This window comes from Cinclus cinclus, chromosome 1 (assembly GCF_963662255.1).
Source record: "Cinclus cinclus chromosome 1, bCinCin1.1, whole genome shotgun sequence".
NCBI classification, from domain to species: Eukaryota; Metazoa; Chordata; class Aves; order Passeriformes; family Cinclidae; genus Cinclus; species Cinclus cinclus.
The window spans coordinates 125,337,626-125,409,714 of NC_085046.1; the positions used below are offsets into that span (position 1 = coordinate 125,337,626).

The 72,089-nt window shown below is 38.6% G+C and overlaps 1 protein-coding gene and 2 long non-coding RNA genes across 4 annotated transcripts in view; 2 read left to right on the plus strand and 1 right to left on the minus strand.

Annotated features, from left to right (window-relative positions):
- LOC134042513 (carbonic anhydrase 2) overlaps positions 1-2,753 on the plus strand; it is a 17,820-nt gene extending 15,067 nt beyond the window's left edge. For both annotated transcript variants that reach the window (XM_062489985.1, XM_062489994.1), the window contains one exon: positions 1,897-2,753. In XM_062489985.1, coding sequence (XP_062345969.1) covers positions 1,897-2,016 — 120 coding nt within the window. In that variant the 3' untranslated portion in view covers positions 2,017-2,753. The remainder of the gene's footprint in view (positions 1-1,896) is intronic.
- Positions 2,754-26,245: 23,492 nt separating this feature from the next.
- LOC134049975 (uncharacterized) lies at positions 26,246-38,259 on the minus strand. The gene is made up of 4 exons (XR_009933653.1): positions 38,060-38,259; positions 36,704-36,838; positions 26,495-26,615; positions 26,246-26,385 (listed from the first exon to the last, which is right to left on the minus strand). It is a non-coding gene; the product is annotated as an uncharacterized LOC134049975 (long non-coding RNA).
- On the plus strand, positions 36,471-42,079 carry LOC134049982 (uncharacterized). Its single transcript, XR_009933654.1, has 3 exons — positions 36,471-36,714; positions 37,862-38,029; positions 41,863-42,079. It is a non-coding gene; the product is annotated as an uncharacterized LOC134049982 (long non-coding RNA).
- The last annotated feature ends 30,010 nt before the right edge of the window (positions 42,080-72,089 follow it).

Sequence of the window (72,089 nt, forward strand, 5' to 3'; positions counted from 1 at the left end):
AGCATCAGCAGGTTTGCTGTACATGCAATTACCTCTCTGGATGTACTTGCCCTGAAAAGGACAGGTTTACAAAGCACCTGGGGAGCACATGTGCTGCATCCACAGTCTCACACTGTAGAGCTGTAGTTGGTCCATTGATTTTCCAGCATTTCCAGGACACAGAGCCCTTTCTGCAAGTTCTGTTTGTTGCAGAACAGACTGGGAAATCCTACGCAGATCTGTGATGATTCTGATAAAGCTCGCATTGTTCGGAAGAGGCAAAATTTGCAGATTCCAGAAGTCTGCTGCCTAAGAAAATACTCTGTTGACCAGTCTGAGAAGTATAGTCTTCCTAGTAGGAAGCAGCTTGTGCAGATTAAGTCACTCTTGGCCCCAGCTTTCTGTGCCATCCATTAATGAAATTACGTAGAGGCAAGATGCCATTCTTGGGTTCAGATCTGTGTGCTTGAGGGATATAAATAGAATGTGGGGCCTATAAATACAAATCAGCTCTGAAGGGCTTTAGTTTAACCTTCAAATTCCTAAGTATCTTTTATTGATGGCAGATATGCTAACAACCTGCACCTAATTCTAGCAGGTTTGTTCATCTGATACGAAAGAAAATGCAACTGAGCTGTTGTAGAACTTAACAAAACATATAATAAGTGATGAGGAAGAACTATTGGGAATAATAACTATAGCAGTGATTGATTCCCATTAGTAAACTGCAAGGGAGCATTCAAGTTGACACTATTTACTTACTCCAGACTATTCCTACTGCTGTTAATAATCCAAATTTTGCAAATACGATTTTGTTACAAGGCAGGAGTGCGTTCACCAAAATAGTGGTTTTTTTACTACACCTACTCCAACCACGTACAAGTGGTAAAAGTTGCCATTTATTTCTCCCCAACATGTTCCTCTGTATTACCATCAATATTTCCACACTGTGTGGCAGTTTGATTTTTTTTTTTTTTTTTTTTCCCCATACTGGTCGAAACAAGAAACCATCTATCAGAGTATTGATGCAAGGTTTAAGATAGATAGGCTTTCCAAAGCTAGAAAGAAGCTGGATGTAACAGCAGGGCGTAGCAAACCTGCTACCATTTGTTGTGACACAGCAGTTCCTGGCAGATGTTGAGCTCTGAGCTTTGTTTTGGTTGGAAGGTGGAGTTTAATGGAGACAGGTCACTGCTGAGGCCATTTTTCCTTGAATGTGGAAAAACCTGTAGGAAATCCTGTGTCCCACCTGCATATATTCATCAGCACTTCTACCTGTCTTTGTGAGATCATATTTGGGGTGAGTTATTTTGGCACAGTCTTTTCGTGAGGTTTGGAGATTGGTGTTTAGACGTAAAGGTGCTTTTGTTACTTCAGATTTTGCAAATAACAATTGTACTTTAGGAAAAAGTACTGTAGCTATGCAGTATGTTCCTATTGATGTGAAATGGTTTTCCCCTCTCACAGCATTTGTAAATCAGGATAGCGTGAATTTATTCAACAGTTGTATTTTGACCCAAGGGTAAAGCCATTTATAATTGTTATTATTTCAAGGGGACTTAAAAAAAAAAAAAAAGACCCAAAACTGTATAACTTGCAGAGGATTCTTAAAGGATTTCAATTCATATCAAGGAAAAACAGCTCTCTGCTTTAGAGTTCAGAAAATGTCTGTCCTTGTTTTTTGTGCTTTCATAGTTATGCTTGCCAGGATATTTTGTGGACAGGAGAGGCTGTGTCGAGGCTGGAAATGGTGTGGGTGAATTGCAGACATGTGGGTGCTGATGCCATCTCTAGACTACTAGTACCAGCAAAACATTGAGTTGGAGCTCTGGTTCAGGCCCAAGATGTGTAGTTTCTAAAAGTTCTGCTGAAATGAGAGGATACATTTTTTGAGGATATTTGTGCCTTTTTCCACAGATGTGCAAACTCCGTGGCCTTTGCTTCAATGCTGAGAATGAGCCCGTGTGCCATATGGTGGACAACTGGCGCCCATGTCAGCCTTTGAAGAGCAGGGAAGTCAGAGCCTCCTTCCAGTAACCTCAGCGTTGAGAGTGTTAGGAATTGCTGTGTTTGTGAGGAACCCCTTTTTGCTAAGCCCAAATCAAACTTTGCCATGTGTGCCCAGGCAACATCTTGTCTCCCAGATCCATTCTTTCTTTTGCTCTGCATCTGAAATGCCAGCTAATGAAATGTGAAAGGCTCTTGGCCGAATGGGAAAGGGTTGTTGAGGTGTGGGGTTGGGGGCAGCAGGGGATGTGTGGCTGTGTGCATTTTGGTGACTATTACTGCAACTGAAACTTTGGTGTAACAGTATGTTGGCTACTTGGGAGAGGATTTGATGGTAGCAAAATAAGCCATTTTAAGAAACCTCATCCACTGGTGTGGTAGTACATGTAACTAACGATAACTTGAAGCTTTGTAAGAAGCACAGGAATACAAAATCTAGCTATTATTTTAGGAAAAAAAAAAAGTTATTTTGAGAAAGCTAAGCAAAATGAATACTTAGAATTAGACTTCTTAGATTTTAAGAAACTGACATGTAAATATTTTTGAGACTATTTTGCATTTTTACCCATGCTGTCAACAGCCTTAGTTATGTCTTAATGGTAGTGTTGGGTTTTTTAATTAAACATGTTCTAAATTAAATGTTACCTTTAAAAATTATTACCATAGAAATAATACAAAATCTTTTCATTGAAATAATATATGTTCTAATTTAAAAAGGAAAATAATATTGTATTTTAGATAACTTCTCTAATAAATCTCTACTTCTATTTTTGCTTCCCTGCTGTTATTTTAATTCTGGTAAGGAATCACTAATCTGTTCGTATGGTTGCATATTAAACATAATTACTAAACATGTACACTGGGAATTGGCTTCAGTGACACTGAACATGAATGCAAGACTATATGGATATGTTACAAAATTTTCTCTAAGTAGCTTCTCCTTGATAGCAGAAGGAAGTGTTAATTTTGAGCGATAGCTACAATTATCATCAAAATTAAATGTATAATGAAAGATGTCCTCACAAAACTTTTGAACATATTATATTGAAGAATGAGTGCAAAAGATTCTAGTCTGGTCCAAGTTTTAAATTAATTTATTATGAGTTTGCTACCTGTTTGAAATCACTTGGCAATTTATAAGGTATTGTTTGGGCAGGCTATATTCTGAAGTACCTGGATCTCGAAATGTGTGAGATGGAAGTGAAGATGTCTCAAAATGCATAGAGGGCTTCAGAAAACTCTGTTAAATATCAACCTTTGAAAAGCTTCCATATTTAAAATGCCCACCATCCTACCCCCACATCAAAAACAACAACAACAACAAAAGAAACTGACAAACAGAGAAACCAAATATTAGCTTGTTCTAATTTTTTTTTTTTAAGGAGCTACAAAGGTAAGCTACAAGCTTGTCTCTTGCTACAACTGCCCTTCTGTCAGATTCAAGTTAAGTGGTTTGAGTACCTTTCTGACTCTTAAGCATCACCAGCAGGCCTGAGTGCTATGCATTCTTCCTAAATGATGCAAGAGAGGCTACACCTCCATAATAGGAATTACAGATCCAATTTATTGTGGCTTAAAGCTGCTGAAGCAAACTAAGAGGAAATACAGAATCACAGGATGACTGAGGTTGGATGAGATCTCTGGGGGTTGCCTGGTCCATTGCTTCTGTTGACACTGGGCAGCCAACATCATCTTGCCCAGGGCCATGCCAAAATATCCTTTGAGTATCTTTAAGAATGATCTTAAAAATTGGTCCTCAACTTAATAAAATATAAGAGCCCTGCATTTTAAAACTGAACCCATACCTTGGTAACTATGATACCCTGAATACCAGGCAGTAAGACTGCTTGAGGGGTGGTGATCTCATTGGTTCCTGCCCAGCTGAAAAATTATCCAGTCTGGTACATGACAGAGAATGGGAACTACTGTCTGTAGTATATAAACCTGGAACTGCCCTTGAGGTTCTAGCCACTGTGGCAATAAGGGGTTTCATCTTGCATTCCATCACACTTTAAGGTTGCTTCATAAATACTAGCTAACAGCAAAGACAATCAACATCAGCCATGTATTTATCATCTTGTTTGTGTGAGTCTGTTTACCTGGAATGTTGCCAATGCCATATGTTTGCCTTTGATGAAGATGAAGTGCTTCTGTATTCAGCCAGACATTGCAAGCTGGTGTTCCTAGGTCACATATTTGGGTACAGGAACAGCCTGTGGTATGTCTTACCTGTGTGGTCTACCAGGGAATGCTGGTCTTTTTCTTCTTTTTCTGTATGTAAGCCAAATTACAGAACCACACCTCAAAATCCTCACAAAGAACCAAAACCCTTTCTAGCCTGTCTCCAGCATAAAATGATACATGTACTTACCATAAATTCACATTTTGCTGTTAGATTCTAGTGCAATGGATAGATGACATTGTCCAAGGGACATGTGTGTTAAGTCCAACCTGGAAATAAAGAAAACAATTTCCCTGACATTCACGATTTATTTCTTGGAGGGTGAGTTCAATTAAGATAATGGTGAACAGAAGCATCCAGCTCTTCTTTCTGGCCTTTATTCTTATTTACTACTTGCTCATATGAACAGTTTGTAATTAGGTCTTGCAGTTGTTGCACAGCAGACTTAACACCCATTCTAACATCATCCTGTTTTAACTGGAAAACTGTTGCTGAATTCATAATGTAAATTAAGAGATCCCTTAGGTCATGGACCCAAAGATGTTCCTGTTCATGTAATTGTGTTAACTGTCAAGTAGGCAGCTCTGATTAAAGGGAAACTCACAAAGAAGTTAAAAAAGGGGGCTAGTACATTAATTTGAAATCATCATAGGATACTCAGCCAGCACTTGGATGGGGGAGCAAGGGAAGCACATTCACTTGCAAACTGTTCATTTTGCACAGTTTGTGATCTTGTCTGGTGCTTGTCTGCCAACTCCATGTGTTAGAACATTTTATGACTTTTTTCCACTGCTATTTCTAAGGCTTGGATGTGTCCTAGATTGACATGGGCGGGTAAAACTGTGATTAGAGATGTTCCCTGGAAGATAAGATTAATGATGCCCTGCATGGAGTCAGCGATATTTATAGAAGTCCAGATAGTATATAGAAGAGTATCACTCACTAAATGACAGCTTTAGGATTTTCTGACTCTTCAAAGAAAAGCCATGCAAGCAACAGCTGTGTCAAATCTAGTACCAAGGAATGATCAAAATGAATGATTGAAAAACTCCCATGGACCTTCTAACATCCACCACTTCCTCTTACAAGCCACAGCACCCCATGCACTTATGTAGCACCTGGTGACAGTTGCTTACACGATGTGTTTGGTATATTTTAATTCTATTTGGGAACTGGACGTGTCACTGCTGTGCATTTCCCCTTCCTGTATGATGGGAAACAGCTGTGCTGCCTTGATGCCATCGATGGTTCACTCAGGCCATGAGGCTCTCCAGCCACCAACTTTCTGAAGGCAGATGCACAAAACTTTTCAGGGATCCCTAACTAATTTTAGACCACATTTCACTCTTGTTTTTTATCCAAGCCACAAACCAAAGCCATTTGGTTTAGGTACGTCCCCAGCCCAGTCTAGGTTATAGTGCAAAGATTCTCACATTCACCCTACCAAGGAGCTCTCTAGAATGCTCAATTTGTTCAGAGCTCAAAGCAGCAGAGCTCTGTTGCCTGAGCAGGCTCGGAGTAGCTGCTGCTACTCTTAATGGAGTAGCTGTGATGCTCCTAATCCCTCATTAGTCAGTTTTGTCCAGTGAGCATGTCAGTGCACTCCAGTGTATTAAACAGTGAAAGGATACCCTCAGGTCATTTGGAAAAAGGCAATTCATAAGCCTTGTCTTTATAATCTTGCATGGTGTGAGGTATTCTATGTGTGTATGGAGGCAGTCACTGCTCTTTTGAACTCACACCCTGAAAGAGTAAAAAAATGCATTGATACCACGTGCAACAAAAAAGTAACAGGTGCATATAATTAACTGCATAGTTTTCCTAAGGAATAGGGTTTTATGAGGCTTGTAATATTATTCAGTGGTCAAAGACCTGAAAAATTTGCTGCAAAGTATTGATCTCCTTCTGACTTGAGAAGCCCAAAGTGTAAGGACTCTCATCCAGTGAGCCTGCAGGGTTCATCGGTGTAAAACCTGGATCCCTTGACCATCGAAGGATCCTCTTTGCTCATCCTGTGCCACCCTACATTACAGAGGGGAAAGCAGGCTGGTATAGTGACCCATAGGATATTCTCTCCCTTTTCTCTTCACAGCTGGGCCTTCAGGAGTCCAGTGCACCTAAGCAGGGAAATGAAGAACCCTTTCCAAAGTGAAGGAGGAAGGATACCAAATGATCCTGGGTTTGCAAAACTATGTAGCAGCAAAATACTTTGTTGGCTTCCTCTTTCCTTTGCTTAAATCCCTCTTCAATCAGCTGACTTGCAGTTGATTCAAGAAATGGAACATGAACATATCTAATAGGCTGATACAGGATATCGTAATGTGGATGGTGCATCTCTTCACCACTTTATTAGCTGTATAAAAAGTTATATCAAAAGTTACTATAAATAGTCTAATTGTTCATATTCTTAAATGATAGTCTTAAATAATATATTCCTTGAATCAAAATCAATACCTAAATGCCTCTAGATACTCGCACTGAGCATGTGTTTTGGTTGTTTTAGTGATTAATCATCGTGTTTCAAGAAGAAACGTAGAAGTAGTAAAAAAAAAAACAAAAGCAGCATTTGGCTGGAACAAAAGAGAAAATCAAGGCTTGAAAATATGCCATCCTCACTTTGAATCTGTTCTTGGGAGACATTTAAAAGGACAGCATTTTGCAGATCAGCTTAAAAGAGGTTGGTAAACATAATTTCCTCCTACTCTCTGTAGAAGTGCATCAGGCTGTCTTAAATACTTTCTAACTAGTAATAGAGTCATACCCAGACTGCATTTTGAAATCAAAGTATTTTAAAATACTTTTAGAGACATAAACAAGTGTTCAATTAATGATAATGCCTACGGATACAAAATGCAGTAGTCCCAGAATGAGTAAAACTCCCCTGCTGTGAGTTCGCAAATGTCACCTTCTGCTCTGCATTTCCAAAGATTCTCTCTTCCTGGAGAAGAACTTGTCACATCATCAAGTGTATGGGGGAAGAAACACCAGAAGTTAAGGCCTGATCATGAAAACTCTGATGTGACTAATCACTTACATGAGTAATTCTATCCATTAATCGAAGTTTAGTTGGTTTCCCACACCCATTGCCCAGGAAGGACCATTCTCCTTCCATGAGTAGTAGAGGTAGGATGCTGCATACTTAAGAAGTCAGGTGTCCTGTTCCTTTCAGTTTCAGTTTAGGGATGTATCCTGAGGAATAGTGGAAAGGGGATAGGATGAAGGAATGGGGGTCAGCTAGGCTGTTTGAACTGTTCATGTGAAGAAATCTGATCATGCTCGTAAGTGACTTGCAGGATCCAGCTCCTAATTTCTGTTGAGTAAAATTCTATTTCCATCTAGTTATCTAATCCTTGTAAAGTCTCCAGGTACATGAAAGTGTAAGATCATTCCCCTGTGAAAATCTGTTAATATTTCTCAGAGGATATTGAAACTGAGCAGCTATCTAGGTTAAGGACAGGGGACTGTGAAAGCATCTTTGTCTTTCAGAAAGAAAAACAGCAAACAGGAAAAAAATTCTAAACTTGTGGAGTATTGAGATTATTTTCATTTTGAGTAATAATGTCAGAGCAATTGACCTGGTTTGTCATCAATCACCATATCATCTTTCATAAAGTTATATGATAATAAAGTATATGGATAATGTTTTTTTAAACCTTAGGTCTCATATCTAACTACTGCAATATATCTGACTGCATGATAAAAGTCAATCCTAATTAATGAGAAGGAAATGTACGCCCTCCTTCAGCATGTTATAGTCTCAGTAATATAAACACTTTGAAAAAATGTTTATTTTTGTCATTCAGAGACCATTTTTCTTAGAGTGGGTATGAAATAGAAAAGTGGTATACCAATTATCACCCAAAACAAATAATCCTCATCAAGCCAATCAAGTATTTTGTCCTTAGGAAGTAGTTGCTTTATCTTTGATTTCAACCCTTTGCACTTTGATCAAAACTGTACCTTTTGAAGTGTTCGCTACTCATAATAGCTAAAAGCTGGGTCATATGTCTACTCCAGTAAAACATACTGTGTATTTCAGACACCACAGATATGTTTATGGTTGCTTAAAGAAACTAGAGATTCCCACTAGGGTTGAAAAAAAGCTTTATTAAAAGATGTTCAAAGACTCAAATGAAACTAGTTGCCCAAGAGGGACAGGGAGACAAGAAAAAAGTGGGTCTGACATAGGCAGCCATCACTCCTAGTCATTGCATTCCCAGTGACTAAAGAGCTAATGACACCAGACTCAGGAAATTCAGTGCCTGCAAGCTTGATTAGGTAAGAGAGCAAGCCTAATCTGCATTTCATGAATGATTCAGGAATAACTTTAAGAACCTAACTTTATGGTAGAAGGGTGTTGACAGAATTTGGTACAAGTTCCATGCCTATCTTGTGACCTAGCTAATTATGAGTTTCTAAAAAAGTTATTGCACTTCTTCCATCCAGTTTCATAATTCGTTGTTTGTTTATTCTGCCAGCTAAGATCTAGCATTTTGTTAAACTTATGCTACCATGAAAACAGAAGCAGAAGCAAGAAATTAATGAAAGAGAAAACTGATTAAACCTGTTATTTCTGCAGTGCAGTGTAGGCAGACAGATATTTATGCCTCCATGGAGCCCCAGTATTATTACTGTATTCACAGAGATCAGTAAGAGGATTTTGACCTATATTAGTCTGAGTGATGAATAAATGTAAATGCAAACAAAGAAAAGTGATCAAATATCAAAAGATTAGGACATAATTATTTATATTCCTAATAATATTTTCTTTAAGATAGGGAAGAATGACAACTTACTGTTAAAAGGTGGTTCTTAGATGTATTATTTTTCAAAAAGAAATGGTTTGTGAATGTTGGCAGCATTGCAAAATGTCATTAAGGGAAAAGTGCATTAATAAGCACAACCTGCAGTGACACCATCAAGGTATCAGTCCTTCCTGAAGTCTGAAAACCCTTCAACATGTTCATTTTGCTTTAGCAGGGAAAACTTGCTGAGGCATATCCAAAGCTATGTATGTGAAGGTTCCAGCAGGGAGGTGTTGTGCTCAGGAGACAGATAATTGCCACACTTTTCAGGCCTCTCTGAATGCCTTCGTCCTTCAGTCACTGAAATGTGTGTGCAGAATTCATTCAGAAGGTACTATTAATGGTTGCCTCCCTGCACCTTACTTCAGGTGTCATACACCCCTCACTTTCTAACTGCCACAGCCTCCATCACTACTTCCCTCCTTCCCTAGCTAGGACCACACCACAGTGGTCTAGACTACCATGTGCCCTGAGTATAGGTTCCCATTTCATGTTCCATGTCTTAAAAATACAGAGCCTGGGATAACCAGGGCACTGTGAAACAGGCGTCACACACTGACAAGGAAAAAGTTCCTGCCAAAATAACATAGTGATAACCTACTGAATGGCTGAGTTATGGCAACTGGCTCCTTTCTTGTGGTTAGCAGATTAGGATTCTCCTAATCACAAATTCTCCTAATCTCCAAAACCACTCCTGTGGTTTCCTGGTTTTGTGTCCAACTGAATTTCTTTACTGCTTTGGACAGCAGTGTGGCTGAAAGCAAAGCATTTGGAGCTATTACATTCATTTTGCAATGGATAAAATAAAAGCAAACACAGAAATAAAAGTGATCTACAAAGTCATCCTCTGTACAATCAGAAAGAAGCACAAGGCTCATACATTAACTAAGAAGATTATTTTTACTTCCCATCAGTAAGAAATGAGCCACTGATTGGAAGAGCAATAGAGATGTGCTTGAGAGAATGAGGGCTCTCAGCCCTTTGAAGCAGTCAAGGGAATCTGGGTTAGAGAGTGTCATGTCACCACCAGTCATGCAGTCTGTGCTCAAGCAGCTTTGCACCGCACCAGCCTCATGAAGACTGTGACACAAGATCTCCGCAGACTTAAAAGGTTGAAAGTATCCTCAACAGCTTCAGCTCTTGCAAGGCTTTTCAAGATGTACACAAAACCTGCTGCAACAAGCCCAGTCTGGATGTGCAGAGCTGAAAAAAGTGGCACGCTGTGCAGTATTTCTGTTATAAATCCTCTATTCCAAGGGACTGAAACGCAACTGTAATTAATCACTGCAGGACGGAGCTGGGCAAGAAAACGTTCCAGATAAGCACATACTATTTTTCTTTCAACAAAACTGAAAATATTGCACGTGTGTGTGAAAGAAACACTGGGCAGATTACTCCAGAGCCTTGAAATTTCATTTTCCATGTTAATAAAAATAGATTTAACAGCAAAAACTGGCGTACCGTGAGATTTTGTAGCAATGGAATTTCACCAGATAAAAATGCTACGACCAAATTAGAGCCTGTCTACCTCTGTTCCCATGCCTCAATCAAAGGCCCTTTATTTAGCCCTTCCCCCACTTCTGCAGGGGTTTTTTTACACGCAAAAGCTAGGCTTTTTCTCATGACCATAAACTAAACCAGTGCCACAGAGTATCTTCACAGAGAGCCATTAATGGCCTTCTGTGAGTTTGAGCTTTAAAATGTGGTCCTGGAAATTCATACACCTTCAAAGCTATTTTATGGCTGCGGTCTGTGACTACTCTGAATCCTTCTGGTGTTCTGATAGAAGCTGTTCTGTCAACAGTGTCTGACAATATTTTTTGTTGTGCTTTTTTACACCTGTTTTCTCTGGTCATTTCTGTATTTCTTGCATCCAGACAACTTAGTTAAATCTCCTCTTACAACCACAGTATCAAGGATAAATAAGGGAAAAAACTATTCTGCAGGTGGTTCAAACCTGTTTCCCAAGGGGATGGCAGGTAGGAGTATATTTACCTGAGATTTTTTTCCTTAGTTGCTCTGGATAGTGAATATCTGTGGCAAGTTCACTGATGGCAAAATAACCATGAGACAAACATCACACAAGTGGTGTAAGCACAAGAATCACGTCTTTTGTTGTATGGCACAGTCCTAGGGTGACCAGGACAGGCACGTAAACAGGTGCTGTGCAAGAAGATGATGATTGACTTTGTGATTACTTATAGCAAGTAAAGATAGACCCTGGAACTGAAGCAACCATGGCCTCTGAGAAGTGCTGCACACTATGGACACGAGCATCTGTAACTGTGCAACAGCAAGTCTTCTGTCAGTGTTTATGTGCTCTTTGTTTCATTTCACAGGAATGAAATGTCACAAGTCATGTTCTTTATCCCTCTGTTTGGATAAAATTCAAGCTTTTTTTCAACAGATTTGCAACACCCAATGAAAACTCAGTGATTCATATTTTGTCTATTCAAATCAAATGGCTTGTTCTAGTTGGGACTCTATTACAATAGTGTCAATCTTTCTTAAGCCAAAAATATTTTAAGTGTTCATCTTTAAACATGTGTTGAAGAAAGCTTGGCATTTATAAATTTTAAAGGCATAATATGCATCTTATGTCTTTTTTCTTTCCAGTTTAATGTTCCTCGTCTGGATTTATTATGGTCTAGGCCATGGTTTCATCATCACCACACAGAAAGCAATAAAAAAGCAGCATACATTAGAAATAGAAATATTGAAATATGTCAGTTATACCATGAAAGCTCTTGAATACAGCAAGCCATACACAGAGGAGCAAACTAGAGAAAAAGTCAATGTCAGTAACAGCATTACTTTCTCATGGTAACTGACTGGAAATACTCTACACCAAGATTATTCTTTTTGGCCATAAAGATAAAACACTATCAGGACACTAACTTTCAACAGTTTCCCACTACTTGAAGGTATTTATCCCCTAAAACCAAAAATGAAGATACAAATGAAATTAATATGCTATCAAGTTCTAAAGGGTAACCATAGACTCAAGTAAGAAATCTCTTCTAAAACCACATAGCAGTACATTGCCCACTGTGTTGAGCTGATAACAGAATTGGTAAGTTAGTATTGAAAGTAACTTCTTTTTTCTGTCGCTCTTGGTCTTCTCATTTAGAAAATGCATGAGCTGGAGTAAGTGCTTCCCTGGAGTTTTGTCAAGAGCAGTGGAGTCTTGTTCTGAAATTTGATGACTTAAATCCAAAAAAAGTATAAAAAAACTAAGGTGAGAAAAAATACTATTTGATGCCCAAACAGTGAATCCCTTCCCCTCCCCTCCCCCCCATCTTACTGTCTTGCAGTCTCTTTATTATCACTCTAGACCAATATCTATAATATCATTTAGCATTAATTCAGGTCTATGGTGGCAATTCCTGAGGTGGGGTGGGGCCTGAGTTTCCTATCAGGAATTCATTAGAGTAAATAGGCTCATGTCCTCGCCCTGCATGAACACAGAGAGAGATTTAGCTCCTGCTTTCTTGCAGTGCACAAAAAATCTATTTATTCTATTACCCTTTCCCCCCAGAATCCCATTCAGACCCCTCAGAGAGTGAAACTCTCTAAGAGGTGGTCTCGTACCTTCCACTAGTACTACACTAATTTAACACCAGTTTCCAGGTTTTCATTTGAATATAGCAAAATGTTGTGGTGGGAGTAAATTACTCTCAGTAAAATTGAACATGATGAGGCATGTGAGGGCTTTTAAAAGGGCTTTGAATCATCTCAGTCATCTTCACACTTTCCTCACTGTTTGGCAAATGGTACAAGACGTCTCGTTTTTAAAGGTCTCTTGCATGCTGCCTGGTACTACTTGTGATTCAGCCTCCTTTTTGCAGACAGGTTTTCTTTCAACCTACACACCAGGGAGGCAGAGAAACAACTTCAATTCACTCAGTCTCTGAGATATGGAGTCTAGTGGTAATTTTCAGGAATGTGTTACTGCAGAAATCATAAAAACCCTCAGGTATATCACCAAGGATTTGCTTAATTTTGCTACAGAAAAAAACCAAAAACCCAAAGCCAGTCCCCAACCAAGTAATAAAAAAATCAACCATCCTGAATTTGCCTGTATTATTCTCTAGTTACTTTTCACATGCAGCAGTGGTGAAAATGATTGAACTAGTAACTCAAGAAATCACAACCATGAGGATGAGACCTGACTATTTAAGGTACAACAGCTTGACTCACAGTAGCAAAATGTAGTAGTAAATGAAACTTAATTTTTAAGTTTCTTTTTCTCTGTCAATATTTTTGCAAGTAAAATTCAAAAACAGACATCACTATATAGGGGCTAAATGTGTGGGACATTATATCAGTCCAAGCAATCAGCTCAGTAATGATCATAATGCTTTCACCTGTTTTAAGGAAAAAAAAAACAAAAACAGTTCACTCGATGCTTCTGGAAGTACCTATTTGTTTGATTGTGCTAATATTTTATTCTGGTTTTGCCAGATGGAGGTACAGAAATGCAATATTTTCAGAAGCTAATATGGGATGTGCCAGAGTGGGGACAGAGACACTGACTCCATGGTTTGTTGGAGTAAAAGACTTCTGCTAATCACAGGCAGGAGAGAGAGCTACAGCGTTTTAATGACAGGGATTGTATTTAAATTCAGAATGAAACACAACTGCTATTGCAATTTTCAAGAGAATAACACTCATAGTATTCTATTCTTTTACCAAAACTGACAATTACTGCATACCTATGTTTCTTGCTACTGTCAATGCAACTTTTCTTCTTTGACTTAGCACATAAAAGAAGATGTACGTTCCCATCCTGTCTACAGTTGTTCACCATATAATTGTAAATCTTATGTAGATGAGCACAGAATTCTACGGTTCTGCTTCTAGAAATGGAGTAATCAGGGAAAGAAATGAACAGCCCTACAGATTTCAGCTTGAAGAAAAGGACACTAAATAACTACAGATTTTTCTAGTGTTGTTAACTGCATTTGTTTTTAAAAGTCCTGATGTAATGGGCATTCATATAAATATGCCTCAGATATTTTGAAATTTTGTCACGTGTATTAGATCGTGAGTTGTGCTTTTGGGGTCCCTGTCCCAGGTTTTAATTCTTTTTATTGATCTGGGGGAGGGGGGGGGGCTATTATCTCCTTCAGGCAGTCTCTACCAAGTTCAGCCTCACAGTCAAATTAGGTTCTTTTGTCCTGTTTTGAAATGCAGTACATTTACATCCTAAAGACAACTATCCTGGGCTAATCTGCCAGTGAACAGATTCCCTACAGCCATTGTCTCTGGGGGTTGGGAAGGATGAATGAGAAGTTATTTATTTGCCAGGACTTATTCTACCTGAGCCTCTCATATGCACACTATGAGCCATAGCTTTCCACTGGCTATCAAGCAGAACAGAAGCAGGTGACTTACAGCTTTGTTGCAAAACTAATTACACAATATAAATTAAACTAATCTCTGTTCCAGATCCTGGACCAGGGCCATGCTTTGACATGGTCAAAACATGCTGATCCCTGAGATCAGTGAGACTCTGTGAGACTTGACAAAGCATTTTGGGGAAGAATGGAGGAACACCCCCCGAAAAAAAATCCAGGTCACTCTATTACTGACAGTTCACTTCCTTGACCCATGGTTGATTCAACACCTGCATCCAGACAGTCCCAAATAGCTCCAGGCTTTTGTCACCCAACAATTAATCCTTTAGGGAAATGTAACAACAAAAAACCTTAATATATGACAAGACTCCCAGTAGAATCACTCCTCAGGCATGGCCACAGTGGCTTCTACTTAGAGAAAAATGTATCACTGGCTGCAGAGAGATGAATTTTCCATCTCTCTGCTCTGTGAGAATTCCCTCAAGGGATTTCACAAATAACTGACTGGTCCTCTTGGGACCCTAGAGGACATAAAAGGAATGCCATAACCATGAACGTGTTTTTGCAGGATTTTAGTTGGAGAGAGGTCTGCTGCTCTTCACAGGTATTACTCAGATACAAGCTCTAACAGGATGTCTATGATACTTAGATACAAGCCCTAACAGGAACTGATGCCCAGCCATGAATTCATGCATCAGGCACTATAAATCATATGAGCAAAGACATTATCCTGACATGAAGGTCTGCCAATATTTTAGATCAGGATCCGAGAAAATTGCCTTTCAACATATATTACAGGCTGGCTGTTCCCTTAAAGATTGGTAGTAGCCAAGGACCTTCTGTAAGAAAAAAGAAGCTACTTCTCATCTCTCAGAAGACATCAAATATTTATTGAAATCTTCATTTATTTAGCCACCCACAGGGAACCACATGCAAGAGATCTTAGCTGCTGGATTGACCTGGACTATTTAATGAGATGTATAATGATTCCATTGCAGCAAGCAGAGCCTGGCAGGACAAATGCAAGCAGTCACTGCATTAAGATCTCTCATCTTCTACAAAACCAGCTGTGGGGGAAAATGGTAATATTAGATGAAGGAAACAAATCTCAGCATGCAGAATCAGCATATGGTGGCACCAAATATCAGATGCCAAAAGAAGAACTAATGCTATTTCCTGGCCTATTTCATGCCATAGTTTTTTCTGTGTGAGACATAGGAACCATGCATATTTTATGGTGGGGGGTAGCAACAAATTTGTTATTGCTCACAATAAAAAGTATTTATTCTCTCCTATATTTGCTGTTAATTATATCTGTGCAAAGCAAGTGTAATTTGCTCACAAAACAGACATTTTAAGAATTTTTTTGCAAATAATGTTTGTTCAAGGGTTACATGACAGTGAAGGAATAAATCCCGTTCCAAAACTTTTTCCAAAAGCAGCAGGGAGTATTAGAGGGCCATCATGCTTGTCATGACATAAAACTGGAAGTTGTGCCCCCTGCTCAGAAAACAGGTTTGCACCACGTCCACACCTGGAGACACTGTGGGGAAACTAAGTGCAATTATAATCTCTTGGACTTCTTTATTGTACCAAGGGACAAAGCTTTCAGAATACAGGTATAGAGGATGCTTTGCCTACTTTCTGTTTTTTTTTTTTTTTAAGTTAGCTTTCTTAGGAGGAATATTTGTCCCAGTTCTGCACATACCTTCACTCCAAAGTTTTCACCTATCCAGACATGAGAATGGCTGTTCCCTCTAAGCGTCCTCATTTGCAGAGTCAGAGGTGCTCTGCAATATCATACCTTACACAAGCTATAATGATACTTTTCCGACCTTGAGGGCTTTTAAAACATAGGCACTGTTTTTAAGTACTTAAGTCTGACTGCTCTTTATATTCACCCATAAAGATGGCCTATGTCATGCAGATATCTTGGAAGAAGTGCATATGAATGAGGGGGGTGGATGTGGGAAGGTCAACTGCTTTACAGCTCAGGTCAAAGAGACATTTTAGTGAATGGGAAGGGCTAGGTTAAAGAAAGTTCACAGTCTGGTATGAGGAAGAGACCAGTATCCCTGAGAGAGCCACATATGGTTAGGATAAGCAATTAATAGGGATTTCCAAGATAAAAATGGGTTTATGTTTCAGAAAAAATAAAAAAAAAAGTCTTTTTTTTATATCCGCTTTGATAATGAGTTTCATTGAGGAACACTTCTAATACAGAGATAGGTCACTGAGAATTAATGGAGAAGATGAATTCTCATGTGGGCTATATCCTTTAAATGCTCTCCCATTGTGTGAACAACCTCAGGGCACACTGTCTAACATGGATGAACTTTCCCACTCTCTCTGATCTTACACTCTACTGAAAAAAACGTGTTTTTAATGACCAGAAAGTTAATCTTCAAAGCACAGTAGTAAACTAGTCTGTAGTTCATGCCTAACCCATTGGAAGCTGGTGGACTTTCCAAAGGAAGAGCATCAGATGTAGAGTAGGAATATCCCCACTGGAGGACATTCACTCTCCAACCTCTCAGTGCAGACCAGTCTTTGCTCTTCCCTGCTGAGCTGCTGCCCCAGTGCCAGGCCCCTTCTCTATCACCTGCACGCCCCCTTCCAAATCTGTAGCTCCTGAACTCCCTGTAATCACCTCTGGGAGCATCATGTAGATTAGGGACAAGAATTTATCAAATCCCAGTATTGAGCCATGTGAGGATTGCTTTTTCCCAGGCCAGATCCTACCAGTGTATAATAGCCACTTCATCTTGGCCACGGGGTAATGGGGATGACTGCAGTTAAGGGTCAAGAGCATTCTTGCTCCTTTTGAACACAACTCCTGAGAAAGCCTCTCTCACACTGGGCTGTCACCTCCTAGAGGCACAGGCAATACAGAGGGTAAAAGTGTGCCTTGTACATTCTTTTCCTTGCATGGCTCTGTAAGCCAAGCCACAGTGATTTATATTTTCTTCTTAGGCCTGTGCAGTTTCATCATAATAACTTTTCAAGAAGCATTGCTGGAGAGATATTATTTCTTCTTCAGTAGAAACTGAAAAATACTTCCATTGTATGAAAGACTTTTGCAAGTACTTTTAATCAGATTTTTTCCTTGACACACACTTAAAACTCCAAGTCAATTCCTTCAGCAGAATAACACCACTGTAGCCTTGCTGTCATGTTACATTCACTGTGCGTATCTCCATGGACATTTTACAAACAAACAAAAAGCTACTCTGCTAATATCTGTCTGTCTGCAGTGGAATTTAGAAGTCCACTTAAGAGGCAAGATTAGAAAGTACTTTTAAAACACATTTCTCTGAGTTCTTGTGGGGGTTTTTCCTGTATTGAAAAAAAAATCTTAGAAGATAGGTGGGGTGAAATAAGATAAATATATACTAGAATACTATCACTAACATCATGAAGCAGTCAATAAGAGGGTTATAAAGAGTTCTGTTGTCATGCAACCATCAGGAACTAATGGTGCAAACCTACCAAAATTAGTTTTCCTAGTTAATGTGTTCTCTGTGCAGTCTAGATAATAATTCCTAGCTCAAAGTTTGTTGGCAACATAGGAATATCCTTCTGGAATAACAGTCTTTCTTGAGATGTCTGTATAACATTTGCTTGGAAAAAATTTCTTGTCAAAATTTCTTGATTTTCAGTCCTGTGTCAGAAATCCTCTTGGGTTTAAGAGTCTAGTGATACTCAATGTGATGTGTTACCTATTGTACAAACCAGATGACTCAAATCAAAGACCAAACCATGGCATATTTCTAGAAATACTAGAAAAACTATTTCTAGAATGTTTAGATTAGGCCACCTAAATCTTAATATATCTTTATATGGTCTTGACTTTGAATTACGTATTTGGAAAAAAAAATATACAGACTCCGTGGCCACTTTTTAAAGCAGTAAAGTGGACAAGAGAATACAATGTATCATTGGTAAAGCATGGTTGCAAATCTGGCTTCCCTTCTTGAGGAACTCAGAAAGACAAGCCCAGACTTTCTATTCTCCTTGCACTTTTACAGCACAAATACATAGAGAAAGCAATTACACTGACAGAATATTTCTAAGGTTGCAAATTAGGGGAAGAGTGGCATGAGGCATTCCTGTTAGTAACACACAAGAGACAGAATTTTTTCTGATTTTGTGCGTAAAGGGGTTAGAAAGTTGTTCAATCCATGCATTTCTGAGAATAGGAAGCTCTTGATGCATGCTTTTCACAGTAGAGAAGAGGGATGCACACATACTCATGGAACTGACCTCCAGGAGCCTCTTCTTTGTCCTGCTCTCACACGAACACAAAAGGTTTCAGGGATTCTGAAAACTTGTTCTTTTCAAGGGGCTGGTCATGCTGTGCCTGATGCACCCCAGGACAGGACTGGCCCTCCTGGCTGACAGGGCACTGCTGACCCACATTCAACTTGCCATGGACCAGGACCCCTAGGTCACTTTCCCCAGCATCACATTCCCAGTCTGTCTGTACATCCAGGGTTGCCCCATCCCAGGTGCAGAATCCATCACTTTCCCTTGTTGAACTTCACGTGGTTGGTGATTGCCCAGCTCTGATTTATTGAGGTCTCTCTGCAGGGCCTCTCTGCCTTCGAGGGAGTCAACAGCTCCTCCCAGTTTTGTATCTGCAAACTTGCCCAGTGTCCCTTCAAGTCCTGTATCCAAGTCATTCATGAAGATGTTGAAGAGCACAGGGCCCAGGATGGAGCCCTGTGGAACCCCACCAGTGACAGGTCCCCAGTCTGATGTCACCCCATTCCCTGCAACCCTTTGTGCCTGACCTGTGAGCCAGTTGCTCACCCATCACATGATGTGTTTATCCAGCTGTGAGCTGGGCATTTCATCCAGAAGGATTCTGTGAGACAGCACTGAAAGCTTTGCTGAAATCCAAAAAGATAACTGGCTTCCCTTGATCAGCTAGGTGGGTTACCTTGTCATAAAAGGAAATAAAGTTTAACAAGCAGCATTTTCCTCTCATGGAGCTGTTCTGGCTGTGATCAATGACTGCATTCTCTTTCAGGTGTATTTCAGTACCTCCCAGAATAATCTTCTCCATAATGTTACCAGGCACTGAAGGGAGACTGACAGGCCTGGAGTGTCCAGAGTCCTCCTTCTTGCCCTTCTCAGAAACTTGGGCAAGGTTAGTCAGTTTCCAATCAGCTGGGACCTTTCTGGATTGCTAAAACCACTCAAAAATCATCAAGAGAAGTTTTGTAATGACATCAGCCAGCTCTTAGAGGATTGTCAGATGAATGCCATTAGGCCCCATGGATTTGTAGGTATCCAGCTGGACCAGCAGCTTCAGGGTCAACAGGGAGTTGATCATTCTTGCAGTCATGGTCCTCCAGGTCAGGGCACTGAGACTCACTTGTCTGTCATCTGTGTTAAAGACAGAGATAAAGGAGTTAAACACATCTGTTTTATCTATGTTTCTGTTTTTAAGGTGACCATCCTCACCCTGAAAAGGGCTGATGTTGTGTTTATACTGCCTTTTGCCATTAATATATTTGAAAAAATTGTTTTTATTGTCCCCCACATTTCTGACCAGTTTTATCTCCAGCTGAACTCTGGCCACATTAATTTCTCCCTACAGTGGCAAGCAGCATCTTTGTATTCTTCCCATGTCCACTGGGCATACACCTTTCTTTTTCACCTTATTTTCAAGTGAAGATTCCTGTTCTGTCTCTCCAGCTTGATTTCTGACATTTGGGAATTTCCTGCTCCCCTGCTCTTAGGAGGTGATTTAAAAAATGACCAGCACTGATGAAAAAACCTGAAGTCTCTGCTTACAGAAAGTCATGGGGCTTTCAGAAACAGCAACAATGTACCGTTCTTAGGTAGAACCATCCACCTCACCCAGGCAGATTTCACAGAATATTCTGAGTTGGAAGGGATCCACAAGGATCATTGACTCCAACCATTAAGTGAATGGCCCATAGGGGGGTCAGACCACAGCCCTGGTGTTATTACTCTGCTCTAACCAGCTGAACTAACATTACACCCAGATCACTTAGAATCTCCCACAAAACTGGGAAAGGGAAGATTGTAGGCTGGCTTTTCCACAGGAGAACAGAATATCATATGACTTAGTGAGCTCTAAGAACATGTGAGGACATATCAGATAATAATGGCATATTTGAATATTTCCATGAGAACATCTCATCCCAGGTGATTCAGAATCCTTCCTTTGGGGAATGAAATGTCTGAGCCCGTTACAGAATGGAAGAAAAAGAGCACTAAAGCAAAGCAGTGAGTAAGTAAGCCCATTTTTGTCAACCTAAAACAAACTGAAAAAGATGGTTTTATTTTCTGCAGTGAATTTCATTTGGATGAGAAATTAAGGGAAACCAGAAGCCTCTTCAAAAAATAAAATTGACAAAAGGGAAATATTTGTCTTTTAAGTGCTTCAGTTTATTATTTTAAAAAGTTTTATAAATTGTGAGATTTTGCATAGCTGTTAATTCACTGCATCCTGCTGCTCTTTACTTCCTGAGCTAGTTCTATTGCTGGATTAAACAGAAAAATATCTTAGAAGCAGCACTGCTTTGCATAGTGAGTCACAAGATGGAATAGCTAAAAAGAACTCCACAATTTATTCCTGATCCTAAATGGGATCTATCTTGGATGCTTTGATGAAACTGCTCCTGGAAATCTTCTCTTGTGAGCCATCATTGACACTTATCATCTTCTTGTGTATTTCCCTTGATGTTATTACGAGCAATAATCAGTGAACTAGGGAATGAAATGCACATTTGAGGGAATCGAGGACATGCAGAGCATTTCAAGGTGACTTTTGCTTACTGAATGAACTGATTCCACATAACAGCAAAAATATCATGTGATTTTTAGATAGAGTTGGCAGTTCAAAGTGCAGTGTCTTCAGTTATAGGAGATATAGAAAGCAACAGGTCAAGAAGAGAACAGAATGATTCAGTAAGACACCCTTGGAAGCAACAGAATTAATATCATTCTGTCTCTCTAGATCAGGGAATCATAGTATCATAGAATAGTTTGGGTTGGAAAAGACCTTAAAATCTTCCATTTCCAACCCTCCTGTCCTAGGCACAGGCACCTTCCTCTAGATCTGGTTACTCAGGACCCCATCCAAACTGGTGTTGAACAATTCCAGGGAGGGGGCTCCCACACCTTCTCTGGGCACTCTGTTCCAGTGCCTCACCACTCCATACTAAAGAATTTCTTCCTAACATCTAATCCAAACCTACCCTCTTTTAGTTTGAAGTCATCCACCCCTTTCCTATCCCCACATACCCTTTAGGTACAGGAAGGCCGATAATCTCAGATAGTCACAGAAGAGTGATTAGAGATGGACTTGCATTGATTATCCATCTGTTAGGACGTTTAAAGGGAAAAAAGCCCCTCAAAATTACCTAACAACTCAATTAAAATAATTCTGGGTAGTAAGATTGATTAAGAAGAGCTTTCTTGTTATAAATGTTGCAAAAACATCCAATGCACTTATTAGGGTAGCTCTCAATACACAGCAGAGTATCAAGATGCATTAAAAACATCATCCTTTCGGGCTATATGTTTCCTTATGTCACTAATTCTTAATCTATTTTGAATCTACCCACTCACTGTCAGAATGCAATTCTTCTTCAGTCAGCTTCCCATTTATAAGATGATGTCCTGAGAGCTGACATCAATGGAAAATGCAAGCATTCACTACTTTGCCAGATTTAGCTGCACACTGCTCCACAGCCTCATAGAAAATATATTTTCCACTACAGTTGTTTCACTCAGTAGCTGGCATATATTATACTATAAAACTCCTAGAATGTCAGATTTTAGTCCTGGGATAAATTCTATATCCTTAAGAAAGAAACAATGAATAGTGACTCTGCAAACAACTGAGTAATAAAAAATGAAGTGTGGATAACTTTCTTATTTGACATACATGAGAACTGAGTAAACTACCCAAATTAGAAGTGAGGAATAAACACTGCTAGAGTGGGTTCAACTTTAATATAACCTTTGACTCCAAGTTTATAAACCCTTTTGTGTTTCCTGTAAAAAGTCCAACAAGTTTCCAAATAAACTCCTCTGCTGACCACACTTTTACCTCATGCTCTTTACCAGACTTCAGAAAGTTTTAAAAAATTTTCAGATATCCCCATTCCCCAAACATCCTTCCTTCCACCTCACAAAGATTATTTTATATCCATCTACACTTATTTTGTCAGGAAGCAGCATAAATGCACATTGCAGATGTGGTGTTCCTTATTTTAGCCAGGGCCTCCAGTGGGGATGAACGTGTGAACTGGAGCAGAGTCCCAGGAGATGGCTGTTTGCAGTTTGCCAAGCAGGGCTGTGTGCAGCACGGATGATTCACCCTGCCAATGCCGACTGCTTCCAAACTCGGGACAGGAGTCAGAAACGGCATGGTGGAGGAGCAGTTAAAGATAATATTCTTCTCTTTGATACAATATCTTCATATGGAACTGAATCACTCACAGTTGTGCAGATGAAGTGTTTGGTTCAAGCTCATTTTCTAAAGGATTTTTTAAAAATTATTTTCTTTCTTTTTTTTTTTTTTTTTTTTTTTTTTTTAGTTTTTACAAGGACCTGTTTTCACTGTAAACAGTGAAATTGTCTAGCTATTTGTCTAAATATTCAAAGACTCACGGTGAGGAAAGAGATCATTTCATGTGCATGATTGCAGACAGTAACCAATGTGGACTTGTGGTCCATTTGTAGCCACATCATTTTGCAACTGCTGAGAAAATCTTCTGTATATAACCCTGAAGTCACCACCTTGAATGGTTAACCATTTGATTGCATATAACATCCACTGAGAGAACTCACCTGGAACTTCATTGGTTCCTAACTCTTATTTTATTGGATTTTAAATACCAGATCCCTTTGAAGATTGCAGACCCCCTGGATTCATGTTACCAGAAGGGCAGTAAAAGTCTGGCCATAATCTCTCATGACAGCTCCATCCATTGAAGCAGTGACACCACGAATCACAAGAATGAAACCTGTATGTGCAAGAAGCTGAGTTTTCTTGGCAGCTGGCCCACTGAGCTAAAACTGACCTCTGGAAGATGTCCAGAAAACTTGATTTCTTAGCAACAGTATAAAATAGCTGTGATTATTCTGTCTTTCCTTCCTGAAACACAGCCATTTGCAGTGCAGACTGAAAATGCAAAATCCAGATCTAGGTTTAAGGAAGTTTTCAATCACTATTGAAAGACCCAGTTGTCAGGACACCTCAGCCCTGAGCTGCATACATAACTCCATGCATTGCTTCACATGCAATACATGGGAAAGTTAGGCTCTAGACATACGACATCCCCAAATCTAGCAAGCTGGGCACATCTTAACCAACAGAAACTGGTGAGATTTAGATCACATCTCTATCCTGCATGGAATCCCCTACTCCAGTATTGGTTTCAAACCACCAGATTTCACCTAGATGTGAGTCTCCTCTGCCAGACCTTCTCACCAAGTATGGCTTAAACATTGGCCCTATTCCAATGGTGGACTGAGCTAGGTATTTATGTAAAAAAGTACAGCTAGTCATTCCTGTGCTGTAGGAGGCTGAATCAATGTTTTCCACGCCCAAATTACTTTGCCAAAGGTAGTCAGGTTGAAAAGATTCTTTTCAGTCACTGTTGTGGAAGCTATATCCATCCTTTTAGACGTATTAAACATTCACTGTGCCCTAGAAAAAAATACATGAGTGAACATGTCGCTATAGCTCACAGTTTTCTTAAGATTCTCATCTGGGAGAAAAGAAGAATCTTACTTTCTGCACTCTCTTCCAATTCAAAATTTAAATATTTGAAAAGAAATACTCTCTTCCACAAGAAGCCTATGGTTTAGCCCCTTAGTGTTCTCATATTGCTCTTCTTTCCTTCCTCTGACCTAATAAATATTTAATTTTTCCCTGGAAATTGGGAGTTGAGAGAATTCCCCTCCAGTCTATTATCAGGTACTCTCTTAGAAAATGTAACATGGGCCTTGTTCCCCCTTCTGTGAATGCTTAAACCATTAAATGTCATTAGGGCACAGACCTGAGGCACTGCAACTACCAGCAACTTAATATATTTTGTGAAGTCCCTTTTCTAATAGATGTGGTCTAAACTGCTTCTGAGATGAGAAAGAACCTCACCTTCAAAGCCTGAGTGAGCTATGCATCATCTGGCTCCTTAGAATGGAATATTGAGGAATTTCCAACATACTTAAAAGTAAAACTTTTTTTGCTGATTTTGCTAATGAGAACATAAGTGACTGTGGACTTGGACAACTCTAAGGCAAAGCAAAGTGTTGCCTTTTGAATACTTAGCTAGCAAAAACTGCTAAAGCCAAAGTCCCAGTGAATTTCTTTTGTGCTTTTCAGACCGAGGGTCCTAAATCCTTAGGATCTCTTATGCTCAGCATTGCAATGACATGCTGGAGACTCAGTGCAAGGGAGAGCATCCCTGGTGTCATTTCTCCCTGGAACTTGCCCAGATTGCTCTGAGCTGTCAACGCCTTCACCTCCACAGTAAAGCACATGTTATGAGGTAGGGCAGATGTGTGGGGTTGTCCCTCCCTGGCTGTGTGGGGCAGACTGGCTGGACACCCTGCAGGCACTCCTCTGAGCCTGGCAAACAGTACCAGGAGGAGCCACTGTAGCCCAGTGACATCCAAAGAAACATTGACTTGAGGAGTTTAACTAGCAGATTCATACTCTGTCATGATCGTATTACAAGAGAAAATCAGAAAATAGCAGAGCTTTTTTTGATCCTGCTGCCAAAGGAAGAGATGGGATATGTAGCAGCAGAAAGCTGCTGGTTTTGTCAATAGGAGCACAGCCAGGAAGAGTCAGAAGTTGCACAGGACATTAGGGCTCTAGGTTGCTGCTTACTTTGGCTTTAACTTTTCAGACTTGTTGCATGCCATTAGAGAGGTACTCTGAAAATTTGTCCCCAGAAATGCAACAGTGAGAAGATTACTCAAATAACAGGAAGTTCACTGAATCCTTGTAAACTCACATTATTGCAAACACTAAGCTTAAGAAATCTGTGCAATGGGAAGTGCAACATCCTGCTGGTCGTAAACTCAATCAGATTAATAGAAGAGCAGAAATACAGAAGCTTGGAAAACCGTGTGCTCCAGTCCTTTGGAATGAAGCTGGTCAATGGTCTATACTAAGATCATTCTGTGAGTTTTATATCTAACCCATCCTGAAAACCTCTGGTGAAGGATACTTCACAACTCCCATAGGAGCACAATTTCAATGCTTGAAGAGCCAAAAAGAAGTTTTCTCTTATACCCAGTGAGATAATTTTGTTATAATTTAAGCTAATTTATGTTTGTTCTTATCCCATTGGCCCTGAAGAATTACTTACCATCATCTTCTTTACAATAACATTTTATAATAACAGAAGTGAGAAAAATGTTTTTCATCTTACTGGGATCAAGTAGAAGGAATAATTGCCTCCCACATCTTTGTACCTCCCACATCTCTGTGAATGCAACCCAGAGTAAAATTTGCCTACTTGGCTACATTGTGAGATATTTTTTTTCACTCATTCTTAGTCTGTATGCATACTACTTCTTTTATTTTTCTTTTTGTGGTATCCTGCAACTAAAATTTTGCCTTTCTCTGAATAACATCTTGGTACTGTTGTATTATTTCATTGATTAGCCTGTAAATGGAAGTGTTATTAATTTAATTTTGTAGTCTAAGGAAAAGTAGAAACTGCTGTAAATATGCAGGGATGTCCATGTCCTTAATCTTTCTTTCTATAACAGACCTGCTTTCCTCTGTGAAGAGTGTAATTTCTCACTGTGCTAGCAATTACTTAGCATTAAGTGTTATAAAATCAAGGGGTAACTGTTATTGTTGCAAAACTTTTATTTAAGGCTGAATGAGGATTCAGATTCTTCCAACTTATTTATTTACAAAGAAAGTTTATTCATTAATACCAGAGGCATCAGCTTCTGTCCTTCTACTTGAGTAAGCTTTAGAAAATTATTCTAATATATAGTCCCACAGGAGACCATGAGCCATCTTCAGAAATGTAAAATTCTGAAAGAAAAAAAAACAACATTTCAGACCTTCACTAACTCAGAGATTTCAGATTTCAGGAAGACCCCATTTCTGCATCCAGACTCTGCAGTGGCACAGAATTAGTTACCATGAATATATAACCAGTGGTTTCAGTTGGAGGGAATCTGTAGCTTCAATAGTTCAATTTCATTATTTTATAAAACTTGCTGCATCTTCTTTAGTCTCCCATTTTTCTCACTTGCAGGGTACTATTATAAAACACACAGCAGAAAAGGAAAAATAAATTCAAGAATTAAAATAATAAAATAAGATTCTGTTCTTATGCAAAAATGTTTTGGTTTATGGGTTTTTTTATTTATGCTTTTTTTAGCTACAGAGTTAGAAATGTCTCTCTGTTAATCTAGAAAAGCTAGGAAATCAAGAAGAGGAATGAAAGTGCATAGTCTGAAAATTGCCTGAATTCCCTGTATTTTCTGGCAGAAACAAAGAGAAAGAGAGAGAGCAAAATAATTAAATCTTATGAAAACCCCCCATATCAAGTGTGCTTTCATGCCTCCATAATCATTTACCTCTCAGCTAATAAATAATGGCTATCCAGAAATAGGAGGAGCCCATGGTAATTAAAAGTATAGTACACAGAAATCCTATTATTGTTTTTTTTTTACTTACTTGTTAAGACCAAGCTCTAGGGTCCATGAGGCCCCCTTATTGTTAACTAATTAATGTGATGTATTTTAAAATCAAACCCATTGTTCAGTTAAAAATCAACCATTAAAATTTCTTCCTGAAAGTAGAAGGAATGTTTTAGAATCAGTTGTTCTACAAGATATTTTAACATGGTTTGGTAGATTTTTCCCTAGCTCATGTGTATTGCAAGTCTGATAATGTACTGTAGGCTTTAAAATTGGGATTTACCTTCTGGCAGAATTTTGTTTTGCGCATATACATCACTAGGATTTAATAAAAATCTCCTTGATAAATCCCTGTGGGATTCCTCACCACAATATAGTCTTGTTGTTACAGAATTGAAACAAAAGAATTGAAAACAAAGCTTAGGAAAGCCTGAAAAATATGTTGCTGTGGTGTGAAAATGGTCTGTCCTCTGTGGCAGCCTGGTATAACACGTGGACCTGAATGGTATCACACTCTTTGCTTTCACACACTAAAATTAAACAAAAACAAAAACCAAAAAAAAACACCCAGCTTGTAATGAACATGATGCAGGATGTGAATGAGCAGATAATACAAAGAGTGAAAGGTTTATTAACTGTTCTGTTGAGGAGAATTTGGTTCTTTGCACGTTGTTCCCCGACTGGCCTGCACTGCTGTTGCCATTCCTGCTCCAAATGACTCTCAGCAGAAAGAGGAAGAAATAAATATTAAATCTAGTCCACAAACTTGAATTTAGTGGTTGTGCCAGAAAGACATTTGTCTATACCCAGGTGACCATTTATATCTATGTCTGGATGACAACACTTATGATACATGGGCAACAGGGAGGTAGAAATGCAAGCATGGATGGCAGACTGAAACTCAAAATATGAAATGGATCATATTTTGATCTCAGGCTCAGAGCAGAAAGAGTTGAGTGTTCTGGAATGAGGAACAAACTCAGTGAAAAGATACTGAGCTGTGTTGCAGAAGCTCTAGACTACACGACAGCAGCCACGTGGGATATCTTATAGATAAAATAATTTATGGAAGCCTATTACATGTTGTGATTTATATCGCAATAGTGTTTTACAGTTATGTAACTTCCTGATTCCTCAACTACTAAGGGAAAGAGAAAGGATTACCCATGCAAGTAAAAATGTTATGAATCCTGAGTATCATTAAACAGGATAGTCCACACACAGAACACTGAGCTTTAAGAAATTCTAGTAAACACCATTATCTTCAGTGAAACTCCTGGGATCAGTACCTAATGATCTGACCTAGTTCAGCAGCCGATATGCTGCTGATATACTGAGCAGTTGACTCATATCTAGCCTCAGTCAGATCACCCTGCAGCCCAAAGAGAGAATACAGTAGAAGTCTCAGTTTGTGCCCATAGGATGTTTTTGATAGGCTGCATTTCTCTCAGTTCTAACTTCTCTCAGATCAGCTAATGGGGAAACTTTGAAATATAGTAATATTTACTACATTCACTTCTCAGTAAGAAATCTGCCTTTCATTTATTTTCAATATATTATTTAGAATTCCATTGCTGCTTTGAAAAACTGAAGGTGGCAAGGAGAAAGGAGAAAGGTTTAAAGATCAAAGCTTAGAATTGGCTATAGAAACTTTACTATTGCTGTTAAGAACATTATTCCCACAGGACATTTTTCATTTTCACCAGAATACAATTTTCCAAAATTTTAGTTAAAAACTTTAACCATCCAGGAAACACATTGCCAAGCTGCAGCCTAAACAGCATAAACAGATTTAGAAATTAAGATATAGCTTCTTTTCAAGCTGCCATTCTCAGTGAATATACTGGTATAGTATATGGTTTTCATTTAATTCTTGGCCTCAGTGTGCTGTATTCCTGTGGCATATTACAAATTATGACAGAGGCAAACAGCACAGAATGCAGGAAATGTTGTATAGGCCTAGTAAGGAAAATATATGGATAACTCTTATTTGGCTCTGACACTAATGAAACCTCAAGTTTTGCCAGCTATTGCTTCATAGAATTCTTGATCTGACACAAGCACGTGTTTGGACATGTCTTCAAAATTGAAAATACTGCTTTCACAGAGAAGAAAGTTTTGCAAGATGCATTAAAATAAATTTTTAAAGAGCTGGGAAGAATGTGAGCTAATCTGCTTAATGTGAGGATATACTATTTGTATGTCTCAAGTGATTCACATGTTGGAGTCCTATAAAAGATGACCAGAAGTGAGTGAAGTGATAAACAGTGGAATAGTTTTCTAGATAATTTTTCATGTCTTTTCACAACACTCATTCTGATTTCATATACTCCCATTTTTCCAGAAAAGGATTCAGTTTCCTTTTGAAAGTCCTTTCTTTTCCAGTGTGCATAGAACTAATAAAGTCATCCCTCACTATATACGTATAACTATATATACAGATGCATCTTTCCATTGTAATTCAGCCCATATCTGTGTATAGCTATCAGAACAGCTGCTGACTGCATGCATAATTCAGTGATGGACAGAATGCCTTAATGGAGCAATGCCATTACACACCAATGTAATATGGCTGAGGATGCAAACATAAGGAGCTGAAGATACATATCCTCCTGGAATTGTAACTAGCTATCAGGATAAATAATCAGACAGCACATACTAAGGAGCAAATTTATCACTGTGTCACAGTTCCTGGAGCATTTCCTGTAGCTCCTCTGAACAGGTGAGCATTTAGCAGATACTATGCACCAGAGGACAGGTTAGATGGAAACTGCCTTGATTCATAAGTAGAGGATGGGGATTCAGAAGGTCCAAATCTGCCACAGATTAGCTGATATATGGAGGAAAATTCAGATAGCTATTTTATGCTCCATTTTCTTCACATGCAAACTTAGGACAGTACTGCTGTGGTAAAACACCCTATGGGGTCCCTTAGACACAATGATTTGTGACTCTGTGCATGCTCAGAGCACCAGAGAAAAGACAAGAACTTGGAAGGTTAGTTACATCCATGCTACTTTACTCTTTAACCTGGGAGTACTTTCAGGGACTGTGTTTACACTGTACATTTGAGGAAAGCTGTAGAAGTTAAGTAGACTGCATTGCAGTCTTCAAATTTATTTTTCTGCCCTTCCAGTACAGAACAGATGCATTAAATTATTTTTCTCCTTTCCATTCCCAATGCACAGAAGAAGTTATAATGCCGTGTTCATATTTATAGTATGTATACCTTTTAAGCCTCTAAGTACTGCAAAAGGGTCCATCAGTAGTGATGGAAAACTTTTAAAAAATCCTACAGGAGTTTATATTTTAAATCAGAAAATGTTACAAATTTCCAAATATTCTGATTCTATTGTGAGCTGTAAAAAAGCAAACAACTCTCCCACGCACTGATGCTGACTCATGCACTGCAGGATTACTGAAACATGGCATCCCTGGAGGATTATTCAGTTACTCGGGGGAAACTGTAGGATAATTGTCCCTCCTTTTTCATGACCATTCATGAAAACACCTACTGAATATTTTGCTGCTGCTGCAGGCAAACTCCCTGAGCTGTGTTCTGGCAGGAAGATACTCCCCCTCTTCTTTAACGTTTTGATCTTCAGAAAGGCAAATGGTCTGAGAAACCTAGTGAGCTTTTTATCTGTCTAAAATCTAAAGAAACACCATATCTGTTGCTTTTGGCTGCTTCAGACAGAAGGCTAGAAAATAGGTACTGCAGATTGCTTTTAATTTACTGTAGACACATGCTGACTGTTGAGTTTCCAACATACAAGTTTGAGCAATAGGAAGACAACAGTGAGAATAGAACCTTGCCTCTTACAGATGTATGTCAGATATTAAGCAGATATAATTAGGCTATTAATTACCATGGAATGAGTTTGCAGTAAATGGGTTTTTTTATTAAGGGTTTGCTTAGTTGACATGAAGAATTCAGACTTTGATGAATTGCAAAGTGATTTCTGAGGCTAATGATAATTTGAGTGTTGAAAGAGAAGGGTAGCCCATTTCATTTAAGAAAAATAGAAAGGAAAAGGTTGACTCCTGGAAATCGCTCCAAAAGTCAGTCTTGGAAACACGCTATGAAATCCTCACCACCCTCATAGAATTAGATCTGAACCTCCCCTCAACCTAGTTTTTCTGTTAGCATATGTTTAGTGCCCAACACCACAAGCATTCATACCCGTTATTATATTTACATATACAAATAAATATTTAGCAATTGTGTTGATAATCTGTACAAAATTTCTCTAAATCCTGAAGGATAAGGAATTGTCTTTATAGCATAAAACTAATATGTAACTCCCCAGGTAAAATAGATTTTCATTGGTGCTTACTAGTATTAAATAAATGCTTTAAAATAGTCCTGCCAGTTTAACAGAAAAGATTAAGAAAATACTATTTCATGTGGCAAAACAATATTTTCTTAGGGCAACTGTTTCCTTAAACACACTAAGCTCAGGCTGATTTCAAAACTCAGGAGCATTAAACCTGAAGGTTAATTCCAACACTCTGAAGAAATCTCTTTGCTGTTTTTTGCTTCTGCATTATGTACAAATCCATCTAATTCCCACTCCCTGCCCTCTTGCTCTCAGGTAAGTGCTGTGGGTATGGTTTTCCTTTATCTCTTTGTGTTGGAATCCAACCAGCATCTTCTTTCCTGCTGGAAGACCTTGTCTGACCCTCAGGTTGTGAGTGAGCTGCTGCCTCCTCTGCTCCTCTCTGTGCTGACTCCAGTGACTCCTCCAAGAATATTTCAAAGACCGTGCAGATGATCCAGTTTGCCTCAGGCTCCCCTACCCTGAGCAGTGAGGCAGAGGTTTGATTTTAACTGCAACTGCAGTGAAAATTGTTATGTGCTTGCAGTTAATAGGTGTTTTATTAAGTCATGAGGATCAAGCCTCAGTGAACATGCCCTCACTGGCCTGTGATGTTGCCCTTACTGGGAACTGAAAATTATTTTGAATCCACAGTATTATTTCTATTCTACTCAGTTACAAATAAATCAACTTGCACTACTTTTTGTGATATATCTATAGAAAATCTATCAACTTCTCTCACTGAATCATTTTTAAATGAATTATTTTAAATCTCAGTGTTCTCTTGGAGAAGTATAAATAGTAGAAATCGTGCCATGAAATTAAGAATATAAATAAAAAATATCTAACAAAATCTCATTTCTGCACAAAGGTTTTCAGTGGGAAGTAATTTTTAATTTAAGAAAGTGATCTACATAATGTTTATCAATATCTAGAAAGCTTTCTCCTTGTCATTACTAGAATGCTCAAAAAAGTCAGTGCTCTCCAGAGGAGAAACTGAGGGGCTGCAATTCCAGATGCCATCAGATCTCTTTCAGAAGACAATTAAATACATATTCAAGGTTGCAGTCCACTATACTGAAGTCAATAGAACTTTATAATTTATATCAGCTAGAACTATAAAGTATTTACTGCTTTTAAGGAATTGTATCCTTCTGTATTCTTTAGGCTCCATATTATGCCCAGGCCACTTTTTATCAAAATAATTAACTTTCTTCTATAATTTGTTGTTATAGAAAACATGTAAGGCACTTACTTTTTCTGTTTTTTGTCATATTAAAAACTGTAACATTAAGAACTTTAGCATTATGGAAGAAAACACATTAGGATTCTCTAGAATTTTCCAAAAAGAAATCTGGCCTTCCTTGATGCTTTTTGCCTGAACATGCACACTGTTATTGCTCTATTTTGTCACTTTTCTCCCATTCCCATTGCTGCTATCCTTATGGCATGGTAACTTTTTCAGAAGATTGCAGATGACCAGACTAGAAGGTCACCCTTAAACTATTATAGCCTCTGAAAATTAGAGAGAAGTTTTTTGTGCACCAAATTAAAGACTGGAATTTTGATTTAAAAAGAGGCTACATTTGACTGTTCTTCACACCACACTTAAAATTCTTTCACATCTATAATTTTCCTCTGCTGAACAAACCATGTGCTGGATGTCAGCTCAGAATTCAACTGAATTTAAACTTGACTCTATCTTGAATATTGAGTTTTTTAATCTATTGTCCTCCTCTAAAAGTTGTGCAGCATCAGCTGTGCCCATGCTGTGATTGAAAGGTAAAATCTTGGCTCCATTAAGTCAATGGGGATTTTGCCACAGGATTCAGTGGGGTTAAGGTTTCACCCAATCTATTTCATACATATCTTTTCTATTTTGTTCTATCTTAAATACATTCACTGCAGTTTTTAGATTTAGCTCTCAGATGACATGCTTTACTGTCTTTGTCAGATAAAACTAAATAGGTGCATTTTAAGCTGTACAGTGTGATGCCTTTTAACTACTTGAAGAACAGCAAAGGACAAAGCAGGGGAAAAATCTGGCTTGGCTTATCTATTAAATTTTAATGCTCGGTATCAGGTTTATTTTCCAGACAAAATGGTGTTATCACTGTAAAAGTAAACAGGATACTTTTAGAACTGTATAAAGTATAGGTATTGATTTTCTGAAGCATTGCATTATGCAGCTCTTTCCTGAAAAACATTCTGGATATATAATCGTGCAATGGCCTAGCCTTTGTCCAAAGACTTACTTACTAATTTTTCTGATGAAAGCACCAAATTTAATACAAAACCAGCTCAGTTTCTGTATAAGTTGCATTGTTCTGCCCTGTGTTTAGAAATGAAATTAAATTGTCTTGATTTGAGGGCTAAAACAGAGCTGCTGTCTCCTTCTCAGACTGAAGAAGGAAACAAAAAATATCAGCCTACCCTACCAAAAGCAGGAGGCCTAGCATGCCTTGTAACAAGGAAAGCAGATGCTCAGAAATGTGTTTTTCAGAAAGGCTGCTCAAAAAATGTACAAAACTTGATGGAAATACAAAGAGAATAGTCAGCCTGCACTCAGATTTTTCTTGGAGGGACGGGGGCTGTGGAAAGATACATTCCAATTATCTCGGCTGGAGAGCTGCACATTAGTTCAGTATCTCTCGGAAACCTTGTTCGAAAAGCAAGAACACCTCACCCGCAGGAGCAGGGGAAAGGAGGGACCCTCCACCTGTGCTGTGGCTGGGGGTCAATGCGAACCTTTTCTGGTGCAGCGTGGGCTTTGCTGATATCCCATGGGAAGAGCTCTTTACTGTGGCCTCTGCTGCTGTAACTCATCCCTCTCACTCGAGGCTCTACGGTACCTGAGCTCACTGTGGATTCCCTTGGCAAAAGGAACTTTACTCACCCACTGTACTTTAAAGCAGAGTCTGTAGAGTGTAGAAATAGCTGGTGACAGAGGAGTAAAGATATTCCAGAAGCAAAAAGCAGCAGGTGAGTGTGCCTTGGACATTGCAGAATAACAGAATCACTAGGTTGGAAGTGATTAAGGTCATTGAGTCCAACCCATGCCCTAACACCTCAACTAAACCATGGCACCAAGTGCCACATCCAGTCTTTTTTTAAACACATCCAGGGATGGTGACTCCACCACCTCCCTGGGCATTCCAGTACTTGATCAGTCTTCCCATAAAAAACTTTCTCCTAACATCCTGCCTATATTTCCCTTGGTGCAGCTTTAGACTGTGTCCTCTCATTCTCTCAGCTGCTGCCTGTGAAAGAGACCAACCCCCACCTGATTACAACCATCTTTCAGGAAGTTGTAGACAGTGATAAGGTCACCTCTGAGTCTCCTTTTCTCCAGGCTAAACAACCCCAGCTCCCTCAGTCATTCCTCACAGGGCTTGTGTTCCAAGCCCCTCACCAGCCTTGCTGCCTTTTTGCCTCCTCTGGACACGCTCAAGCGTCTCAACATCCTTCCTGAACTGAGGGGACAGAACTGGACACAGCACTCAAGGTGTGACCTCACCAGTGCTGAGTACAGGGGAAGAATGACTTCCCTGCTCCTGCTGGCCACACTACTGCTGATTCAGGCCAGGATGACACTTACCATTGTCATGAGATACATGCAGCACTGTGGGAAGGGAATGAGTCTTCCTTGGTTGTAAACTAACCTATCTGTGTGACTTTGCTGGTTTTTCTTATCATTAGGCCTTATTTTAGCTAGCAAGCTTTTAGTGTACTTGTTCCCCTGTAAGTAGGATCTTTTTCACCAGTCTTCCCTTGGTTTCACATTTCAGATGGATAATACAGTGGCATTAGCATGTTATCCAATGACAGAAGAGATGTACTAACACACCTACCAGATGAAAGTCAAAAATATTAAAGTTGAAAGAAGACAGAAGGAAAAGAAGATGGAAGAATTTACAGCATCATCCATGCTACAATGCCTGTAGAAAAGCTGTGAAAAACTTATACTATACAAGTAATTTGGGTTTATTTTATTAGCTATGTATATAGTACTCTTATGGCAGAGCTGGTGTGATAGAAACTCATGCATAATTCAAATGAAGTGTAGGTGTCCAATATATCTCATTGCATTCTTTTACTCAGTTTTTTTTAAACATTAATTTTGTGCTCCGTTTAATTTCATTTAATTTCCTACAAATTGAAGATACTTGCATTTTACAGTATGTAAAAACACAGCGTGAGGAAAGACATACAAATATTTATAACATCTAAGTTTTACATGCAAATACTTACATGGTTTCTCAGTTTGTGCAGTGTCTGAATTTGACATACCTATAGGTATCAGCTGTGGGTAATTAGGCTCCATTTTTATCTATTTTAAATGGTAGAAAGAGCTTGGAGGCAGAAGAAATAACCACTCAACTCCCATCATAAAAATTGTTCTGTAAAACAGACACTTTTCATACGACCTCAAAAAAACCTGTCATTTTGTTCTTACTTATGCTACAGTCTTCATCCTCACTGCCAGCACTTTGAATAAATCTCACAGCTGCAAGAAGCTACTAGGGTGCAGGTTCATTCCTCATGCTGGGTTTTTATATTGGCCAAGGGAGCACTCAGAAGCACATGTGGGACTAAATGCTCCCCTCTTTCAGCAGTTGTAGTCCTTTCCCTCCAGTCCTCTCTTTCTCTGCCAACCCTATCTATTCCCTACCTCCCCTCAAACATTTCCTATATGTATTTATCACTTTTTTTTTTTGAATCGTGGCTACATATACCAACAGCTTCAAAAATGTAGTTGACATTTTAGTCTCAGGGCAGATAGGTTTGTGGGAATTTCCATTTCCCTCTGCTGAAGAGATGCGAGGAGGTAGCTGAGAAAATTTTGTTTTCTTCTTTCACATGTTATATGTTTAAGGTCAGTGGGTTTGGCATTTCTGGAGAATAGAACTGTTACAAATAAACCTCATAGAGACTTCTTTATGAAGTTGAGACTAAATTAAAGAAGGCCTTTGAAGATTAAGATGAAGGCCCTGAGTACAAAGAAACAGCAACAAAAAAAGCTTCATTTCCTCTGGCTATGTGTTGGAAGGCTCATCCAAGTCACTGGGAGGTGCCTCAAAGTTTTGTAGTGATAACAATCCTGTTTGCATAAGCCCTACATGTTTCTAATGCAAAAAAGAATTCTAGTCCTGTTCTAGTAGTTACAGAGGCTTTCTAGGAAACCAGGCTAAAAATACTAGGAGATAATATTACATCACTGAAAGATAATGTCTTCAATCAAAACAAGTTATATCAAATCTGATTTTTGTCAGCCCTCGTGAATATTTGGGGTTAATTCTCTATCACTGAGATGTTCTTGCTGACTTAGCTGTGGAGGAGCAAGAGTCACTGACAGCCCAGGAAGAGAAACAAACATACACATACCTGTAGAACAGGTTAGTGGTCTCTACCAAGACATTTGAGCACTATCTCCTTACAGCTGTGCAGGTGGAGAGTTAACTGTGGCATTGAAGTCCTACGTGTGATACGCTCTGTTTGCAAGGAGTCTGGACTTGCTGACTGAAAAAATGCAATGCAAGTGTTTTAATGGGTTGGGCTACATTAAAATTGGAGTGCAATTAATGTGCATAGCTCACTGAACCCTAAGAACACTAAGCACTGAAAAGAGGCTCAAGAAACAATTCAAATTCAGCTGAAACTAATGTCTCAAGTATTTAATCACTGAGTGATTAACAGTTTCATGGCTATAAAAGAGTAATTTCATAGGCATCTTTAGCAATCTGGCAATAACAGGATTTACTATTACAGCTTTGTGAAAACTTCTCTTTGCTTTTCAGTACTACAGCACAATGTTTCTCATGACAGTATGATCACAAGAGAGGCTATTTCCCAGGAAAGTGGTTTCTTTGTTGTTCCAGTCTGTATTTGTTCCATCCAATAATCTCACTCTATTCAGTAATAATTTGTTTCATTTTTGTGGAATCCTGGTGAACAAATGGCATCTTAACTTCATTACTGGAATTTAGTAAGGAACAAAGAAAAGTCTTTTATGTTTCTTTCTTAGTGGTACTCTGAACTGTACCATTTGGTGCACTGGTTATAGAAGAAGGATCCAGAAAACAGGATCCAGTCACAATAACACCTTGTCAGCAGCCAGGTCTGTGTTTTCTGATGAACTCACAGCAAGCTGCTTCACTGAGGGCTTCAGCTGATTAGCTTTAGAGAATTCTTAGCTTGAACAAATACCTTGTACCCTTGAACTTGTACTACTGAAGGCTCATGCAAACACCCATGCTGGGACAAGTCTGATAGCCTGCAGTTCCTTCTGGGCTCTTCCTGATCTCAAAAGCTGTCTTGGGAAAATAGAAACAATGCCTGCTATCTGCTCTAGATAATTAGTTTATGGCACATACTTTATAACCATCTGGAAATTCACCATCTACCTCATTGTTGCTGATGATAAATAGAGTTTGTTACTCAGCTGAAGATTTTAATTTTCTTCCTGATTCTGCACTACTCTAGAATTTGACTTATATACAAGTATTTAGTATCTTCCTTTTTTTTTTTTTTTTTTTTTCCCAGTGCACAGGCAAACAATAATCACAGATTCTTGGATCTAGATGAAAGGAAACTCTTCCTTTAATTTCCTCCACTGCAGCTGTCCTGTGCTGAAGTCATCAACTGTACCTAGTGATGAGTTCTTGCTGTGGGAGCACTATCAGCTTTTTGCAAACCTCATGGAAGTTTCTGGTAAACATTGCAGATATCACAGCTACTTACCTTAAAGTTTGACACCCTCTCCCTTTCTGCTCTACTTCATCTGTGCTCAGCCTTCTGCAGAAAACTCATGAGACTCATAGGGTTTGTGAAACTAGGGAAGAGTTCACCACAGTTGCTGACAGATGCACTTTGAGATACAGATACCAGTATATTAAAAGAAAGCATTCCCATCTTGGAGAGTGGCATTCCACCAAGCAGGGAAACAGCCCAGTGGCTATGGATAAATCAAAATAGAAACTCATTTTGAGCAGACCACCAAGGGTCATCTGTTCTTGGACTGAGCTGAAAGAGAGGGTTTTTTCCCCGCTGAATACTGGCTGAGTGTAGTATTAGCTTCTCTGTTAAACTGGAAACAGACTGTGCTGTCTGATGTGCAAAATATTGGCAGAAAGCAGGAGAAAGGTTTTCTCAGCATTCTAGTTCAAGGCTGTGCACCTGTACTGGGTGGACTGAGGTGGCTCAGGATCCTGTGTGATACTTGTGTGTGCCTGCAGTTCTGGAGTGAGTTTTGTTTCTTGGCCCTCATGCCATTCCAGCAAAAGATAGTGTTATGATGTCATTCATATTTCAGAGCATTAGCGTGAAAGTTACATGATCTAAATGTGTATTGGGGCCTGAGTGCTGTATATGCTGTGACTGTTGTTACACTACACTTCTGCAGGCTGCCTCTATAAAACAATAATCACATCACAATTTGAAGGTTTTGTTTGTTTTTTTTTAAGAGGGTGCAGCAAATGTGCTGTGAGCAAACTTATGACACGCAAGTAAAAATAAAAAATCCAGTAGTTCAAAATGTAAGTGCAAGAAAAAATGTGACAAATCAGACATTTCTTGGAAAAACTTGGTAGAAATATTTTTCCTGGAGATCCTATTCTCTATTCCCAGGAAAAGACCAAGCAAGATACCACAGATCAATGGATTCCTAAAAATAATTTTCATTTTTAAGAGTCTCGAATGCCTATCATGCTCCATGGACCATGTCAAAAGAAAGGCAGCAGGCTTCCTTGTGGGTCCGACACACTTCTAGCTGTAAAATGGGGGAAGAGTTTCACAGCCTCCTCGAAAGCTGTCTTTTCACACCCACTCTGGGGTTTTAAATGCATAAAATCAGCAGGGCTAATAACGAAGTTAATGAGGCTTAGGATTCATACTGTTTACAATGCAAAAGTGCTCAAAGCACAGTCAGTGATGGGAGGCTGACATGAGTTTATCATGTGGCCAAATTGCACATTTTTCATAGGAAGAGTGATGTAATTAAACTCACACGCAGGACATTATTCACAGGCTAGAGGTCTACAAGTTCTACCATCAACAGAAATTCACACATTTCCCACTGGCTTGTGTTATGAGTAGACAATTCCTGCTAAGGTTAAATTTTACTGCCAGAAGAGTATGATTTATTTTTATGAAACCCTAACATTTCAAGAAAGGTGATTTTCCAGGAATGTGGTGAAAGGGAATTATTTTGGTGTAAAAGAAGGAGGAATTAAGCTTACCATTTCCAGATATTCTGCAAATCTTAACACCTCAAGAATCTACTCTCAGACCGTGTTTCCTTATGTGTATTTCTACATGTGTACCTCATGTATGAACATACACTTCTGTGTACATCTATACAGGTATATATGCATGTATAAATGCATGTAAGCAATATGTGCACATATAAAACTGCATGTGCTTAAGGTAAGGCTGAGGGTTGAGCCACAGCGAAGTTGTACAAATTGTTATGCAAACTAGTGAATCATGTAAACTAGCCTGAATCATATTTTGCACAGTCGCTACTCAGAAAACCACCATTGTTTGGCTTCTTTTCTTGTTGGGGACTGGATCAGATTTCTACTTGACATAGCATTACACTTCCATTTTTGGTGTTTTTTTGACAGTGATACAGCATGAGCAATTTAGCTGCTATCTGATGGAAGAGAACTTGTGGCTGTGTAGGCCCCATTTCAAAAGCATTTTGGGCTATGCTGGAGTAAAGAAGGGCACTCATCCATACACTGCCCTAATGTCTTATCATTGCAAACAAGATTTGAAGGATACTGAGTCTCCTGAAAGATTTGTAGGAAGATGACAGTGTAAGAAGCAAGGGTTTCACCCACATATCTATTAGAATCACAGATTTAAGCCAACCTCATGCTCAAAGCAGAACTAAATCTGAAGTCAGACTATGTTGTTCAGGGCCATGACCAGTCATGACTTGGAAAATTTCAAGAATGGAAGTTCCACAGCCTCTCCACAAGCCTATTCCTATTGTTGCTTCACAGCACTCAAGAATTTTTTTTTTTATTTTCTTTAGCCACAATTTCTCTTGCTGCAGCCGGTAATTGCTGTGTCTCCTTCTTTCCCTGAGCACCTCTGAGGATTCTGCTTTTTCTTGCTTTTGGGTGATTTCCCACTAGTCAATAAAGACTGCTAGATCTCCCCTTAGACTTCTCCATATTTAACAAGCCCAGGTCTCCTAATTTCTTCTTTTAGGCATTTATGTCAGGCACTTAATCTTAGTGGATTCATTTCTCTCTTGTACTGGCAAGCCCAAGACACAATTTTCGCTAGAGTTGAAATGCTGAAATTTCAATAACCATCCAGATGATATAAACACAGAATTAATTGCCATGTAAGTCAAATATTGGGTTGAAGGTGTAACAGGTGTTAGCAGTTTCCAGTAGTGAGTCAGTTTAAGTTTCTGAGAATCTAGTTCAGTAAGAAGTCTGAGATCACACAAGAAGTCAACATCCAAATAATATAAAAGAAAAGATTTTATAACAGAAAAACGTCTTTCTCTGTTGGTGGTTTGTTCTAAGCTATTTTTGTTCCTTGCAAGATGACTGTTTCATACCTTGGTGATTTCAAACAAAGTGCTATTTAAAATTGAAATATCAGCCTGACTGGAAAAAAATTATGCAGAAATCACTGAAAGGAAAAGCCTGTGATGGATTTTTTCCCCCCCAGTCTTGTTTAGAATGTTGATTCTCTTTTTAAATTCTGTATAGCTTGGTGGTATATGCAAAAGGCATATACCAGGGGCCATGTAGATGATTTCAAGATAGGAACTCAAACTTTATGCAGCAGCTTCTATATTTTAGTATAACTCCCTACACAATAATTAAGATCTGAGCAATTTCATGTTGTAAACTTCCCTGGTGCTCTTGTCGTTTAGTTGCTGGCATAATATGCACTATTATGATGTGGAAATGCAGCAGTGCATTCACCTTTGATCAGCACACTGATGGTTGGCTTAAAATACAGTTGCTAAACAAAGCAAAGATTTACCTTTTCAAGTGGTAATCCTTGTCTCAAATACAGCCAGAATGTCAATACAATCTTTACAAAAATAGCTGTCCCCCATAACTTCAAAAGCATAAGTCAACCATTAAATAATATATTTTTGGAATTGTTATTCTGACACCTACTCAGCATTCCATTCTTACCTGATTCTGACAAAGACAAATGCTGATACTGATTTTGGTTTGACTGCTATATATAACATTGGCGCCACTAAGCCATAAATGCCCATATGCACATTCTGCAATGTTGCTTTGGAATATTTCTCATTGTGATATCCACAGAAAACTCATCTCCTCATGTCTGAAATTGTATTTGTGAAGTTCTGTGCCTGAGGCCAGACTGTCTGGGTAATAACTAACATACTTAATGGGTGCAAGGGCTCTCCTCCTCATTTACTCAGGAACACAGTTACAATCTCCTCGCTCTCTGGAGAGAACAAGTCAACCAAAGAAAGAAAGATAAGGGACAGGACTGCAACACATCTTTAAGGTTTGTTTTTTCTTGCTTTGTTCCAGGAGATCTTTGCCACAGGAAATGGAACAGTCTCTGCTGTCAGAAAGATATGGACACACCATTAGGACTGCCTTGCTGTGGGGAGAACTCCTGGTACACAGAGGTCAATGGTGGCTGGACCTTTCTAAGCTCATCATTTCTGTAGTAGTCTTGAATAAAAGGGCATGTCAGTCAGTGATACTGTCCTCTCTGTGTCACAATAAAAATGAAGTAAACATGAGAAAGAAATAATCTTTGGTGTGTTTGCAATATATTTTGAAAGGTCCTATAAGGTTATGAGCATTATCTGGAAAGCCAGCTGTACCCTTCACTCCTCCCTGTTCTCGATAAGTTCCTTACTCAAATGGTGGACAGGTTGAACGTCCTTTACTGACGTTTTGAACTTTATCTGCTGGTTCTTATCTCTTCTGCCATGCGAAATATGTACATGGGAACCTTAAATTCTGCACGTTAGCAGCAAAAAGAGTTAAAAGAAACATGTCTTTCATTCAGCTGTTCTCAGACCTGAATGCTAATGAGCGATTACAGTCCAGAATATCAGAGTATCAGCATAGAGCACACACCCCTTCCTTCAACAGAATTAAAGACCTGGTTGGTGCTACATTTTTCTCATTGTAGGTGGTACAGGATGCATCCTGTGACAGTTGTATCCAGTACCAGGTTGCTGCTATTATTGCTGCTGAAGTAGCAGCCATCTGAGTAACGAGTGAGGCTGTATCACAGTAGGCGCTTCACATAGACAGGAAATCTTCAGCCTCAGAAGTTACACTCAGGACCAACAAAGCAGGTTAACCAAGGTGAGGGGGTAAACAATACACAAGGAATAGAGGACCGTGAACCTAGCTCTCCTTGAAGGGTCATGTCCCTGCTGGAAACATTCCCTTCAACCTACACTTTGTGACCATATGGTAAATACAGGCAGGGACCTGTTGTGTCCAAAGGCATCTGGAGCTTGCAGTGAAAAGCAGCTCACATCCACCAGTTCACCAGGCAGGCTGCCCTGGCCCTTGCCTCACAGCCATGGCTGTTAACAAGCTCGTGTGCTCATTGATGGCAGGGAGCTCCCAGTTGTTTGTGGAACTCAGCTTTGGTACAAGAGCAAAAAGGAGCAGTTGTGTTTGTGACATCCCTCTCACTTGTACCGATGTGTCTTTCTTATCAGATGAGTAATAAAATTAATAAGTGTCTTTTCTCTTAATGATGAATGTAAGTAAGATAAACATATGTTTTTACCTAATGTTAATTTTTAAGTATTTAAGATTTGCTTTCTTGACACAGTGACAGAGTTTGATGCTCTTACAGACATTAAATAATCTAGATACATGGTAAAATAGAACTGTTGTTGAGAACACATGCACTGGGATCAGTGACACTTGCAGCTGAACAGGAAATATCTAATTTTTAATGCCTAACATGAGGCATAACATTATATTAAGAATTGTAGCAATTCATCATAGTCACTGCATGACAGAACTTTTAATGTTATGCTTTAAGCAAGAAAGCCACAGTTTCCAAATCTTTCAGCGTGTTCTATAGCTGAAAACTATCTTAGGTACCAGAAACAGAGCATTTATAGACTATTGTTGGGAGAAGACATTTTCAATTTTGCAATGGCATTGATGAAGCCACTGGCCTGACAGATGAAAGCATTACCATTATTTGAAATAATACTCTACATAACATCATATAGAGTATAAAATACTCAACTGTGTGTTTAAAAAAACCTTCCTTATGTTGACAAATCTGCACATGAAAGAGCTACCTGAGAAAAGTTCAGTATTTTACTAGTGAGAAGAATGGTGGTGTATACAGCATTGTGGACAACTGCAATGTTTTGGGAAAAGATTTGACAAAAAGCTCGAAAAGAGCGTATTGTATTTAGTGGAAGTGAATCTTTTATTCTAACAGATACTGTGTTTCTTTTGGAGACAGATAAATATTTAGACTGTCCATTATTTGGAGGGAGGATATCCTCTTAACCAGATACCCTAGTATTTTTAAACAAACATATTAAGAAAATGTCCTTTCTGTGGGAAATGTTGGTGCTCCCATGTCAATATCAAATTGACATTGCCCTTTATTGTTAAAAGGGCAGTCAGATACAGAGGTCTGGTTGCAGCTTATTGTAATAGTTTGGTTGGATAAATTGCATGCAGCTTTTGTTACTAATGTCACCATCATTATAATCTGATTCGGTCTTACTTCTTTTAAAATGTGCATTTTTAAAATCTAATTTATTTTACCAACATGAAAGAATCATTTTACCCTGTGATGTTTGCAGTCAGGTCTTTGTTACAATATCAACATTTCTTCTGGTAGTTAAGAGATTTTGTGAGCAATTTAGAGGCACAGTGAACGAGGCACATTTCATCATGTTAATGAAATTCAGGTTTAATAATTAAATCCTAGTAACTAGAGGGGAAGGTGTACTTTACAAACACTCCTTCAAGGCCTATGGTTCTGTAATTGCTATGCAGTTTAAACACATTACAAATTCTCTGACGCTGGCCATTAGACCTTTTTACTCTACGTTGCATAACAACTCATGAACTGTGCTGTGTACTACAGTGAGCTCCCCCGTGGTAGTGGTAGCACTGAATGTACTGGCATTCAGTGAGACTTCTACACGTTTCTCAGGCCACTGCAACAAGTTACTCCTGCCTTATGCCAAAACCCTTGCGTTGGCAGGCTTCACTTAATGGCAAATTGCCTGGGTAGAGACAGCTGTGAGATGGTATTTCTTTACATTTCAAGTCAAGTAGCACTTATCTGTGCACAAAGGGCAGTGCTGGAAGGATTGAAGAGAGGAAAAAGAAATAAGAAGCCATTAGTTAATTTTAAGAGCTTTTTCTATTACCAAATAAATTGTTCTGTGTGACTGAGTTCATAGCTCTGAGCACAGGATGTGCTGCATTAGATAAATGTATATTGTCCATTCTGATGGATCAATAGCACTGAGCACTGGGTTGTGTATTATGTGGTTTATTCCTTCTTTCAGTCAAGGTCAGGTCAGTTAATTTGGCAAGTATTTGAATGATATTTAATTAAAGAAAAATTAATCAACAATCAATTTCCTCATACCTTTTGCCATTACCAAAAGTATTCCATTTGCTAAAAAAAGTTCTTGCTTGGTAAAAAGATGGTATTCTTTAACTTAATTTCTGCCCTGAGGATCACCCTTTTGTAGAAACTCCAGTTCAGTAGTTTTGAGTTTGTGCTGTCTGGAATGTTGTGTAATTACAGAGGATCATCAGTACCTGTATCTGCATAATTGTAGTTGCTCATATGATAGGCAGTTTTCAGTTGCAGACCTTGGTGTAGAAGACTAGAGCTAATGGAAAGGATTGTTAAAAATCATATGTTATGTATAATATATAAATGGACATGTGTCCTTCTCCTCCACTCTATGTGAAAGTTCAGTGCAAAGTGACAAAAGCTCCCCCTTGCTTGGGTGCAAGCTCAGAGAAAAATACACCAAAACTGTTATAAATTTGCAAGTTTTCTCATATCAGTGGGAGAATAAGGTAAAAAGTGAGTGTTTTTGAAAATGCCAGGAGAAAGTAAAATTATAGATGTATTTAAAATACGAATTTAATAATTCTGTTAGAAGAAATTAGGTGCTTTAAACCTTAGGATGCTATGTTTACATGCATCCACATGTGTTCACATGGTGCATCTACTGCAGGCCATAGGGATACAAAGCATATTTAACATCTTATTATGGAAATTTTACACTTTCTTTGCAACACTGTGGCTCACTAGTTCCTTCTGATGAGTTATTTCTGTGCTACTGCACATCTGTGATAATGCAGTCTTCTGGGGTTAGTCTCTACAATTTTATCATACTGAGGCCAAAAGGCCTATCCTGCCCTAACACACAAATATTTTATTTATAGGCCAATAGGACAGAGGCCTTCCCATTCTTTATCTTTCATAACACACCACATAATGTGATATCAGGTAGGGGAGAACTTGAAGTTAATTTCAGCTCCATGGATAACCTTTGACATGAGCACTTAAATATAAAGTCAGAGAAGAAACAAACAGCGGGATGCTGCAAGAGGGCAACAAATTTTCCTGCTAACATCTCTGAAGCAGCTGCGTCTCTTGAACCAGAATAAGTTAGCACTCATTAAATTCATTCAGGCACAAATGGCCTGAAACATGCAAGGTGTCACACATTCTTAAAAAATTCCAGGGTGTCCTTACAGTCAGGCAAAGAAGAAGTACCAGGGTCATGATTTCCACATTTCAACTTGGCTTTTAGTGACTTCACATAAGGAATTAGAGTAGCTGAGCCAAATAACCAGAAATTAATTTTAATTTTACACTGTGCTATCCTAACCTCCTGGTTATGCTACCAAAAGCTACACTGGTAGATTTTCCACTTTTGTGTAGCACTGAGAGCTGCAGACAGATGGTACTGGAGGGAAGGCACTTTGACCTATAGTGTCATGCCCCTGCTTCACAGAGAAAATCCAGGATTGTCCCCAAACTGGGCCTCTGTTAAGAAAAGAAGGCCAAGATGATCCCCTAACACTTGTTCTAATCTTTAATCTTACTGAAGAAAAACCCCTATTGGCTTAATTTGATTTTTGGCTTGGGTCCTCCTGCAGACAGCCCATAGTAAAAGCCTTGAGATTGTTTAGTAGTTTTTACCAGCTGAACCTCTCTGATGTTTCTTGTATAGTACCAGTGTATGTACCTGCATGAAAAAGGGTGGCCTGAAATTCCCCGTTATAGCACTTGGTACTTCCTCTCTCTGTCCCAGAGGCAACAGTTTAATCTTGGGGAAGTGGAGACCTCACAAAGGTTGTGTTTTTCTTTACTAGACATGGAATTAAATCCTAGAAATGAAAAAAAAAACCCAAACCAACCAAACCAAAATGCCAGAAGCAAGTAAAATTATAATTAAGAACCGACACATTATTTTTGCTATGTTTCAACATGAAATAGAATAGGTTTTGGTTGAGATGAGGCATCTGTGCTAAGTCATGCCCTTGCCTGCTTAAATGTAAGGAAAAAGAAAAATTGTAAGTCTTTTGACCTTGCTTTTTTTGAAGATAGTATTGCCTGAACCAATGTTCTGTCTCCATGAACAGCTATTTCAGATGCTTTACAGAGATTCAACATTTATATTTCTAGAAGATTTAACAGCCTATCTCAGAACTTTGAAAATGACAGATAAAAGGAAAGTTTTCAAGGCTGCTTACTGTTTTGCAGGACTCAATTCTTTTACAGCATGCATTTTTTTTATTATTTATCAAAAACATCATTGACATTGCTACAGACAAAAGTGATGACTAAGAACTATATTTTTGCACTCAGGTTTAGTTCATTTTCTAAGTCATCTCTGTGAGTTCAGCTGCAGATTTTATCTCCTGCAACTTTACATTACTGATATTTTACTGGGGATCTTGGTGAAAATCCTCAGGCTCAGAGGTAGTGTGACATTCCTGAGAATTCTTTTCCTATAGTCTCAAATTATAAAGTCATCTCAGGCTAGAGGGTCACAAACTGGTTGTGCAGATCACAGGGTACCAGCAGCAGCAGCCACTCCTGCAGTGAAAAAAATGTAATCCAGCAAAATAAAAATGCCAGTCACTGGGGAGTGTGATTAGCAACAATGCATGTGCAAATAGGGACAGTAGATAAAGGACTCAGAAGACATCCCTCAAGAAGAAACACCTGGCAACGAGCATGCACAGGAAGAAGGGAAATTTTCTTTAATATATGTGCCACTAATAGTATGCACTTCATGTAATAAAACAGCCTGGGAAGTGACGGACCCACACCGTTGAATGCTGTTGTGGGAACTAACAATTTACACTGAAAAGTATGTGTTACTCATTCACAGTTTAAAAATGTCTCTTGTAAATAGATTATACTTTAAAATAATGAACAAACAAGTGTGGTTTGCCAAGCTGTTATATAATACTACAGTATTTTAATTTGCAATTATTTTGCCTTTACAGTATCAAAGGTGCCATTCACTTTTGCTTGTATTTGTTCATCAGTAGTTTATTACTAAACATTACAAAGTAGCAGTGTCTTTTCAGAGCACATAATAGAAAACTTGAGGAAAGGGTGAAATCTCCATGAGAAGGACTGAGAGGGTGTTTAGCATAGCAAAGTACCTCCTGTTTCTGCATCTAAAATCTCATCAAAGGCAGTAAAAATGCCACCTTAAAATCTCTTTAAGGCATTCAGTGACAGATCAGAGCAGTGAAACCAACAGATCCATGACCTGCACCCTGGCAGGAGCAGACAGAGATGAGGCATCTACAGAAAGCGAAGTGGACTGAGAAAGTGGACTGAGACCACTTTCCTACAGGACTACAGGGTGGACCTGTATGGTTTTCTGTCACACACTTCAAACTAAGTCCTATAGCAGCTCCTGTTTGTGTGGTGTGAGGAATTGCAGCGTGCAGTCCAAAAATCACAGAGTCAAATATTTACACAGGGATAACTGAGGTGTGTAAGCTCAGCAAGGCTAGGTCTTGGAAGCCTAGACAGCACAGTCTTGTGGGGGCTTCAAGGTTAGCACAGGAGCAGCATCCTTAAAATGGACAAACCTTGCAAAAAGCCTGATGCTCTCATGTCCCAGGCAATCACAGCTATATGTGAGCTTAAAGCAGCCCAGAGAGCAGCATTCCTTGAATACAAGACACAGCTCAATGCAATGATAAACTGGGCACACTGCCTCAGGAGTTAAACAGTGTAGCACATACAGCATAAAACACCACAGTTCCGTAATCATGTATAACAAGGTGCAGTGTTTGATTTCTAACAGATTAGCAGCTCCTACTGCTTATTCTCCACTTGCTGTGGGAGTCTCATTTGATCTCACTGGCTTTTGCAACAGCAATAACAGAGTGAGAGTCTGAACTCTAGGGATCTGTGTTAATAAAACAGGATTATGATCTCCATGAATCTGCTCAAAAGCTGAGGATTACTGCTTCAGATATAAACAGCATGCTCAGATAAACTGCTCAAAAGCAAAATTTCTTCTGGTAATTGCTTCTAGTACTGAAAGAAAAGGAGGAGAAAATTATGTGACATAGATTCTAAGGCAGAATGTTTCTCTTAGGTGTTAACAGCAGAAATTGTGTAGGTACTTCAACCTAGAAAGAGCAATAGACATAATTTGTGGATGAAACCACAGCTAACATTGAAGAGTTTAACTGTTGTCTCCCAGCTCACTGCTAGTGGTAAGCAGCTAGACTTTCACCTCTTGGATGAGGCCTCCATCAGGGTCCCCAGCCCCCTTCTTAGCCCAGATGTTCTCTCAGGCAGAGCAGGCAGGACAGGAGCCCCTCCTTTCTCTATGCCATGCTACCAGTAGTATCCTTTCTGAGGTATTTTAGCTAAATTATAGAAATGGCTGATGCCAGGTTAGGAAGTGCCAAACCCACCTGAATGCTATGGGAGCTCAGAGGCTGGGTATTCAGCCAGAATTTTGTGCCTGTGCATGAAAAGGGGCTCAGGTAGATTGTCTACAACTCTCAACATGCCTAAACCCATCAGCCTCTTGACCTGCCCGCTCCTGGCCCTGTCAGCTCTCCTCACTGACTGCTGCAAGGACAAACAGGGCACGATCTGCTGGCACCCTGGAACACCTCGGGAGGGCCAGGGATTCAGTTTCCCTTGGGATCTCCTCCTGTGTAATTTGACTTGGGTAATGCTGATAAGGTGGGGTATTGTATCCAGAAAAGCAAAAGCTAGTGATTTGGGGATTGTACAATTCAGGATCTGAAAGTCAGTAATCAGTCATCACAAGGTGACCCTTTAGCATGAAGAATTGCTTTTGAAAATTTGTCTCACTCTTTTTCTCCCTTTATGATTCATTCTCTGTCCTGCCTTCCTCTCTTTATATACATATACATATACATATACATATACATATACATGTACATGTACATGTACATGTACATATACATATACATATATAAAAAGAGTAGCCCACAGATTACCATTAAAAAGTCAGAAGCTATCCTAAAGGATATTATTTTTATAATTTCACACGGTTTCCATACATTGTAGCAGATAAATTATAACAAGCATTTACTTACCAGCATGCTCCAAACCAAGTAAAAACAAAAAATGTCCTGTCTTGATGTAAATTAATTTATTTGCTGACTAAAATCAAGACAAGACAGAGATTAGTTTCTCTGATGCTCTCAGCCCAGAAAGACTGTGGAAATTTGTCTGAACAGAGACTTCTGTGTCTGAAAAGTGTAATGGGTCGATGAAGGTAGAAAGAAGCTATTCTAAACTATATATTCATAAAAGCCACAAAAAAGATGGCCTTTTCTATCAGGATTGTAAAAAATCCATGGGAAAGAACTAATTTTTCCCTTGATCCTCATCTAATGCCATTAAGTGTTTGCTGCACTTAACAGAAGTATGTTTTCTCTCTCTATAAGGAGAAGCTGTGTGTGGGAAGCAGTGAAAAAGTCTGAGGTATTTCTTCCTGAGTGCTTTCACAAGTAGCTCAGTCAAGTTCACAAATGTCCCTTTAAACTCTTTCAGCTTTGAAAAATCTACAGGAGAATCTTAATACCAGAAAACAAAGTATTTAGAGATACTGAACCAAAATTTTTTGAATAAGGGATTGCAAGCACATGACCACATGGAATTTTAAATTACATTAAAAATGTTTTATGTAACTGTCCTTCCTGGCACATTTTCAGACCTCTAGTATAATTTCAGAGAAATAGTCCTGCACAGTGAGTAATAATACACCACGGGATCCTGCTCCCATAGATCAGAAATGTCTTAGTTTAATCTTCACCTAAACAAATATTCCCTTAAAAATAGAACAATATTAGTGTCATGTGCTGAGTCTTTTGAGTCACTTGGAAGAGTAAACAGAGCCCCTCTGCCTGTTCCTGCTTCTTCTGACTCCTGCTTCCTTTCCCATGTGCTTTATTTCTCTTGCTGTTTGACCCATGCCTGGGCCTTACAGGTTCCATTGTCCTGTCTTGGCTCCAACTAATTGGCTAATGAGCCACCAAAATGAGTTCTGCCCCTGGGAAACCATAGCTGAAACTCTTCTACTTTGTGGGAAATATTTCTATGTGGTGTCAGAGGCACTGGATCCTTTCCACAGAACAGCATAATCTTCTCTTATCTTGACCTTTCTGCCTCTTCTTTTATTCCCTACAATTTTTTTTTTTTAATTTTTAAGCTAGTGGATTCTTGGCTAGCATTACTGCTTGCTACAGATTATGCATGTCTTAAGATTTAGGGGTTTTTTGACTGAAGTATTCTGAGGAAAGAAATGTTATTTCAGTTGTGATAAGAGCTAGACTAAAAGAAAAATATTCTTTTTTATTCACATCCCTCCAGTGCCTAAATCCAGATTTCATTCCTGAAAGCAGTTTTTCAAGAGGAAGTGAGTTAAAAATATGATAGCTCAGAAAATGCTTCTCAGCTTGATTGCTGCTTAAACAATGTGTAAAATAAGAATGTGACAAGACAACCGTGCAACACTTAGAGGAATTTTTCTGCTTTGAAGTTACATGTGGCTGGTCCCTGTTTGAACGTCACTGATGACACAGCAGAACATCATCTATATTTCTCTTTTCCCTTCTCCCACTCATTTACCGAAAATTTATTATACTTAGTGCTCCCTGCCCTATTGTGAATGCATTTTCACCATTACATACATGTACCAAAGACTTATGGTGAATCTTAAACTGTAGAACTTTAAGTGGATATTAAATATTGAATAGTGTGTGTTAAACAGAAGTTCAAGAATGATTCAGGAAGTCTTGTTGGTAATAACTGATTGTAACAATGTGATAACACTTATGCACCTTAATGCACATTATAAAACAGGTCTCCAGAAATTACAAAGCCCTTGTGTGATGGTTTGTGATTTTATATATATATATATCTGGGCCATGATACCAACTGCATCATCAAACACGGCTGTTTTGTGAGAACACACTGGTTTTTGCTCTGTGCTTTTTACAGGAAACCTATTGACTGGATCCAAACATTAGCCATGTTTTAGCAGCTTCTCTTATGAATTTTTCCAAATTCTTTTGATCTCTGAGCTCCTACATATTTGTGATAGAAGTGTGGATTAATAAAGGCGTGTTCCTCTCAGAAGCATTTGTGTACCTGCCACAGCATACAGGAATTTTATTTTCTTGCATTTTAAAGGCCTCCCATGAAATAATCCACAGATCTGAAAGATACCCAGATAATATGATGAAAAATCCTATTCTAAGATATAATCTTTGGAGTATTCCCCTCCTTAATTACATGGATTTTACAAAGCAGGGTATGAGTATTTCAAGCCTGAAATAGAAATTAACACCTAGAGCAGGGATGATCAAAATGGAAATAGAAGTCCACCAAGTCGATAAAAAAACTAAGAGGTTACAGTCATCTATGTAGAGAATGAATATCCAGCTCTGCTGAGCTGCAGGACTCACAGCAAAATTTGAATTTATCCAACCTAATAAAGTCAAGAACAAGAACAAATTTCTGTGGAGCGAGATATCTAGGCTTCATGGAAACCTAGGGAAATTTGTGTTTGATCAGGAAGTCTTCATTTGAAAATTGATTTGTGCTTCTTGCTCTTTATGTGTGGGATGATGAGTCACATTTACAGAATAACCAGAGTTGCCATGATACATTATCTTAACATTAACAATGCACAGTTAATATGCGATTGAGAAATCTTCTTTATAGCCACTTTCTGAAACTCCCTGAGTTGGTGTCTGTCTAAGCAAATTCTATTGCAAAAGAAGTCCTACACAAATTTTGTGCCTACTTTTGAATCTGACCTTGTCAGCAGAATAGCAAAGAAGAAACACGGTTTCTTTGGAAAGTGTAATTGGCCAGAAGCATCAGCTATGGACATAATTACCTGCTCTTCTCTTGTTGTCATGTCAGTTGAGTAATTGGTGCAACTAAGACCAGGATATGAAAAGAAGAACTCAGTTTTGCAATAATGGCATACTGCTAAGAATTTCACACATGGATATTGGACAAAGAAGGAAGGGACCCCCACATGTGCTTCTTGTAAGACCTCAGTGAATTAGAAACAGTGTTTGTCCAACTCAACAAATGACTTCTAGTTTTGGTGGCCAATGAGGAGCCAGGGAAGAGCAATTTAAAACACACTTGATGATGCCATCATTCTTGTTTAATCTTATGCAAGTACCTATTTAGAGGATGAGTGTAACAGAAATGTTTAAGCACATGAAACCATGTTTCTGAAATGAAGTATCATCATGAAATTGTTTTGGCAAATTTCTAGGTAACGATCCATGTCTGCACGTGCCTGTTAACCTCTGCAGTTTCTTAAAAGGTGTTGATCTTGATTCACAAAACTGCAAAAAGTGGATGCACTAGGTGGAATAAATACTAGCAGTTCATCAGCCATCACTGAGAAATATGGTGTTGAGTGAGCATCAGCAGCAGAGATGAAGCAGACCTGAAGGCCTCTGCATTATGGAGAGGAAGTAAAAGCCCCCTCAGAGAGCTGATAGCATCATTAGGTGGACAAGTCACTTCCTGAGTGGAAGCTGAAATCAGATATAATTCTAACAATGTCCACCAGGAAATCACAAAAAATGTGTAGGATTCATTGGTTTCTAAAAAAAATATTAGATGTTTCTCTAAATCTCAAAAGTTAATGTGCATGATGTTTGTTTTCAGCAAGTTCAACAAGGAGCATGACAAAGATCCTGTTGCCTCCAAATTTAATCATGTTTCTTTATAAATTGCTACCTGATGAGCCAATTATATAACTGTGTCCCAAGTTATTTCCTCTGCTGTCTCTCCACCAACAATGTCTAATCTAACTTTGCTTCCTATGATTCTTATTCAGTGCTGTACTGAACATCAACATCCAGTCCAAAAATCCAAGCGAACAAAACCCCTCCGTATGTTACTTAATATTTTTATTAACTGTTATAGTGTTCATAGTTTTGAATATAAATCTGGCTATGATACCTCCCTTTCTGAGACATTTTATTCTTTCTTGTTCACAATATCAAATTTTTGGTGATCAGCTATGACTCTTCCTTATTAGCCAGATTTTCTAACCTTTTTGTCCCTCCCACTTAGAGTATCAAATAATTCTTTCTCTCGATCCCCTCTAATGCCCTGTTATCTACTTACATGTCAACCAGGGAATATAATGCTACTTGCAAAATCATTTGGAGATCTTGAATGAGTGCCCATATCACTTCAAGTATTTCAAAGTTTCCACTGTACTCAGATTGATCACCCCCTTACAAGATCAGGTAGAAACTGTAAGGAAACAATATCTTATGTTTCTAGTACCACTAGTTATCATATAATTTTAACTTGTCTAATGTCTAAATGAATTTCTTGTCCATTTCATGTTATCTACTGTTCTATCAGTAAATTTTTGGTACAATCATTAAAGCTACTCCCAATCCTGCACTCTGGTGAAATTATAGACATAATGGAAGCTATGGTCCCATTCCCAGATATGATTTCTATTTACTTAATCATTGATAAGAGAAAAGTAAATATGGGAGCGGAGACACTTACTTAGGAGGCTTATTTATCGTAATGAGTCACTAAATCAGTACAATTAGGACTAGCTACTTAGAAGTACTGCTTTCCACCATGAATCCATTGTGGGCCAAGGGCATACTATGCTAAGGATCATATTAGCAGCCTGCACAGCAACTTGGGAGCTGCATTTAATTCTCACAGTAAGGAGAAGAGTGCAGGAGTGCCTGCCTCAAGAAGGACATGATGTTGAAGTGAAAAGGAGACTGAACTTATTTGTCTAAGTTAATCTGTTAGTCTCTTTAAACAATCACTGTAAGCAATGGAGCATTTCCTTAATGCCTTCTCCTCCATTATGTCAGTAGCTGCTATTGAGAGTTTTGCTTTTGACAGACATGTTTTCAAATAATTTCCAAATCAAACGATAGATCTTTTTTGAGACCACAAGTTATAGAAACTCTCCTGAGGTGATCAGCTGAATTTCTATTTTCTAATACGTCTTCTTCTGATCCATACTTTTTCACAGAAACATTTGTACTTTCTGATAAATTTTTATTTCATCTAATACAAATGTCTTGTGTTTATGTTTTGTCATAAAACCTAGTGTTCTTCTCACATTTCACTGATTACATATGCAGCAGTCACAGAGTTCAGTGATCCATAAGTGACCAGAGGTGTAGTGACCCCAAATGCCTGCACATCAATGGGCTCAAATATACAAAGGCTGGATTTGCATCCTAATGGGTGTTTGGAAAAATGGTTTATAGGCCATAATGAAGCTATATTGTTGTGTAACCAATGTTAATGTGCTTTAGTAATTAGTTTTGAAACTGTATTTGAGCATTTCAAAATAAATTACCCAAAAGAATTCAAAACTTTTAGAAAGGTGCAACCCTCAACTAATGTCTGATTTAAGGTCTCCTAAGAGTAGGTGAAGCACTTGCCAGCCCTTTCTAACAGATCATTGCACAAGATGCTGTTTTTTAGGTTTTGGGGAAATTGGTATATACCTCTTTTTTACATGTAAGCACACCTTTTGATATAAATCTGAGTTTATAATTTTCATAAGATCATTTCATTTTTGTTTTAAATTTGGAACTTGGAAGGCATTTAAAAAGTTCTTTTTCTCCTGGATTTATTAGTGTAATAATTCTGAATGTCTGTTCTGAAACTCTACCTTCTGAAAGCCTTTCCACATGGTAATTTTCCTGAAACTAAATATTTTTGCAAGGCTTCAGTTGTGGTATTTGGAATACCAATCACATACACAATTACTGGTTTTAGCTGATTTTGTAGCTAAAATTGCACATGTGTCGTACTGTGGAGGAGGGTAAATATCAGTGTGATAGACACATCTTACATTTCAAAAGTAAAAGTCTGAGCTGTAAAGAGTTTCTTAAGTGTGGTCTTCTGTGTATCTACTGAATGTCTGACAAGCAGAAATGGAAACTTCCTAGAGAAAGAGTCTTCTGCTTCATAGAGGGTAGAATTCTGAAGAGTTAAGTTTGGGATCTGTTAAATTTACTGCTGCTCAACTGCAACAGTTAATTCCAATAAAAAAATGACTCAGGCCTATCCCCTCAGTTTTTACACAAAGTTGCCTTGTAAGACTCACTAAAATAAATTTAAGCAAACTGGTTTTAAATTTGTTCTCTCCTATGCTCAACAGTGAAATTTGTTTCTACATAAAATTTGTTGTGACCTTTAAAAGTTTGCTGTTAACTTATTGCACTTTTGAAACAAAATTTGCCATAAAATTTACCAGATTATCACCAGTTTTCATAGAAATACTAGGAAAATTAATTAACTGGTTTATGACACTAAAGAAGATTACATAGGGATTAAGGAAAGCAGCAACTCTGTTTGATTTCTATCAGCACTTTGTAACAGAAAACTGCCACTATCATCAACAGAGTTATGGATATTGGTAAAGAAAGCAAGAAATATACACACTCAGATCATAGTCTAAGATCTCATACATTTATACTGGAAGTAAGGATTATGTGTGAAATGTATTAATATGGGTGACAAGACTGACTAATGGCTGCAAGGCTAAGTACAAGCTAAGTACAGCCTACCCTCTATGCTCTTTAAAGGTGATCCTCTGTCTTCAGCATCAGTATTGGCTGTTTGTACCCAGAGTGTTGCTCAGTTGTGCTGATTCCTGCAACTGCCCAAGATGCCTCTATAGACTCCCTGTATGGGTGTGCACATAGGCTTTTATTTGTAGCATTTAAAGCATTGGGCTGTTTTAACTCATCCAGCTTTAAGGAAAAAATCCTGTTAAGATTCTTTGCTAGAGTCTAGCATGGAATTAATTCAGCTCCTGGAATAGTTCTTAAAAGGTGCTTTTCTGTGGGATTGTTTAATGAACAGCTGCTTCCTATTAAGGGAAGGGTAGATCCCCTTTTTACATTTTACAAAGGAAACTTAGGATTAATTAGATGAATTATTCTACATGGTAATTAGTAGCCCTTGGAATTTTCCACATCCCTACAAGTTTGCAAGTTGGTTATCATGCTTACAAGCATAAGGTCTCTCTGCTTTCCTTGTCATGTGTTTCAAAGCAAAAGCTGAGTGCATTCTTATTGCTCACTCTGCAAACAGAAGGATACACAAAAGGGTAAGTGAAAAAACTCACATTAACATGTATAACCTTGCATTACTCTCAGGGGCATGATTTACTTAGGCTGGGTATTTAAAATTATGAAAGAAGTAATAGACTAGTGCCTGTAGAGCTGAGCTGATGCTTCCTTTCCTTGCAATGCCTCAGTGAAGTCCTCGGAGAAGCAAAGCCTTGTTACCTCCTGAGATGACTAAGCAGACCTTGAGGTTTGCAAGTACTTTAGCCGTTCTTTAGAAATAACATAACTTTTAATAAATTGTCTCCAGTAATTCTGAAAGACTTATACATTTGGTTGGGGTTTTCTTTTTCCCTTTTTTTTTCTAATTGCCTCAGTACAGCGGTCTGGAACAGCTGTTTCTGTGATACTTGTATTTTTTTTCCTATGTATTTATCCTACATTTGCTCTTTTGCATTTTGTCACTCTTAAGTCCTACTGGCAGATTGGTTAGAAAGTTTCCATTTTAAAAGGACTATGTAAATTGCAGAGGATTACCTCTAGAAAAGCTGGGAAAGAAACACCCTCTTCCTCAAAGGAAGATCGTTACAGCTGGTGAAGTTTTAATCCAGTAGAAGCTGAGCTCAGTGTGGTACCTGCTGAATAAAAAGACATAGATGGCGTTATATTATTATTATATCTAAGAGTCCTTTCCAGCTTTAGGAAACTTCATAACCATGCAATGCTCCTTCCCTTGAAATTTGTGAATTTTAAGTGCTGTTCTCATGAACAGAAGGTACAATCTTCTTCAAAATCTGAGTAAGACCCTCCATTTAAAGACTAAAAAGCCTTATGAAAGATCATTCTTCAATATGAGCTGCATAACCTCCTTAGATATTTTAAATAGTAAATGTGATAATCCACATTATTACCCTTGAGACAATTAAATTCCTTTGGGTTTCAAATCCAGCAGGGGCCATTTGGAAAGGTTGAAATTTAGTGGAGTGGGGACTTTAGAGACAGAAGATCTCATGAGGTTCTATTCAAGCTTCAGGGCATAGTGAGGCTAAAGGGATTATCAAAACCAAGCATCAGGCCGTAGACGGACAATATGTATTGCTATGTGCATAGTAAAAAAAAAGTATAATTAATGAATAATAAAATGATATATAATATCATAATAATAAAAAGAGATTAATAAAATAAAATACATACTATTTTATCCCCTCCAATGCATCTCTCCACTATTCCTCTTTCGGGAAGAATATTCACATTATTTGACCCTGTGCTCCACAACTCAGTGTTTAATCAGAAATACTGTAGTTTCTTATTCTCCCTGTAAAATGTTATTTGCCAACCCTGTAAGACTATGAGTTTGAGCAGTGGGATTGGCTCCATCTCCTGGGCAGGTCTCATAGGCTCTTTTGGAACTAGAGGCCATCCTGGGAAATATTGAGAAGGCATGGGCTGAAGGGAGAATAGCAGTAAATCCAATTGCCTTTTACAAGTCCTTGCTTGAAAATGAGAATTTTTTTGAGAGATCATCTTGTTTCTGTGGGCTCAGCAGTATCAGTCCTTTCCCCCTCTACCATCAAAGCAAGTGAGAAGTTGTCTAAACTTCAGTTTGACTACAATAGCAAACTGGATTGACCTGAACTTCATTCAGACTTCAAATTGAATCTGTCCTTATATTAATTAATTGATTAATTAACACACCCTTAATTTTTAGAGATTTATTTAAAGATCCACTAATATTGTGTTTTTTAAAGAAAAGCTTCCTGTATTTGTTTTCCATGGAGAAGGTCCCCCACTGGAAAGCAGGAGCCTTTAGCAGACCTCTACTTACACAGTCCTCTGGAAAAAAAAATTATTGGAATGGGGGGCAGGGAAGGTACTCTCTATTTCAAAGGATTTTCTATTATTTTCATCTCCTTCTTTCCTTCCTATTGTTCTGTGTGATTTTCTTTGTTCTCTCTACTGCCACTTCCTTAAGGTCAATCTATTGTTATTCTGGAGTGTGATTGAGATATCAGGCTGAGTCATGCAATGTTTGCCAACTCCACACCTTTCAGCAGTCTGACACAGAGAGTGGAGGTAAAATAGCTGTTTGTGATTATTACTGCTTCCTAAATGAAGGCTGCTTTTTAAAAAAGAAAATGAGTGAGAAAAGGAGCTGTAAAGAAAATTACTTTTCAATGCATTTTCTCAGAGTTTTCATAAGCCTTTAATGAAACTGCAGCTGTCCAAGGCCAGCAGCATTCACAAAATCTACCATAATATCATAGGCATATAAGTTTAAGAGAGAGAACAGGAAGGAATTAAACAAAAAAGCATATATTAAATCCACTGGGGATGCAGAATAAGAATCAATAAGAAAAAAAGGGTCCAAAAATTCTGAGAGATTACTGAAAATCTGTCTTTCATTTCAGAAATAATATTTTACACTAACAAGTAAAAACATCAACTCCTTACCTAGAGAAGAAAATGACTGTACAAAACCTAGCTTGTGTGAATCATATCTACTGTCAGCCATTATTTTGGACATTAATTTTGTCTGCAGTAATCTTGTACCTCAAATTATTTTGCATTTCCTTTAAACAATTTCTAACAACTACATGAAACACCCCCATTGCAGCCCAAATGCTCAAAAGGGGCATCCTGAGACAGTTGAACATGTGCTGGTGAAGTACTTGGTGATTCAAAATTTTTCCACCCGACTGGCATTAAGAAACAATTAGAAAGAAAATATATTTCTGATAAGGAAAAATGCCTCAGATCTGATTATGAATGAACTAAAGCTCTGGCTAGATACATAAGCATGTGTTTACTTTTGTTACCTTAGATCTACAATGCAAATTTTGCTTACTAAATCCAAACAGAATATAATTTTTCTTTTTCCTTCCCTTTCAGATTTGCTCTTGTGCTCATTGCTCAAAATTCCCTCCCCCAGTCCCTGATGTATCACAGGTGCCAGAGATGCAGTTTTCAGGCTATCCATGCCTTGGTGTTTTAGGTGAGGTTTGTAAGCACTCCTTGGCTGAGGAGGGGAACAGCAGGAATACCTCTATTTAAAAGTGACTGTTTTCAAACTGGGTAAGTTCTGGTGCTGTGAGAGGAAATTCATTGATCTAACTCTTCAGCCTGCATTTCAGTCATCTTGAGACTTTGGTAAATATAAGAAAAATTCTTTCAAAGACGTAGGTTCAGACTACCTTTGTCACAATTGCTATAAAAAGATTGCTATAACTAATGATTTGACCAAATGGTCACACTGACCCTGCGGTGCCATGTGGTGGTGTCATGGTGATGCTGTTGAGGGTGTTGCCTGATGAGGAGGAGGAAGTGGATGAGGTCCTCTGGAGGCACATTAAAGCTGCCTCAAAGTCACAGGAACAGGTTCTTGTGGCGGACTTTAACTACCCTGACATCTGCTGGAGAAGCAAGACAGAGAAACACAAATAGTCCATGAGATTCCTGGAAAGCACTGATGGCAAATTCCTGTCGTAGGTAGCCAAGGATCCCACAAAGAGTGGTTTGCTGCTCACCCTCATGCTAATAAACAGGAAAAGACTCACTGGAGATGTGAAGTTTGTGGAGCAGCCTTGGCTGAAACAACTATAGGATTGTGGAGTTCAGTATGAGGCAGGACAGCAGCCATGGGCTTCAGGTGAGCTAACTCTATCCTCTTCAGGGATCTTGGAAGAATCCCATGGCAACAGGCCCTACAGGGAGCAGGCATCCTAGAGAGTTGGAAGATTATTAAGGATCACTTCCTCAAGGCTCAAAAAGGATGCATCCTGACAAGGAAGAAATCAGGTAAAGGAGGAAAGAGACCTGTGTGGATGAATAAAGATCTTCTGTCGTTATTCAAGTGTAAGCAGGAAACACACAGGAGATGGAAGCAGGTCAGGCAATTTGGGATAAATATAAAGAGGTTGTCAAAGCAAAAATGAGACAAGAAAGGCCAAAGCCCATATGGATTTTAACCTGGCCAAGGATATCGAGGAGAACAAGGAGGGCTTTCCCAAACATATCAATAGCAAAGGAAAAGTAAGGATAAATAATGTGGGCCCATTACTAAATGGAGGGGAGGACCCTGGTAACAGAGAGTACAGAGGAGACAGAGTTACTAAATGCTGTTTGATCTTCATTGTCAAGAACTGAAGCCCTTAGGAATCTCTGACCTAAGAGATCAGGGTAAAGGGATGTTGGAAGAAAGACCTTGGTCTAAGAGGATTGGGTTAGAGAGCACCTAGGCAAAATTGAAATCCGCAAGTCCATGGTCCCTGATGGGATCCATTCATGAACGCTGGTGGACACCGATAGTGAGGTTGTTCACAATCATCTTTGAAAAGTTGTGGCAGTCAAGAGAGATGCCTGAGGGCTGGAAGAAAGAAAATGTCAGCCCAATCTTCAAAAGGGGCAAGAAGGAAAACCCAGAGAACTACTGGTTAGTCATCTCACCTCAACCCCCAGAAATGTGATGGAATGCCTCATTCTGGAGATAATCTATATCCATATGGATTACAAGGTTGTGATCATGAGTAGTCAGCATGGATTAAATAAGGGTGAATCATATTTGGCCGACCTGATTGCCTTCTATGATGAAGCAACTACCAGGATAGATGAGGAGGAGAGCAGGGGATATTGTCTACCTCTACTTCAAGGTTTTTGACACTGACTCTCACAACATCCTCACAGGCAGATTCAGGAATTTTGGTCTGTATGAGTGGACAGAGAGGTGGTTTGAGAACTGGCTGAACAGCAGATCCCAGAGTGTTGTAATCAGTGGTACAGGGTCTAGTTGAAGGCTTGCCACTGGTGGAGTCCCCCAAGGTTCAGTACTGGGTCCAGTATTGTTTAACTTTTCAACAATAACTTGGATGAAGGGGCAGAGGCCTCCTCAGCATGTTCCCCAACAACACAAAGCTAGGAGGAGTGGCTGATACCTCAGAGTTCTGTGCAGCCCTTCAGAATGACCCTGGAGAGATGGGCAGAGAAGAACCATCTGAAATTCAACAGAGGTGAATGCAGGGTCCTGCACCTGGGGTGGAACAACACCATGGACCAGAACAGGATGGGGGTGACCTGCTGGAAAACAGCTCTGTGGAGAAGGACCTGGGAGTCCTGGTGGACAATAAGCTGTCTGTGGGCCCAGCAGTGTGAACCTTATGGACAAGAAATACAAAGGTATCCTGGAGTACCAGGAAGAGCATTGTCAGCAGGTCCAGGGAGGTGATCCTGCCTATTTACTCATTTCTGGTGAGACCACATCTGGAGTTTTGTGACCAGTCCTGGGCTCCCCAGTACAAGAGAGACATGGATTTCCTGGAGTGGGTCCAGTGGAGGGCTACAAAGGTGATGAGAGGACTGGAGCATCTCTCTTATGACCGAAGGCCAAGGGAGTTGAGCCTGTTCAACCTTGAGAAGAAGCAACCAAAAGGTGGCCTCATCCATGTCTGTTAGTATCTGAAGGGTGGGATTTTGAAGGGTATTCCCAGGCTCTTCTTGGTGGCACAAAGCAATAGGACAAGAGGCATTGGGCAGAAAGTGATGTACAGGCAATTCCACCTAAATATGAACAGATCTTCTCTACTGTCTGGGTGAGTGTGCACAGGAACTCATTGCCCAGCGAGGTTATGGGCTCTCCCTCACTGGAGATACTCAAGAACTGTCAATATAGTCATGAGCCAGATTAATTTACTTCTCTTTGAAAAGCTGTACTATCTGAATATCCTCAATCTCCCACTATAAGCTTATTTCCTAATAATGGGTCTTCTCTGAACCATGTTTTGGCCTCAAAGCCCACAACAGAAATATTTCTCAAAAAACTCCAGTTTTCTTTCCTATGGGGGGTGTGTGTGTGTGTGTGTGTGTGTAAAAATAAGCACATGTTCTTTCCTTCACTAAGAAACATTATATGACTGACTGGTAGTGGGAAATCTCTGTATTTTTCTGAGTTTGAAAGCTGATTCATAAATCACACTGATTCAGACTAAAGTGTCCATTGAAATGCCTTCTAGAGTTCTCTCTGATTTATTTCCTTACATATTGATTGCTTCAGTGACTTCTATCTACCAAACCTGTGTCATTGCTGTTAATGATCTCTGTAGACTAGAGTGGTTTACTCTCAACACTAAATTTTCTATGAGGTTATCTTGAAGAAATCTCTTCTGACTGCAGAGTGAAATTTCTAATCTAAACCAGGGGATATTAGTAATAATCTTTTTTTTTTCCAGATAAAATATTCTTTCCACAACAGGAAATTAAATTCAACATTTCAGTTCTGTGTATTGCTCAAAAATAGTGCAATGCCCTAAGTTGGATTCCACCAACTAAGCAATAGTTGGATGGAAGATTTCTCAGGATGTGGTGGGAGTTGACCACACAGTGTCATCTTGCTTCAGTCAGCACTAATGATGAGTATTTGCTTACTGAGTATATTATGATGCTCTTAGAATTGAGGATCTTAAAAATCCCATTGTTCTCTACATAAGAATAATCTTTAAAAGAAAGTAATGAAATTTGACCCTTGGAAATTAAACTTTCCATAGAATTTTTGCCTTCTGAAAAGGTTTTCAGGGTCCTATCCTAAACCATTGTGTATTGTTGGATGCTAATGAAAACTTGCCAAGTTCCTTGTCCATAAGCAGCTACATTTCAGCGATGATGTATGGTGTGTTTGAGGGTAAGTAAAATATTTGGGAATTCTTCTGTGTTACTTGCTAGGTTTTTGTTGTAGCAACATTGGTTTGTAGCAGCTGTGAAGTTTCTAGGATTTGCTAATAAAAAAACACACATAAACAAGAATGAAAAGACTTGAAGAGCAAAGTAAAATAAAGGTAGTGATTGTACAATTATTTGAGACCAATTACTTTAATTTTTGTTCCTACATTTTCCCAGATGTTTTCTTCTATTTTCTGTGCTCTATTAAAAGATTCTATTATGTTTCTACCATATAATCTGTGAAACGTTTGGTTATCTATTTGCAACTACACTTTCACTTACACCCAGACTCCATATGAATATACCTGTTACCACAACACACGTTCTCTAACAATAGTGCTAAGTCTGTTTGTATCTTATGGAATATATGGAATTCTAATTTTATATCTGCGGTTTTTTAGGATAATGTGATGTTAAAAAAGGAGAAAAAATGTATGAAATGTCTTCTGTGGAACAGATATTGAAGATATCATGGGCATTCATATTAATTCTGAAGGACTTTTATTGTTGATTTCCACCACTTTTGTATATTTTTCCAACAAATGTGATCTATTAAGAAAAATAGAGCTATGGAAGTTGAATTTCATGGGATCATTCTGGGAAGGTTCACACTGAATTAGATGTAACTATTATTCAGTACTCTACTCCGCAAAAAAATCCAGTGACTCATTATGAATATTCATTATATGAAATAGAAACCATTACAATTGTCAAAACATGTCCTTAATTTTACATAATCAAATAAACAAGGAGAATGAATTATAAATGCCTTGATTTTCAAGTATATAATAAATATGATAAATATGATGAATAGCAAGTTTGTGCAAGATCTCATTTTCAGACCAGCATCCAATACTATTCACATCAATGAGTTCTTGTCGGGGAAAGTAAATGTTTCACAAACTGGCTTAAACACTGGTTAATAAGTTATATGAAAATCAATCTCTATTTATTCAGGTTAATACATATTATTTTCATGTTTAACTCTGCTGCATTTCTTTGTGGGTTTATAATTTAATATTAACAAAGTAGAGTGGTAGAAATGCTCTGTCTGAAAAACCAAACAGACTGGAAAGAAAAAAGAAAAATGCAGTAGGTCAGGAAAGATCATTTGACATTTAGGAGTGATTTGAATTTGAATATATGACTTTGCCAGACCACAAAGGAAAAAAAGTAGGAGGCTACAAGTGCGGAAGTTTCCTGTGGTTCTTCTTTTGTAAGGAACTTCAGAGGAAGGAACTCTGTACTCCAGCAGCCTCTCTAAAGCTGTTCAGCCCATGCCTGCATCAAGACAGCATGGTGATGGAGCTTGGGGAAACTTTCTGGGCATTAACTGTTCTTGCTCTCCTATCTGTTTACACATCTACACATAAGGACCATGTCCATTTACCTGCAGCTTCAAAAAACCAGGGAGGTTTTGGTACATTTCATGTTCAAATGAACTGCAAGATCCTTTCTTATTGGTGGCAGTTTGACAGTCTCTTCCAGTAGCTGGTGTTGGAGGTAACTATATAAAAATGTATCCCAGCCAGCTTTGCACAAACCAGGAGTTCTCAATTTCCTCTGTCTGGATCACATCCAAACAGAGGGACTCCATTTCAATTTCAAGTACTATGGGACAAATAGCAACCCGACAACATTTTTTTACAAGGAGTTTTGATATTTTTTTCTTTGACATCTTTTAGAATAATATAAACCCAGTCAATAATACTTAGGACAAGGCAATCCAACAGACAGTTTTCTACAGAACACTGTATGTGCTGTCTAAACTGAATTGTTCATGGTCTGTGGACCATGAATCATTGCATCCTTCATAAAAATAGAACTTGGAAACCTACATAACCTTAATACAATTGGTACATGCAAATAAGGACTGTGTGTAGGGTCAGAAGGCAGAAGGATACAGAAAAGCTTTCAGAAAGAATGATTGAGTTCAGGAAAGTTTTGTGACTCAGGGAGTGGGATGCTGTTTTATTGAAGAGAATGTTTATGCTCCTGTGACAGCTGTAGACCAGAGAGAGCACTGCTTTTTGAAAGACAAGAAAATAGGCTTTTAGCCATTTGGGTGAGAGTTTTTACCATTTTGGTAAGAGTTTTCTCGAGGCAGAAAAGTGTGAGAATAAATTCACTTATTAGGGCTAAGGAAGCAACTTCAGAGAAGAGCTAGGCAGCTAAAAAGGGCAGATTTGAAGAGGGAGGAGATTATCTCCATGGAATTGTCAAGCCTGAGCTAGATGCTGAAAGGAATAAGTATGAAAGCATTAGTTTGTCACTGAAAACCATGTTCTGTCTCTGTGGCTCTACTCCAGCAAAGAAAGCATAGAAACCTGTCAGAGAGGACAGGTTGCTTCTGTGACATCTTAGTTAAAAAGTTTAAAAAAACCAGACAGTGCTGGTTCTCAGCCAGCAAAAAGACTGGGGATGGAAAGATTTGTAATGGCCCAATGCTGCTTCTTGGCTGTGCAGTGTCAACTATTCAGTGGTTCCTCAGGTTGGTTTAACTTTCTAACAGATAAACTGCCCCAGTAGAGGATGAAAGGAAATTGTTATATTTCATGACTGAGTACATGGGAGAGGTTTGGCAAGAAATAAAGAAGTGAGCAACAGAGGTTTGAATTTGGAACAAATCCAATTTCAGTGAAGTGATATCTGGAAGGCTGGTGATATTCATGCTTTATGCAGTGTATTAATTCAAAGGAAACCACTTGCAGCCTGAGGCTGTTAGAGAGGCTTTTAACTTAAGTAAATTAATTAATTGAATTAACAAATGCTAGGCTAAAACAATAGAGCTGAGAGGAAATGAAGACTTGATTATGGGGGTCAGCATAGTGTTGGTTAAGATAAAGCCCAACACAGATGGCTTTTTACAGATTACAGGCTGAGCAAGTACTGATATGGAAGACATATACAACAAATGAGAAGAGAATTTAATGGTAGTCAAGTTAAAATTCATATTGTTTTGTCATGTCCTTGAACATTCTTTTCTCAAGCAATCAAAATTTGGCAGAGATTTTTAACAGCATTCACATGTTTGTTTCTTAATGACCTTACAAAAAAAGAAGTTCTTCTACTACACCTATTAAAATTTTGCATAATTACATCTCTCCCATCAGAAAAATCTCTGCATGACCAGGTACTGCCAGAGAAGGGACAGAAATTCTGATCCAATAGTTGTTAATATGAATGAAGAGTATCTCCAAATCAAGACATATCATCTGTATTTTTTTTGATTTTTTTTAAAGTTCTAGAAGAAGGGTTGAACTCTTGTATTAAAGGAGCAATGCAGATGAGAACTGGAAAATTAACTGCTGGTAGTATTGGGGATTTAAAAAGTACTATATTCAATTTGGTAATTTGTTAAAGGAGTGTACATATCACGCCACCTGGTTTTCATGGAAAATTTTGAAACAAGTTTTCTACAATCTGAGCAGTAAGATCAGCCTCATAGCATGTGATGTGGTAATAGAAAATCATAAGCTTGAAAAAGGAAAATGCAGAGCTGTTGCACAATTTAACTATTTCTTCATTTATATTTTTTGCATTTATCTGAATAATGACTGATTGTAAATTTCACTACTTCTCATGGAAAAGTAATATTAAATTTAATCTGCATCATGTTAGTTTCTGGGTTCTATCACATTTACTAATTTTTTATATACCTATCTGTTTCTTAGAAGACCCACTCACCTTTACAAAGAAAATATATATTTTTGAAAATAAGCCTTAACCTCCAAACTGGATTAAAAAATAAAAAAGGGAAATCAGAACTAAGACAGGGCAAGTGCTGGAGAGAAGAGGGAGTTCTCTGAGAGACTGTAAATTTCATTCTTGTAGCATCTAGATTCATGATGATAATCCACATGCCTGAGGAATCATAGATTCATTTTACAAGTAACCTATAGGACTGGCAAATAATTCAGTGGTGTAAAATAATTGTATGGACATATAAGACCTAAATGCATCACATGTGCTTCAAATCTTCTGGCTTTGAAGGTGAGTGGTGCAGAATCGGCTGACAAAAGAAATACCATCCAAAATATAATTTTTTGGGATCTGTGGAGATAGTAGTGGGATGTGATATACTGGTGATAATTTTCTACATGTTATTAAACAAGTCCATAAACCAACATGCCAGAATTTCTTTTTCCTCCATGTTCCTTTTGGAGAACAGTAAGTAAAGTTTCTCTATGTAACATGAGTGATTCATATTTTTGGCCTATTCACCATGCCCGAGATCTCACTTGCCTCTTCCCAATACAACTGCTACTTCAGGGTTTTGAAATGTAAGTCAAAAGCTCATGAAAAGAAGTTAAGATGATATTGTGGTCTATGAGCAACAGGTGTTAAAAGGATTTTCAGAATGTAATTGGTAATCTGTGACCAGAGCAAACCCTTTCTAATGATAATTTTGTCTCTCCCAGTCCTCTCATCTATTTTTGTCCTGTGCCTGCAAATACTAGAGGCTGTGAAAACCTGGTGTCTGCTCTCTTTAGAGAAATCTGTGGATTTCATATTTGGTTCACAGACATCTGTGCTGCCCCACTGATGATGTTAATTTACAAAGATGGATATTGGTGTACCTACTGATCATATGTGTCTGGAGATTAAGAAAACAGGATGGACAGAAGCAGTTTTCCATTTCCACAAGTGTGACTCAGTCCTGAATATATGGGATTTTTGCTTCATAGCTGACCATCTGTGCTGATTGATGGATCTGAAGGCAGTAACAACAGTTAAAAGCCAGCAAGAAACCTCCCAGCAGCTTCAAGATCAAAAAGAACAAAAGGTGCTGAACTACTATCTAACGTTCTCCCAATTCAGGATTAAACAACAGTTAAAAAAAAGCAACTACCTTTGCCCTTTTCATAGTCTGTGCAGGGGGTTTTGCTTCATGATCTCTTAACCTAGTCTTATCAGTAAGTCCTTTTGCTGAATAAAAACCAAACCACAGACAAATATATATCAAAGGTGTCAATATAATAAAATGGACAGATGAAAAAAATGCCATCTCTAGCTGCCCATATATCGGCATCTTAGTCATTCTAAGACATAGATTTGAAAAGTTAAAAAAAAATAAAAAAGCATTTTAACTTTGCCATTGCTAGGATTATTCTTTCTGCCTTGCAGGGTAAACACATAAAGCATTGAAGAGAAAAGAAGCACTCCCAGCAAAAGAGGATTTACAAATCTTCAAACAATGCTGAGTGTGAGTGGGCAGATCATGACAAAATGTTCACACTTCTTCCTCAAATCTAACTAGTTTGCCACTGCATATTCATGCTATAAACTGTGAACTGGAGTTCCTCTGTGGGAGAATAATCCAAATGAAATTACAGGAAGCAAAACATCATTGCTTTTTCAGGTATGGAATAGGACTGGATTTGCTGGTTTCCGATTCTGTTTATTTACCTGAAAAAAGAATCCCTTTCTATAATGGAATCTTATTTTACTCAGAAATTTAGTTGCAGATTTTCTGGGCATACATTAAGTAAAATAATGTCTTTGATCTTTGTCATTGTTAAAATGGAATAATTCTGCCTCGGTTACAGATTGTGAGGCTGCAGCTGTAGGTGTATCAAACTGAAACTGTGCATCATTACCCACAGTGGTTGGTACTAGCTCAAGAATGGTATATTTTATGATGTTTAGACAGAAGTATGCTCAAAACAGGTTTTTTTTTTGTTAAAAGCACAAGTTGCCTCTTGTTCTGATAATAAACTAATTTACAGTCAGAGTAGCACAAAACTTTTAAGATTTCCCAGCTCAGCAAGTTTATGAATTCAAAGTAGAAAGCATATACATTTTATTTATAAATCACTGTTTAATGTTTACATAGACAAAAATCTACCAAGACTTTTCCATGGAATTTACTGTTTTGCAGTAATCATGCAGAAAAATGCTGTTTAAGAATACAGGTGTTGATTGTTATGATACAATAAATACTGTGTAGACTGCCAGCCCAATACATTTAAAATATTTTTGTCAAGATAAATTTGAAACTCAAGAGGTGATTTTGGATGTGAATTTATCAACACAATGGACCAGATAGAAATGTAATCCTTTACTTAAACTGGACTCCAAAACAGGAAAGGAAGTTGAGTAGATGATCCCCAAACTACCTGGGGCTGGAGCACTTGACCTTTGAGGAAAGCTGGGCTTATTCAGCCTGGAGTAGAGATGTTTTGGATGTGTCTCACCAACACCAGCAGCCCCCAACACTTAAGGGAAGATTACAAGGAGTTGGAGCCAGGCTGTTCACAGCAGTCTGTGGTGGGAGGAGATGAAACTATGGGCAGAAGTTGAAAGAAGAGAGGTTCTGACTGGGGATAGGGAGACATTTTTCCCATGGCACAGATGAGCAGGGCTGTGGGTTGCCCTGGGAGGTTGTGCTAGTTCCATCCTTGAAAGCTTCCAAAACCTGCAGGGCACAGACTTCAGCTCAGAGCTGCTGCAGCCTAAACAGGAGCTGGAAGCCTCCTGACATCCCTTCCCACCTGGGTTTTCCTGTGATTCTGTGTCAGCAACTGTCAGAAGGAGACTGCCCACCCATATAGATGTGCATGACAAAGAGCCAAAGAGCATCCAGATCTTGCTTCCCACTGATACTATGAGAGCCCAAGGGAAATTCTAATATCACCTAGGTCAAAAACAAAATTGCCAGTCATTCTGACAAGATTCCACCCATTGTATTTTGTCTTTAAATAAGAAGGAGCGATACTAGAGTTTGGCCATCACCTTCGAAGTGGTCATGTCACAACAGGGGTGTCCAGTCCTGCATTGACCAGGAAGCCTGAGCCAGCTGGAATCTGCTTTCAGTTACTTGCTAAGTACCTGGATGGAGTCCAGGCATGAGATTTAAAACAACATTGAACATTTGGGTGGGTTTTCTTTTTGGGCTTTTTTGTTGTTTTGGTTTATTTTTTGGGGGGGTTGTTTTTTTCTTTTTTCTTTTTTTTTTTTTTTTTTATAGGGAGGGCAGAGTTTGTATATATGTAGTTTAAGGTTGGGCACAGCTTACTTTTCCTAGGAAACAGATAGCTGTGACTGATACTCAATTTCAAGGTTAAGCATATACAATATGTTCCTAAAGAGTGTGGCTGCCAGAGAGTGAATCCATTTAATATGATTTTATCTCTGATACACAGTTAGGTATGGCACTTTGTCCATAAATAATTCCAGCCAGAGCTCATGCAGATTTGAAATCTCCTCTGCTTGTCACTTAGAGAACATTAAACTACAGTACATTTGTGGTCCAAGTACTGACATTAGTTAAACTATTTATTACTTTAAAACACTAAGTGAAATACTTCTGCATTTGTCATCCAGCACATTACCTGACCTGTGCTGGTTTATCCCAGTCTCTGTCACCTCCTACACTTCTGTGGAGTCTTTGAGAAGGTTAATTAAAAGGCAAAGTCACTAGATCAATGAAACACAGGGTAAATTGATGTAAACATGTTGAAAATGGTAACTCTGTGTATTAAGATTTTAACCTTTGGAGAATTGCCTTGGGCAAGAGCTACTTTTTTTTTAGTTTATCACTCCCAACTGGATTACTTTAGTTAGCCCAATTAGAGATGTGTGGATTTTGCTACCCCCTTTTCAGTTACATTATTTGATTTATATTATGTTATGAATCACTTATCCAAAACCTCCAATACATTTTGCATTGGTTAGGCAAAAATCTGTGGCCTGATAAGAGCTACAGAAATACTTGGGGGTGCCTAGCTAAGAAAACTTTATTTTTAACATCATGAAGGGCAAAAATTACTTTACCCTGGAACTTTTACTTTACTGGAACTTCAAGAGGGCCTCTCTTCTGTATTACCTTAGACAAAAATCTTTATTCAACTTTAAGTGTAATGAAAGGCATCAGTATCAAAACTGTCTTTTTAGGAGGTAAATCCTCTTTTAGTGATTTACCTAAAAAATAAATGGGGTAAACATGAATTCAAAATACACCACAATGTAGTTTAAAAAAGCCCAGCAACAAATGAAACAAAAATCCAAGTAAACACATCTACTTCTCAAGATGTCTCCATAATTAAAGTTAATTTTATCTTCTGGTCTCTATACTGCTATAACTGGATCTTTAGTCCCACACCCCTGTTTACAGTTCTTTCTTGTCCTTTGTTCTGCCAACAGATTTTTGAGCAAAATTACAGGACTGGCATGCTTAAATTTCCTCATGAATAAAGACCAATTCCTGCTTAGAAAAGATATGTTTGGCTAAACAGCTATCAAGTGGTGAGGGTTTGGCTTGCCTCATCTGTGTCGCTGGCTCAGATCTACTGCTTCTATCCACAGGGCACTCCCATAAGCCAGCCAGAAAGAGGGGAATACATTGACATTTCTCTTGCTGCTCTCAGAAATGCTATGAGAAGTTAAAGATAATGAAAACATACTGCCTATTCCAAAAACAGACCAATAATATG